Source organism: Anabrus simplex, chromosome 12 (assembly GCF_040414725.1).
Source record: "Anabrus simplex isolate iqAnaSimp1 chromosome 12, ASM4041472v1, whole genome shotgun sequence".
Taxonomy (NCBI): Eukaryota; Metazoa; Arthropoda; class Insecta; order Orthoptera; family Tettigoniidae; genus Anabrus; species Anabrus simplex.
Window position 1 is genome coordinate 9,503,341 of NC_090276.1, and position 67,709 is coordinate 9,571,049.

The 67,709-nt window shown below is 39.9% G+C and overlaps 1 protein-coding gene across 1 annotated transcript; it reads right to left on the minus strand.

Moving 5' to 3' along the window:
* Nucleotides 1-720: 720 nt before the first annotated feature.
* Nucleotides 721-44,577, minus strand: LOC137502823 (NF-kappa-B inhibitor alpha-like). The gene is made up of 5 exons (XM_068229870.1): nucleotides 44,527-44,577; nucleotides 39,871-39,989; nucleotides 29,981-30,174; nucleotides 16,459-16,597; nucleotides 721-1,031 (listed from the first exon to the last, which is right to left on the minus strand). The coding sequence occupies exons 2-5, from the start codon at nucleotides 39,927-39,929 to the stop codon at nucleotides 971-973; spliced, it is 453 nt and encodes a 150-aa protein (XP_068085971.1). The 5' UTR covers nucleotides 39,930-39,989; nucleotides 44,527-44,577; the 3' UTR covers nucleotides 721-970.
* Between the last annotated feature and the right edge of the window lie 23,132 nt (nucleotides 44,578-67,709).

The window sequence follows — 67,709 nt, forward strand, 5'->3', positions numbered from 1 at the left end:
GAAATTTAGAAGTGTCGGTACGTTTTCGTAAGTTTTATTTGCACGGTAGCACCCCCGTGGTCAGCGCTCCTGGTTGATGATGTGAAAAATTTTTGTGTACCAAAACCGATAGAACGCAAATAGAACAACAGTTTCTTAATGGACTACTTACCTCCAGCGCTCCTTCCTTTCTTTTCAGCTATTATCTCTTTATTTAATATTTCTTCTCCCTCTTCATTGGGGATAGAGAGAGAAAAAATAAAGAAGGGATAAGTCACTTCAAAAAATGAAGTAACGGAAAAAATGCGAGGGCCACGAAGGGCGTCAAAATGAAAGACTTCCCAAGACTCAAGTGCTCTAATACCATTGGGGTTGGAAAAGAACATGAGTTCAGCAAGGGAGGTCGGACAGGATAGATGAAAGTAAGGAGCCTGGTACAAGTAAGTGGAAGTATTGCCAGGAGTCAGCTAAGTGCCTCATGGTCGCCAACCCACGCCCCCAAGTCAAGAGCACCCGGGGCCCCTTTTATTCGCCTCTTACTGCAGGCAGGGGATACCTTGGGTGTATTCATCTGCGTCCCCCCCACCCACAGGGGGTTCAAATTAATTATCAGCATGTACAACCCTTTAATAGAGATATACCCGGTTCACGTTGTTTTCAGCCACCCTGCATATGGATGGCTGTCTCAGTTAAGAAACTAATTAACAGAGGACAATGGCTAGGGAGAAAGGAGGACCGATGAATACAAGAAAATTGAGTCAAATGCTTTAACCAAAGTTATTACATTTACAACTCAATTCAAGTTTATTTCCGATAAATTATTACAGTATTGGAAAAAAATTACAAATGTCAATTTCTTTTTTTTTCAAGATTACACAGTTGAGATTTAATTATAAGGCTTCTAATATCAAAGAAATGTTAAAAATAGAATATGCACTATATAATATGTTCAAAATTTGGTAAAATATATATATTTTAAAATTATGTGAATTCATTTTGTAGTTCTCCATGTATCAATTGCTTTAGCCATGACCTTCCTGGGACCAACCTTACTGCAAAGAAAAACAAAAGTAAGCTGAAAAGTTTCCATATTTGCTAATGATAGTATTAGAAAGAAACAAACTAGTGTTAAATCAAGTCACAGAGAGACAGGAATACAAACCACTCCTGCTCTGTCCAAACAAGCTAAAACATAGATATCACAACTTAGAAACATTGCAACCAAAACTGGCCTCGGAATATCATTTGAAAAGACAGAAATTATGTTCGAAAAACCAACATCACTGAAAGAAATGAGCATAAATGGTAATAAGGTCAAAATTGTTACCCAGTTCAAATACTCTGGAGATGTAATAACAAACAAACAAAAAACTAAACACTGTTGACCGAAATAAGAACAAACAAGCTGGCTAGCCCACAAAAATTAACCTATCCATTCACACAAAACAGAAAGAACAGTTTAAGAGATCTCCCGGAATAAGGATGTAACCAAGAAATTTTTGAAAGCGAGATTTCAGTGGAAATAGAGTGTATCATGACGTCTCTATGAGGTCGCGTCATCTTATGTCTTACATTTGAACTTCAAGCTTGTTTAGAGCCAGCAGGACTTTGTCCTCTATGGTGTAAGGATGGAACATCATTGCTTGTGTTGGTTCATCACCCATTGTAATAGATCGTTAAAATAAAGGCCATAGATGAAATCATATCTATATTTTCTTGACATTTTTATTGTTATTATTACACTAATATTATTTGCTATCATTTGTGTTCCAAGTGCATGTACAGGATTTCCGTTGTGATGTACAGACATACGTCGTACTTGCAGATTGATTTCCACTGCATCACTTCCAATTCGTACATTATTTTTATAACAATAAAATATGGTTTTTAATAGATGAACTCATCTGTACACATGCATATGCAACTGGTTCAAGTAGTGTATAGGTACCATGAGATAAACCCCAAAACTAATTTTCCTCTCTCCTGAACCATTACTGGTTTGTTAGCTCCATCCTTATTCTGGGGATAATAAAACCAGTTGCCACATATGCAGCAGAGATCCTCTTTCACCTGAATGAACAATCAAAGACCAACAGACTCCACAATATTGAAAGAATTGGAAGAAGCTGAATCAACAAAAAATACCAGAAAGACAAACAGTGGTGGATAGTACCCAACAGTCGTGTACGAAGAGCTGGAACTCTATGCATAAGAGGAGGCTGGGATTCTTTGGACACATCAGAACGCCGGATATGAGACTTCAGAAACAACTGGTACAGTATAATCTTGACTCAAAAAGCACCACAACAAGCTGAAGATAGATCAGAGAAATAAGGGACAATCTGAAGGAAATTGGCCTTACATCACACGACACCACAGACAAGATGAAATTAAACAAAACATCCAGGACACAAGCATCTCCGGCACACTCACAAGAAAGAAACTCGCAACACGAATATTTTCAACACCAGAAAGGGCACGAAGATTGGAACACATGAAAAAAGTACTGGGAAGACTGCAAAGCCCGAACAGTTCCTTTGAAGAGACACGGATAATAGACAGACTAAAGTGGTCTTATGTGGTCATAAAAGAAGAAGAAGAAGAAGAAGAAGAGAAACAGGAACTAGAAAAGAAGTGTAATGATAGGTCAGAGGAGGAGGCAGGACAACATAATGTTAAGACAAGAACAACCTCCATTTTGTCACACACTGCTATTTTCCAATAGATAGGCTCTCTCCCCATCAGTCTCAGTTTTTCTACACCCACCTCTTCTCAGTCTCAGACGAGCTCGTTTCTGCTTCTCAGCTACATCAGGAGGGCGGGCATCAACACTCATTAAAGGGACATCTTGAAAGATCTACAGCCTTCATGTGCAATGAGTGTAGGATAGAAGAAAGCCAGATAGATATGAGAAAAGGGAATGTAAGGTAAGGATAAATACTGTACATCTGCTCCTAAGTCCTGTTTCTTCATATGGGGTAGGGGATGAGGCGAGATGAAATGTACGGCCTGTTTTTACAGCTGGATGCCCTTCATGTTGCCAGCCTCAGTTGAAGAGCTAATAAAGATGAAATAAATGATGGCAAATGAGATTGGGTAAGGAGATGGAAGGAGCTATGAATAGGAAGTGGCCCAGCACTTGTCCGGAAGTGAAAATGGGAAACCACAGAACACCATTTTCAGGACAACTGATGGTCGGGTTCAAACGATCACTTCCCCCGAATGCAGATCCATAGGTGTGGCCACTCTGCTCAGTTAAGATATAAGTAATAAACAATTAGAAAGTATTCAAACTATTAGAATGTAGTGTTTCTATTGCTCCTTCTCCCTGCACTGACCTGGCATTGTGTGCATCCTACTGAGTGTTCCATTTCACTCAAGGAAACATAGATCATAATGGGATGAACTTAACATTTTCTAAACCACAAATTCCCTAACTTTAAACCATGGTTTGTAACTAGGGTTGCAAAGAGTTTAAGAGCGCAATACAGGATATGTTTGACCCCTTCCATACTCCAGAGCAAGCATGTCTGGAGAAATCCCTGATCAAGACTTTAAAAGTTAATTAAGCAAAACTGCCAATGTACAATCAACCCAATTTTACATGAGAAAAAGATTTATTAGAACTCCGTAACTAGAGGAGATATATGCATGAATTTTATTTCTACCCTTAAACATTCTAAAATGCAGCATAACCTAACATCCACGACTTTGAGCACTGACGTTATTAAAATTGCAGATACCAGGCGAGTTGGCCATGCGGTTAGGAGCGCGCAGCTGAGAGCTCGCATCCGGGAGATAGTGGGTTCGAACCCCACTGTCGGCAGCCCTGAAGATGGTTTTCAGTGGTTTCCCATTTTCACACCAGGCAAATGCTGGGGCTGTACCTTAATTAAGGCCACGGCTGCTTCCTTGTCATTCCTAGGCCTTTCCTGTCCCATCATTGCCATAAGACCTATCTGTGTCAGTGCGACGTAAAGCAAAAAAATAAAATTCAAGATTGACAAGTTTGCAACTAACAGGTCGAGATTTCCACTTCTGCATGCAAAATTCTTAGGAAATTGGCATAACTGCAAGTGAAATAACAGAAAATCATGATCAAATATTTCAATGTATATTAACGGTGCTTATTCACATAAACGGAACATCTAAACCATCAAATCATCGGTTTCTACAAAAACTTCCTCTTCCTCATTCTCTGTCGCATCATTCCCCATTGTTTTCAGCAAATTTGTTTAAAACTCGACGTTGTCAAATGTTTTCCACTGATTGCCATAATGTTGTAGTCAAGAATTTGTCAGCGTCTCGCAGTTTCAAAGCATTCATTTTAACACCTCTCAATTACACTGGGATTAATCATTCTTATACAACCTGTGACAAAGTTTGATGAATAGTCCTGTACTATCGAAATAGATGAACAAGGCACGATAGTGACCTTACCGTCCTTCGAAATAGTCCCCTCCCATAACAATGCACTGCTGAGATCGGCGATGCATGTCCTGGAAACTTTGCAAGAAGGCTTCCTTTGGGATGGTGTTCAAAGGCATCGTTACATTTCGTTGGATGTCAGGAATATAGGCAAATCTCTTTCCTGCAGTTCATCCGCTATCATGCGCACAGTGAATCGCCAATCATTCGTGATTAATGTCCTCACCTGCTCAATGTTGTCGTCTTCCGCTACGGGGGTTGTCAGAAATACCTTCCCGGCCTCCTCGAAAATGGGCAAACAACTCGTGCAGACACTTCAAGGACAGTGCTTGATCTTCATAAACAGGTACCAGCATCGCATGCATTTCTTTTGGTGTCTTGCAAGCTTAAAACAAAAGTGTACATTGATCTTTTTAGTCGTTCATGTTCCTGTTCGCAGTTCAGAACCAACGCACTAACACACACTGTGTCAAACGGGTCTTACACGGCACACACACGATGCTCAAAACCTGCTGCTACGCAGGTGCAGCGTTGCGTGTCACCAGTGTTGCCGGATCGACTGTTCTGACTTCATTCACCAAACTTTATTGTCACAGGTTGTATTTTTGCCCGTTTTAAAAATACTAGAAGAAAACACTTGGTAACATTAACATTAAATATGTCTTGAACATTCATCACGTGACGTCTAGCTCACTTGTCATTGGCCAACATGGAGATTGCGATTCCTGCTACTGAAAGCTACATGCCAAGTTTACAACTAACCGTGATGTTTAACCTTATATTTGAGGAGGATTTTGTTATGCAATTCAACAATTTTTCCATATGTGGCATTTAACTCACAGAATGCTATCCATGCTTTAACTTGATTGAGACACATTAGCAAATACTTTCTCCTAATTATCAGACTCCTGTGTTATGAGCCTGCACAAGACTCAGTTATAAATCTTTTCCTTACTCTTTCTTAGTCACTGACACTGCTGGTCAGTTTGCTTGGCCACGAAAATATTTTGCAAATTTACCCATATGTACGAAAAAATGTGTAATTTTTTTAATATTGTCACTTGCAGTTTTTGATCAGCCTGACAAAAAATACACACTTAAAATTCATTAAATAATTACAATAATGTAAAAATTCTTGAAAACTATATATTGACCTAAAACCTTCTTGAAAGACAAAATAATGACCAATCATCCGAAATCTGGAAAAAAAAAAAAAAAAAAAAGCAAAAGAATGTAAAATAAAAACATGTTATTTTCCTTTGTTATATCTCAGAATGAATTTCTATACTACTGAGTAACATTCTAATGCAAAGTGAAAAAGGATGGCAGTTTGACAACATCTGCCCCCTAGTGATAACACTTGTTTGATAATGTATTATTTATTCAATTGTGTTTCATTTATATTATATGAATTTTTGTCTCCATTTAATTTGTTCAGAGAGGATGACTACCTAGTTGTATTTCCTCTTAAAACAGAACAAAAATTTCCAAAGTTCTTTTTAACATGTGATACAACATTGTCCTCCTTTTCTTCATGGGGCCTCTAAATATTAGTTCCTAATTAGCGTCGGCAACTAAGATATTTTGCTACCATGTTTCTTCTTCATTTCCACCTAGATACACCTGCTCCCTTCACAACGCTGCAGACTGGTCTTATTGGGTCTTCTTGGATTTTTCCTCTCTCTTCACCTGGTAGTCCTAGAGTGGAGAGTCTGATTCTACCCAGCGCCTCACATTCGAAAAGTATGTGTCCAGCTGATTCCTCTGCTTCATTGCATTTCCTATATACGTTGTCACTCATCCCTCCATTTTCAGATGGCAGTGCCCTGTCAACAGTCCTACTACCCATCTTATATTTTCTCTAATGAGTTTCAACAGTTCTTTAGTATGCTTTGTGTTTGGTCCTTTTATCACTTCCTTTGCAAGCCTGCATCCTGGAGTATTTTTCCAGTTCTCCGTTTGTTTCTTTTGTACACATTTTCCTATGTATTTCGGGCTTGTCCATAGGAAATCCCGCATGCAGGTTCTGGGCCTATAAAATGTATTTCTGCCACTTTCCTAGCCAGTTTATCTGCCTTTTCATTTCCTTCTATACCTTCATGCCCTGGTACCTATATAATTTTGACAATGCTGTACTTTGAGAGCTTCAGGAGAAGCGAGTGGCAATACCAGACAATTCTGGATATTATGCGGACTGCCTCTAGTGCCTTAATGGCCGCTCGGCTGTCCGTAAAAATGAAAATGTTCTTACATACATTATCCTTACAATTTAAATGAATAAAGAAGTAATAGTATGGCACCTTCGCCGAGTGGTCAGAATACCAATCCTCATATGATAGGACCCCAGGTTTGATTGCTGGTCAGACCAGCGATGTTTAACTGCATATAGTTGATCCTCTGGGTTACACAAACACATCACACTACCAAATACATGCATCCCTCCACATACGATTGGTGTTGGGAAACTGGGGTAAAACTGGGTTGTGGGGTGCAGGGTGCTCCCCCCCCCCCCCCCCCGGCCAAGAAGAAGGAAAGAAAAAGTAATAAATTGATTCATCCTCGCAGATCTTTAAATACAAGACTTGCACTGTTCTGTGCGGGATCCAATGTGTGACATCTGACGATCTATGAGTAAGACCATGGTCATCTCAGTTGCAAGTCACAAATGCTAACTGACCAGAATAATGTAAAATAAGGATTCAATAAATGCAAAGTATCCAAAGAAAAGCAGCACAATTTGTTCAGGGTGATTTCTGACAAAAGTGTAATGTTACAAAAATATTCCAAACTCTGGACTGAGAAGACTTGGGAGTAAGGAGACGAGCTGCTCAGGTAAGTGGTATGCTACGATCAGTCTGTGGAGAGATGGCATGGAATGACATCAGTAGACGAATAAGCTTGAGTGGTGTCTTTAAAAGTAGAAAAGATCACAATATGAAGATAAACTTGGAATTCAAGAGGACAAATTGGGGAAAATATTTGTTTAAAGGAAGAGGAGAGATTGGAATGATTTACCAAGAGACATGCTCAATAAATTGAAAAGTTTGTTAAAAAACATTGATTTTTTTGTACAATCTACTTTACGTTGAACCGACGCAGATATTTCTTATGGCAATGATGGGATAGGAGAGGGCTAGAAGTGGGAAGGAAGCAGCCATTAACTAAGGTACAGCCCCAGCATTTGAATGGCGTGAAAATGGGAAACCATGGAATATCATCTTCAGAACTGCCAGAGGTGGGATTCAAACCCATTTACGAAAAGATTAGGTGAACAATTGATACGGAATCCACCACCTGGATGAGAACTCCAACTGCAGATCAGTGGGATTCTTATTTATTTCGTGGCGTCGAGTGCCGGGAGAGTCCGAGGACATTTTCGGCCCGTCTGCTGCACCTGGGCGACCTGCACATCTGGGAGAGAGATGATGACGTAGGAAGAGGGCGAAACCCAGTGCCAGCATATAGCCTACTCTTGCAAAATAAACCCAGCGTGTCTGCTCAGGGCTTAACGTCTCCATCCGACAGACGAATCACCACCAACAGCGGGTAATCCAGGCTTTTGGCATACAATTTAGTGATTAGGAATTGTATACCACCACCTCTCCTACCCTGCCGGGCAACATTCTGATGGCGACATTTTTTTCAACCAATGGGACTCAAAGCGGCTAACCACAGCGTCAGACCATAGAAGCTTGATGCCTTAACGATCACTACCACCAGGCAGGCAGATAAGTGGTGACTGATTGAACAAAGGAAATATTGCAATATCATGACTCTGTTTCTTCCCGTAACTTGTCAGTTTGAAAGTATGGGGTGGCTACCACAAGCTAAGCTTCTACTTGTACTTGTCTCTTCCCTTCAAACAATCACCATATCTCTCCCCCCCCCTCACAGTCCCAATCCATGCACTTTCAATTGTCCTCAGCCCATGCGAGACAATTTCAGTGTCCAAACTTCCTTCCTGTCTCAAATGCTTATTCATAGAATTGTAGATTCCATATCTCTCTCTCTCTAGGATGTTAACGTAAATAACTCAAGCCATTGAAGATTTTCAAAATCTGATTTTCACTTTCAGTTATCAAAGGACTCTAATCGAACTTTCAACACTTTTCTAGAGGCAACATCTGCTGAGATAATGGTACTATACTACCATACTAACTACAAGGTTTCTTCTAGCATTAGAGATGTAGGCATTACAAATTCAGATGAGATATCATTTTCAAACTATGTTAAGTACTTCTTGAGACAAATGTTTCCATGTTAAATGGGGTGAGAGTGGGTCCACCTATATTCAATATGTGAATATCAATAAAATACATATATACATATAATTTGAATGTTTAATGCAATATTGTGAGAGACCGTAATACTAACGCAATAATACTACATCAAAAGAAAGGTCTCCATATCAGGATTACTAGGAAAATAGTATTTATTTCACTAAGTTGATAATTTGCATTAAATAGTTATTTATTCAAATAATATGATGATCTATGTAAGTTGTCTCCACTGATCTTTCTATGCCAGCCCGATAGAGGGCTCTGTAAAATCAAGTCAGAAACCTTTTTTCTTTTGAAGCTCCAGAAGGCTGCTCCAAGTTTAGTATACATGGTTAGAAGCAATCGCTGCTGCATGAACAGGAATTGCAACTTTGTTATTACCAGATGGTACGACAATTTACAAAACTTTTGGTTTCTCTGTTCCAGTAACAGAAAGTTCATTTTCGTGCATTAGACGGAACAGCTCAGAAGCAGACGTTTTGCAAAAATCAGCCATTAATATTATTATTATTATTATTATTATTATTAATGGTTCACGGTGTGGGTTACTGTGGTCACGTCCTAGTTCGTGAACCATGAGCAACGGCTGAGTGGCCTAGTAAGTGGTCCTGAGAGTCGGGATACCAGTTGCTATGGAATGGGAGTGGGCATCTCGGACAAATTCTGAGCCATGGCCCTCCTTGTCCTCAGGCGGCTAGGACTATACAATCCACCGGTGGTCCATAACCCGTTAGAGGAGAGATCCTCAGTTGGGCTATGTGTAAGTAGGGCAGCATCCTGCTTCATGAATTTACCGAGCTCAGAACACTTTAAGCAAGCCTCGAACCTATGGGAGTAATGGAGTCCCACTCCCATTTGACAGGCGAGGGACTCCTTGGAAACAACTTGGCGAACGAAATTGAATTCGATGGGGAGCTATCAATATTAATGGGGCTTATGGAAGAAAGAAAGCAGAACTGGCTGAGTCAGCAAAGAGGATGAATCTAGATCAGAGCCGTTGCGTGGTATGTAGGCGCCCAAGGCAAGGCTTAAACCGGCGCCCCCTCACCCCCGGTAAATTTCGTAATTATGTTCGTTCCAGTTTTGGTTCAGGGGGGGATGATACCCTAGCTCTTTAGAGCCACTCCATTATCCACCACCTATGGACCCGCCGTGTTGCAGACTGGAAAAACAGGCAGCTATTATAAATAACAGCATCACGGACCACCCACCCTCCACTACATATTTGATATACATATACTAAGCCTTGATTTATTTATATACAAAATACGGTCTTTGATTTTTCATTATTTGTTCTTGTTGTTGTCTGTATACAAACTTCAAACATTGAAAGGCATTTGCGTGGCTTTTGCATTAAGAAATGTTGTCAGTATTTTTCTAAAGTCTAAGGTTTTTGCAGTGTCATTTTCTATTGCTAGAATGGTGAGAGTTCAGCCTTTCCTGTGCCATTGTAGAGCGCAAATAAGTTTTAATAAGCTTACTAAAGCTTCGTTCGGCGCTAGCAACTGTAACGCACAGAAGAATACACTATTAGCAATTGGCGTAAACAGCGACGGCGTGTCTATATCAAAGTCACTATAAAGCCAAGTAACCAAGACAAGTGTAAACTGTATCCGACGCGCACTGCGGGTGGGAGGGGTGTTGATGTCGACTCGCCGGCGCCGATGAGGTCACGATCCTACTCCCACCCTCACCACCTGCTACCACAGCGGACAGCGCGGCTCGGTATACACAGTTACTACAGTGCATTATGCACAGAGAGAATTTGTGCGAGCCTTGCATCCATTGTATTATTGTATAACACAGAATTATAAAATTAGACTACAAACGCATAAAATATATATCTTTTACCCACGGCGCCCCCCCCCCCCCCCGATTGTGGCGCCGCTGATCTAAATGTACAAGGAGTAAGTGATATACGGGTAAGGGGAGATAACGAGGAAGAGGTAGGAGATTATAAAGTGTACTTGACGGGTGTTAGAAAGGAAAGGGCAGAGTATGGGGTAGGGCTCTTTATCAGGAATACCACTGCACGCAACATAGTTTCTGTTAATCACGTAAATGAGCGAATGATGTGGGTAGATTTGGCAGTTGTACGAATTACGACGAGAATTGTCTCAGTGTATTCACCAAGTGAGGGTGCAGATGAGGATGAAGTTGACAAGTTTTATGAAGCATTGAGTAACATCGTTGTCAGCATCAACAGCAAGGATAGAACAGTGCTAATGGGCTATTTCAATATGAGAGTTGGAAATAGAACTGAGGGATATGAAAGGGTGATTGGTAAATGTGGAGAAGATATGGAAGCTAATGGGAATGGGAAGCGTTTGCTGGACTTCTGTGCTAGTATGGGTTTAGCAGTTACGAATATATTTTTCAAGCATAAGGCTATTCACCGCTACACTGGGAGGCTAGGGGTACCAGATCCATAATAGACTATATCTTAACCAACTTCGAATTCAGGAAATCTGTTAGGAATGTACGAGTTTTCCGGGGATTTTTCGATGATACAGACCACTATCTGATCTGCAGTGAACTAAGTATCTCTAGGCCTAGGGTAGAGAAAGTGAAATCTGTCTGCAAACGAATAAGGGTAGCAAATCTCCAGGATGAGGAAATTGGACAGAAGTACATGGATATGATTAGTGAGAAGTTTCGAACAGTAGACAGTAAGCAGGGAATGGGTGGCATACAGGGATGCTGTAGTAGAAACAGCAATGGAATGCGTAGGGACAACTGTGTGTAAGGATGGGAAAAGGCGAACATCTTGGTGGAATGATGAAGTGAGAGCAGCCTGTAAACGTAAAAAGAAGGCTTATCAGAAATGGCTCCAAACAAGGGCTGAGGCAGACAGGGATTTGTATGTAGATGAAAGCAACAGAGCAAAACAAATAGTTGTTGAATCCAAAAAGAAGTCATGTTAAGATTTCGGTAATAACCTGGAAAGGCTAGGTCAAGCAGCAGGGAAACCTTTCTGGACAGTAATAAAGAATCTTAGGAAGGGAGGGAAAAAGGAAATGAACAGTGTTTTGAGTAATTCAGGCGAACTCATAATAGATAGAAGGGAATCACTGGAGAGGTGGAGGGAATCTTTTGAACAGCTTCTCAACGTAAAAGGAAATCTTCCTGATGGTGTTGCAAACAACCAAGCTCATGGGGAGGAGGAAAATGGTGTTGGTGAAATTATGCTTGAGGAAGTAGAAAGGATGGTAAATAAACTCTATTGTCATAAAGAAGCAGGAATAGATGAAATTAGACCTGAAATGGTGAAGTCTAGTGGGAAGGCAGGAATGAAATGGCTTCAGAGAGTACAGTAGTAAGATTATCATGGAGTGTTGGTAAGTGTTGTGTTGTATACAAGAATCACGATATACAAAGCACAACATAAAAGTTTATTAGTTTGTAAATATTCACACAGTATATATAAAAATGAACGAAATTTGACTTGCTGCTTGAAGTGCTGTACACGTTAAATAATAACAAACTAGTTGACTGATTGTCTGAGAAATATGTACAATGATATCTATCTTGATGAGATAGGATATCCGAAGGAATGAATGTTTGTGATAGCTGATGACTATCTATGGTTTGGAGAATTATAAAGGGAACTTGGAGTAAAGTTCGTGGTAGCAGAATGCTAGGCAGGATGTATGTCGGTGATACGGGAGGCAGGATAACTTGAGGCGAAGATTTCCTGAGGCGAGACCTCCCGAACAGAATTAGTCCACCTGTTCAGTACACTTTTTTAAGAGGGTACTTCCGTGTCCGACGTACGGTGTAGTCTCATCGCTGGACACTGTGGAGTGCCTGGAGTGGAGAAGACGTCGCCCAGTTTATACACGCTGGCTGACGTCACACGATTACATCAGCGCGCTGCAGTCCACACCTCGTGGTATCTAGAAGAGTCAATGCGAGGCGGGTTGCGGAGCTTGCAGGCGGCGGAGGACACACACAACAGTAAGGTACCTTCAGACTGGACAAATGCAGAAAATGCACCTAACTATAAGCAAGGGTACAGGAAGAACTGCAACAACTATCGAGGTATCTCATTGATTAGTGTACCAGGAAAAGTATTCACTGGCATCTTGGAAGGGAGGGTGCAATCTATAGTTGAGAGGAAGTTGGATGAAAACCAGCGTGGTTTCAGACTACAGAGGGGCTGTCAGGATCAGATTTTCAGTATGCGAAAAATGCTACGAGAGGATACGAGAGGAATTGGCCTTTGCTGGCAAGATGTAGTGTTTACAGTGCACTATGTCTTCTGGTATGGGCTAGAATAAAATTGTTACTTTCATTGACCTGTCTCAGTCTTATAGTCTTATACTTGGCTTTGACAATATGAAAGTGGCTGAGGTATGAGTGACGCTAGTAATGCCATTCCTTATGCAGCCAGTCCCTGCTATGAATGGTGTGAAAATGTTGCTCATAGGGTCAGGTGGTGCACACATTTCAGTGGGCTTGGCAGACTGATGTGCAATAGCAACTTCTGGCTCAGTGAGGAAAGCAACGGGAAACTACCTCACTCCTCATTTCCCCAGTACGCCTCTTCAGTGACACCTAGGCCATCTATGACAGCTAATGGTGAACCTGTTGAGGATCCAATCAGCGTTCGGGCTGAATACCCAACATACAACATACATACACGAGAGGAATAGGCAGTTGTGTTTATGTTTCGTAGATCTAGAGAAAGCATATGACAGGGTACCGAGGGAAAAGATGTTCGCCATACTGGGGGACTATGGAATTAAAGGTAGATTATGAAAATCAATCAAAGGCATTTATGTTGACAATTGAGCTTCAGTGAGAATTGATGGTAGAATGAGTTCTTGGTTCAGGGTACTTACAGGGGTTAGACAAGGCTGTAATCTTTCACCTTTGCTGTTTGTAGTTTACATGGATCATCTGCTGAAAGGTATAAAATGTCAGGGAGGGATTCAGTTAGGTGGAAATGTCGTAAGCAGTCTGGCCTATGCTGACGACTTGGTCTTGATGGCAGACTGTGCCGAAAGCCTGCAGTCTAATATCTTGGAACTTGAAAATAGGTGCAATGAGTATGGTATGAAAATTAGCCTTTCAAAGACTAAATTGATGTCAGTAGGTAAGAAATTCAACAGAATTGAATGTCAGATTGGTGATACAAAGCTGGAACAGGTCGATAATTTCTAGTATTTAGGTTGTGTGTTCTCCCAGGATGGTAATATAGTAAGTGAGATTGAATCAAGGTGTAGTAAAGCTAATGCAGTGAGCTCGCAGTTGCGATCAGCAGTATTCTGTAAGAAGGAAGTCAGCTCCCAGACGAAACTATCTTTACATCAGTCTGTTTTCAGACCAACTTTGCTTTACGGGAGCGAGCTGGGTGGACTCAGGATATCTTATTCATAAGTTAGAAGGAACAGACATGAAAGTACCAAGAATGATTGCCGGTACAAACAGGTGGGAGGAATGGCAGAAGGGTACTCCAAATGAGGAGATAAAGGCTAAGTTAGGAATGAACTAGATGGATGAATCTGTACGCATAAACTGGCTTCGGTGGTGGGGTCATGTGAGGCGGATGGAGGAGGACAGGTTACCTAGGAGAATAATGGACTCTGTTATGGAGGGTAAGAGAAGCAGAGGGAGAACAAGACGACGATGGTTAGACTCAGTTTCTAGCGATTTAAAGATAAGAGGTATAGAACTACATGAGGCCACAACACTAGTTGCAAATAGAGGATTGTGGCGAAATTTAGTAAATTCACAGAGGCTTGCAGACTGAATGCTGAAAGGCATAACAGTATTTAATGATAATGCATGTATGTTATTGTTATTGATGAAGCTTTGATGATTCCTGTAAATTGTATTCATCACTTACTAATGGACATCATGAAGTGTGAAAAAGAAATGTGTGGTAAAATTGTCATATTTGGGGGAGATTTTTGCGAAGTTCTTTCTGTCGTAGGTATTCAAAGCTAGTTAAGCCATGTATCCGGCATGTTAAATTATGATAAAAAATAAAAAGTATTGCACTTTAAGACAAATATGCGTACAAAGCCTTCCGAATAGGAATTTGCGGCATGACTACTACAACTAGGAAATAATGAATTTAAAAGTGAAATAGGATATGATATAAGAGTTCCCAATGACTTAAGAAGTAGTAATTCATTGGCAAGTCACATTTTTGCAATTGTATACACTTTTATTTTTCAAGTTATTATAACAGAGTAAGTTCAGCTAATCCCAGTAAGTTTTACGGAATTCAGCAGTGTTGACAGATGATGAATCAGACACAGATTTTGTAAGCAGCATACCTGTAGAATACCTACACTCTGTTATACCACCTGGAATGTATCCACATGTATCAAAATTGAAAGTTGGTTCAATTGTAATACTTTTAAGAAATATGATGTGGCCTTTGGTTTAATAAATGGAGTGTGTTTGATAGAGAACTGTACAAAGAAAATTATAAAATCTGATATCATTACAGGTGCTTCCAAGAAACAGGGAATTTATCTACCTAGGATTGATTTGGTGTCTACTGACATTAACCTACCTTTCAAAATTTAAAAGGAGGCAGTTCCCGTTACATCTTGCCTTTGCAATGACCATTAACAAAGCACAGCGTCAACGAGAGATGTCAAGATGTCCCCACATGCAGAGAAAGGAAAAATAACAGTTATTTTGGAACTGTTCCAGACTCTGAACTCTTCTTAAGATGAAGAGTACGCCATAATATCCTCTTCGGAAACGAATGAGTTCCATATCGCTTGCACTGCACTGGGATTGGTCTAGCAATACGCATGGTCTACGGTTCGAGATCCTCGCAAGGGCCAATGGTTCGCAGATTGTTCTGGATCTGGGAGAACATGAGCGCTGGTTCTCTACACTGTTTACTGTGTTTCTTGAAACTACAGTAGTCATTGGGTGCAATGAGCAGCAGGGACCAGGGAAGAGAGCCAGCATAATATGAGTATGTAAGAGGTGCGTGTCTTCGTAAGGATTTTGGCAGATAGCAAATTCGTGGTGAGTATCCATGACATGATTATATTAATCTTGGTTCCTTTTAGTTTTTGCTGTGTTTAATCACATTTATCATCAACTACCACTATTTTTACCGTGGTTTACGGCGTTTTGTGCTGTGCTATCTACAGCACTTTGTAAATTGCTGGTATTAGAATATATCCTAACTATTAGAATGTATAAATACCATCAGACGAATAAACATAACTATGTGAGAAGCTTATGTCACTCAATGCAGATTTCTTAGTTCTCAGATTCAGCTTCACCTAGCAAGTCTCCTTAACTAATCACGTCATCAGCTAACTATTCGCTCTGAATTCCTGCGATCCTACTCATCTTGCACCTAGTATTCTCTTCATAAGGAGAGGTACCAGTTTACCTTGTTTAGGTTCAACTATTGTAAAGCACATCCAATTAAAACCAACCATGAAACTCGCAATGAGGGAACAATTTTGGAATTAGCATACACGAACACTATGTTTGTTGATATTTTCTAATTCCCCCACCTCCTAAACTCCGGACCGTTATTTGGAACTGTTACGTGGAACACAGTAATTTTACAGAACAGGAGCAACCGGAACTGTTCCATCGCTACCCAATGCCCATCCTTGTCATGAAGCAAATACCTACATGCTCCACCGTCATCATGGTTATCCCAATATGTGATCCAACTTATATTCCTAATCTTTTATACCTCTTACTTTTCAGTACTGTTTGGTATTAACTTCAGCTATCCGCTACACTTCTACTGGTTGCAGAACATGTTCATACTTACTCAACTCCGAGCTCCTTGAGATCTGCTTCGGACAACGAGAGGAAGACTTCAAGATCGACACCTTGGTCTCTCAAGCGAGGCCAGTATTTCTCATACCCAATGAATGCAAGGAGTTCTCGCAGACTGTTTGGTTTCTTCCCTGGAAAACAAAATAATGTAGCAAGTAGAATCAGCTCAGAGTTGCTTTTCTGCTCTTCTCTTGATTATATTTATTATTGGTTATGGATGGATATTGTTGACAACTCCAGTATTTAGGTAGTATTCTGTCATTGGACAATACCATACATCAAGAGATTAGCAACAGAATACATAAAGCGTCTAAATTCTATCACGCTGTACGTCAAATACTTTGGGATGAAATATTTCCGTTAGTTTCCAAGATCAGCTTGTACAAAATATATCTAGTACCTACTGTATATTAATGTATGGCCTGGAAGCAGCAACACTTACTGGACCAAAAAAGAGTCGTCTTCAGGCAACAGAAATGAAGTTCCTCCATTCTTGTCTACAAAAAACAAAAATGGATAAAATAAGGAATGTGGATATCCAACTACAGCTTGGATTGGAAAGAAGCTTGCTGGACACTCTAGAAGTGAAGAGATTGCAATGGTATGGTCACATGAAAAGAATGGTCCCTCACAGGACTCCTCAAACATACTTTGACCACAATGTTCCTGGGAAGAGACCAAGAGGAAGACCTCGTGATGTTTGGGAAAAACAGATAATGAAGGACCTTGAAATTAGAGATGTGAACTGGCGTCGCAGCATCTGTGGATGGATAGGACAAACTGGAGGAGGCTCGTACACAACCGCACCTGGCTTAATGGAACGAAGAAATGATGATGATGATGATGATGATGATTACTAGGGTCTGTGAATGTTCTCAGCCAGTTACCACATGTAACCATGATGACATTTACATGGCAATACTACTTGCTGCCTTTCCTCCACCTACAACGCTGAGGTAAAGTAGTAGCAATATTGATAGAATGCAATACTTAATGAACTAACAAATACAACTGCAGTCACCTGCAAAGTCTAATACCTTATGTCAAATGTTGGGAAATCGTTTGGGACCACTGGCAAGGTGTTCTCTGTTGATGACAGGGACAGAGTGCCCTACTGCACAACTATCAATATTATCTCCACACGATTCTATTTATTGCACAAACTCGATTTTTGTGCAATAATATTGTACGTCTATAGGCAGCTAACAATATACTGTACAATCCATTTTGTGCAATAATATTGCACGTCTATGGGCCCCTTAAGACCATTGCATTGCAGCCATTGCTGCCATTGCAGCATACGGGAGTGCACTAAGCGACATCCCGAAAGAAGCTTGGACTGAAATGTTTTCTAAGTGGTTTCAGAGAATGGAAAAATGTATATGTGCTAATGGAGAGTATTTTGAAAAGCTGTAATTGTTGTTTCGCAAATAAAAATTTTTTCTCCCACTCTGCTAAAAACTTTCGGCATAGCCCTTGTATGACATAGGTGGTTGATTCTTGATATTAAAATATATTACAATAAACCACAAACCTTTCTCCAATAAAACCCAACAAACCAAAATTCACAAATTTCACATTCACCAACCCAAAAATCCATCAAATTACCAATCCTTTAAAAACATGAGGTAAAAATTGCTTACACCATACAGAATATAAATCGAAATGTATTTTTTAATCATAACTCAAGTCAATTCAACTAATAATAAATATTCAAGCTCAGGGATATATAGACTCAGATGCTCTGTATGTAATGTATCTTATGTTGGCCAAACTGGCCGCTGTTTCCCCACTGCATATGCAGAACATTATAACGCCCAAAAACATTATAAGTTCTCTGTGATGAGTAACCACACGAGGGGGACAGGCCACAAATTTACTACAATAGATCGGGATTTACAAATCTTAAAAAGAATTGCAAAAGATAAGCTCATGACAGAATATGAAAACTTATACATCTTCCTAGATCAACAACTTAAAGACAAAAACTTAAATGAGGGAATAGATAACAAAAGTCCTCTTTATGAACAGATTCCAATTCTAGAACAAAAACCATTCCTTCAGAATAGTGAAAATATTTAGCACCAAGTCAGCAAACACTCCCACACACACCACCCTTCTCCCACTGCTGGTAACCCCCCCTCACGCTCAACGAATAAGCCCTTAGCCACGCCTTCTCAAGCTCAACCCCCTCCACCAAGACTTCACAAATACAACACGCGAAGTAAGAGCTCGGCGACAGCCAGTTGCTCTAAAACTCCCAACAAAAGTTAACATCGTAGCAGTTGAAGGGGTAAGTGTCAACACCTTTTCATTTAACTTCCACTATTTAACCCCCTAATTCCAATTAGGATTCTTCATTGAATTTTCAAAATAACTCTTTAATTACAGAATTTCAACACCCACTTGGCTACCCACTGACTACAATGTAATTATTAAATTAATGTAGTAATGGTCCACCTTTCAATACTATAATATGTAATATTCTATATTACATTAATTAGGGACTAGTTTCGGCCTGGGCTGGCCATCTTCAGCCTTAATGTAAAACACCTAATAACTAAACAAATGTACATGCACACAACTGACATAAAAACAAATGAAAACAAATATATACAAAGTGACATTAAAAACTGGGATAGAATATGAATAAAATTTGAAAATGAACTAGGTTCTAACATCTTGAGTATGTTCATCATTGAGAATAATTTCAAGTATTAAGTAATAATTTATATACACAGAACTGTTAGTTCTAATACTGCTGATCATTTCAATAGGAACTGGTAAATGTTGACCCTGTAGTTTGTCATCAAATCTATATGTGTGGTGTTAGCTATATGTAATCCATTGGACACTGTTGTAAATAACCACTAGCTGACAGGGAACTGTTAGATGTTGTTTCATCTTCAATCAAAATAATAAATGAGATGCTCTCATGGTGCTTGTTAAATCTTGCTGAAATGCAGGGGCGAATGCTGGTCATGACAGTCAGGCTTGCTCTTCCATTCGTGAAAGTTGGTAGGGTGGGACATGCATAGTTCTGAATGAATAAAATTTATAAACCCAATAATCGCTAAATCACATGAACATGCATTCAAACTGGTTACGTCACACCTTCAAGAATGGCCAAAAGAATAACAAACAGACACATTTTATAATCATTAACAAATCATGACAAGCCAGTGATTATATAATTTAAACAAGTAAACGTCAAACTATGTACACAGAAAAATTGCAACTATTTATTAGATCTTCCTACTTGAAAACAAACTCTACTCTGCGGCTTCTCTTTACAAAACCATCAATAACTTAATCATAGAAAGAGGACTGTAATCTAATTTTTTCAAGCAATCCTTTTTCAATCGACAACATAGCTAATGATGATAGCCTCTCCTGACCTTGAGTCGATCTGCAATATGTATTAATGGATCTCAGTGTTGAAAAAGAACGTTCTGCAGAGGATGTAGTAGCAGGAATTGTTGCTACAAGTTTGATGAGCTTGAAAATTTCTGGCATACCCATGTACAGTTTATTAATATGCATAAACTGCATTAAGTCTGAAACACTTTTCTCTTTAAAATCAGAAAATGAATACATCACCCTTAATTCGGTTTTTAAGCGAACGATGTCGAAAAATGACCCATAAGTCTTTTCTAGGGCAGTAACATTAGTGTCTGGAAACCTATTTCTGTGCTTCTCAAACAAATCACAATCCAACAGCACGAAGAACACAAATTTCTTTATGCATTTAAAACGCTCTCCTATTTGGACAAGTACATTGTCAATAATTTCATTGAATAGACGTTTGTATTTTGATTTTTCTGGTTCATCACTAATTCTTCGATTTTTAGAGCACGGCTGTCCTCCATAAACGTCAATTTCAGTATCAACATGTCCATACAAACTATCAAAATCTTCATCTCTCATAGACTGGATATTTAAAAAGAGCTCCTCAACCTTCTTGCCACAGTACTGAATATACAGACTTTTTGTTTGTATAATATTGAACACAGTATCGGAGAATGGAAAAATCTTGGAGAACACTGCCAGCAGAAATCGAGTGTTGAACTTAAGTAAGAAGAAGAAAAGTCCTTGTGCTTTAAATGTAGTGTCTTCATCCCAGTCGTCTGAAGTATCCTGTACATGTTGAAAGAATTTCACCAGCGTATCATAATATTCCTTCACAGTATTAATAAGACGTGAAGCAAAATTCCATCTCGTTGGTGCTACTGCTGGCAACTTCTTCTGAACAAAATCTCGAAGAACAGCTGTTCTCTTTGTAGACTTCGAACAAAGCAGCAAGTCCTGACATTGTTTGGAAGAAAATTGTACTTTCTTTGATTTTTGAAGCAGACTGCTGTAGTGTTAAATTCAATAGGTGGCTATAGCAATGCACAAATGTCGCATATGGATACTGGTCTTGAAGTAGTTTATTAAGCCCATTCACATGACTGGCTAAGACAGCAGCTCCGTCATATGTTTGAGCCACAATCTTTTCCTCACAACTGAACTCTTTTAAAATAGCACGAACATGATTTAAGAGGGCTCCAGCAGTGCGATCTTTATTAACGTCACCAAAACCAAGAAACCTCTTTTGAATTTCACCACTTTCGTCTACAAAACGGAGTAAAGTAGAGAGTTGTGACTTGCTAATAATATCGGACGTTTCCTCCAACATCATTGCCACAAAAGTTGCTTGTTTAAGCTCCTCTTTTATTCTTCTCACAATTACTGAACTTATTTCTGCTATTAAATCATTTTGGATTGCAGACGACGTCCCTCTAAGAATGGTGGAGTCTTTCAAATGAGCTGCCAGAAGAGGATCATATTCACTTATAATTTGTAGAAGTTCGATGTAATTCCCTCTGTTTACGGAAGTTGCAGACTCGTCATGTCCGCGAAATGGTAGCTCCTGTTTTGCTAAAAAAAAAAAAAAAACACACTGCATCGATCAGTCGTTTAAGTATGTCACGATTTTTCTTTACCTTTTCATTATGAAGTTGGTCACTGATGCGTTTCTGTTCATCCAGCTCGTGGTCAATCCTTGAATGCCCAAAGCTACGAGTATTTAACTGCAAGAAACACTTCATATGGTTTGCAGATTTCTCATGTCTTGTAATGGACAGTGTCAAGGTTTTCAAACGGTCAAAGCCACTTTTACACCATACACCGTTATCAGCAGAAAATAGTAAACACGGCCAGCAAAACAGTCTATTCAGTTTCTTGGACCCTGTCAACCAGTGCGTATTATTATATTGAGATACAGAGAACGAACGTACATATTCTCTATTTTCCTCCCTGTGCTGTGTCTATAAATATAGCAGCGCCGGACAGGGCCTGCCATTCTTAATAATGTCTGTTTTCTCTTGGATAGTCCTCCGAGAAAATGGATTTGATAACAAGCTGTCAATAATGCACGGTTCGGAACCCATTGCAGCACGTCAAATCATTCAGAATAGATGATCAGGAACTTATAGTACACTACTCACCGACACAACACACTAGATATGTAGCTCTCAGACCAGAGCTTCCAACTACACATTACAAACGTGACAGCTTGCAACCGGCCTTGGAGAGAAGAAACCTGTGCGCGCATACATTTCTCGCTGTGTCGACAGCTCCGCTGAAGCTCCTAAGACACGAGCAAGCCTCGCTGGAATCGCCAAGATATACGCAACATGCGATTTGTATAATGCAGATTGAGACAATATTAAATAGTGTGAGCCTCCCCCTTATAACTTTTGGACTGGCCTTGCGCCCTAGAATATCTGTGTCAATTGGCTGTTCGGCAATATACCGTTTTAAGCTAATGTATCCAGCGCGCCATTGTTCTGGCTCCGTGTGGTTGCGCGTACTGCGCATGCGCCCGCCGGTTACCAAGAGACTTGCTTCTTCCTCGCGTCTGACGCGAGAGCCAGTTCGCTTGGGTCAGCCATGCTGAGCGCGTGTGTGATTGTGTGCTGCGCCATGAAGTGGTGGATTACCAGAAAACCGCCGTGATACCTCCATTAACAGGGATGTTCCCCGGTAGAACTAGTTGGAGACCTCCTGCCATTTCTTCTGATCATATTTTTGCATCTATATTTCGTCCGGATACTCGCTAACAAGGTCTGATGCTGGTCGTGTGACTGCATTCTTCGTCAACAATGGCCAGGTTTGAAATTCTCACAATTTCTTCACCACCAAAGGTATGTACCAGTGTTTGAAACATTTTAAGCGTCGTCCAGAAGAGGATTTTGATATTTTCGAAGATTTCAGGAAAAATAATAATAATAATAATAATAATAATTTGAACTTCGTCGTTAAATTGGTACCTATTAGCGTGTGTGGTATTGAAAATCTGAAAAACAGTTTCGGCAACTAATCACAGTAATGTGGAAGGTTCACAGTGAACTGAATTGGGGTTTTTAATTTAAAATTTAAATGAGTTCTTTTTGGCACTTTAAATTGTAACTTTCCTTGTGAACCAAGGTACAGTCTCCAAGGTAGCGGGCTTTACCTTCTTCGGCTTTCTGTTTGCTTTCCTGTGTTTGTTTTCCAATTCGTTTGGTATGTTTTCTTCTCCCCTCCCCCTTCTGGGGTTTTTGGTGAATTAAAATTTTCTCTAGCCTGTTTTCCTCCTTGTTTTTGGAGGCGTTACGTTTGTTTTGTGGTTACCTTGGCAACGTGTGTGTGTATTGTTGTCGGGATGGTAATGTAGTCTGGCGCATGGAGCCTGTGTGGATCTTGAATTATATATTTCTGAGTTGAGTGTATCGTTTTCTGTTTTAAATGTTAACTAATTAATTTTGACCACCCTTTAAAGTTGTGTTACATTTTCTTGTCCCGGGTGGTGGGGTACTTTTGCGTAAAATTCTATATGTCTTGGAAACTGTCCTTGGTGGAAACTGAACGTTTTTAATTTTGGTAATCATGAGAAGCGGCCGCGTTGAAGATCCATTTTATTGAAAACTTGTTAACTGAGTATGATATTTTTTTTTTTAATTAATCAACTATCCGTGATCGATCACATTTTCATTTCAAGGTAGTATTTATGTAAGGAAGTCAATTGGTTTTCCGTTGTTTTCTGATCACATTTTATTAGGTACGGAGGTCATCCTTTTCTTTCTTTGTTGTTTTCATAAAAAATTCAATTTATTATCTGTTAAAGAGTATTTATTTACCATTAATTGTTAATTACTAATGAATTAATTTTTCTTTTAAACCATACCTGGGTATATTCTGATTTATTTTATTTATTGTTAATTACTTTTCCACTTTTCAACTTTACGTTGAATTTATTTACATTTTGGCTTTACTTCTTAAAATAAACATAGGTTTTATCAACTTAATGAATTGGTTTGTTACCTACAATTTGCCCTTCAATTAAAATTCTTTAACTTCATTTGAGTGCTGGTTTTCATTCGCCACGTTCGGTGGAGCACTGTCACCGATTTTCTTGTGTATTTACTTCCACGGCCTTAAGTCGTCTTCCTCCGCTGCTTCCGGTAAGTGTGGTAACTTCATTCTTTGGTTTTTTCTATGGTTCCTTGTTTTTTTATTGTGCTTGAACCTTTGTTGTCGTTCTTCTTGTGCCCATCATTCTCCCTCGTGTTCGCTATAACTCCCATTTTGGGGCGGACACGCTAGCAACCTTCTCACCAGGGTCTCTATCTATCTCTCTCTCTCTCTCTCTCTTCCTCTCTCTCTCTCTGTCCTTTTCCTCTCTCTTCTACTCTCACCCTGGTGGGTAAGGTTATTGACCTCATCATCCCTAGGTCGTACCGGGGAGTCAGGGATTGGAATAACTTACCAACGGGGATGTTCAATAAATTTCCAATTACTTTGCAATGATTTAAGAAAAGGTCAGGAAAACAACAGATAGGGAATCTGCCACTTGGGAGAATGTCCTAAATGCAGATCAGTAGTGATTGGTTGGTAGTCATCGGCTCCTAATGGTACGAAATGGGGCAATGAAAATTTAAAAGTCAAATTCATCCACTGACCAGAATTCAAAATGTGATGATGAAGAATGAACGGATGAATATGAATTTAAAATAATCACAGGATCCGACTCAGAATAATGAAAGTTAAAAATAATTCCAAAATCAAACCACTGGCTAGAATTCATAAGGACGGCAGTGAAAAATAATTATGAACTTAAAACAATCAGTGGATCCGAGCTGCAATGCCCCACTTTCCCAGAAACTATTTTACTGAATAAGGGACAGCTTCCAAAGCACATTCCTGAGTCGATGATACTTGTTGTCTAAAGGGGTCCAAAATCCACGTCAACGGCCTCTCTTAACCCTTTCGCTTTCAAGCTCTCAGCTGATGGATGTGTGAAAACTGACAGCCATATTTAGCACACTATGCATACACTTCTTTTAAAATTGCAATGAAGGCACACCACTGAAGATATCAACATGAAAGTTGGCACACTTATAGAATATACATCACTTAGTATCACTGCATGTAAGTCATTTCCCTAAACCAAAAGCGTTTAATGTTAAAAAATAATAAATATAGAAGCAAAGTTATAAATTTCAGATTTTGAAAGTTTGGAAGTAATTCTAGGAAATAGTATTCACAATCCGAGTTTGTTATTCATTCACAATTAAGTATTTATTTTCCACCTAGTCGATACAATGATTGCTTAAGGCAATTTTTAATGGTCAAAAGTGGTACATGTTTCGTATATTATCAACATCTTCAGCCACATAACACTGTTTAGATGAAAAATGTATAAAATTGACAAAGTAATGCTTTAGAGGAAGTGTCCTTAAAATTAACATAAGATTGACAAGATTAAAACAAACAAATAACTCAAGAGAAAATATATAAATTATTTCTACAATAGAAAGCAGTCGTCAAGGAAACACTTGTACAATATTCCATAGAGAAATTGTCCTAATAAATATTCTTTTCTTAATAATTCATGAAAAAAGATCAATTTATAAATTAAAAATTATACAATTTACAAGTAATTATCGAAATGAAGAAATCCTGATATCACAGTGCGGCTCTTATTATTAATGTAGATGAAGATATAACTAATTCCTAGTTGTCAAATCTTATTAAGCCTGCTTTCCTTTGGAATAGTAACTCCTGTCATTCTTTCACAGTTTTGCGCCAGGTGTAATATTGATGATGCGTTCTTCCTTGCTCTTGCACCTGAGGAGGTGGAGGAGCGGGGGATATAGGTGTGTCAAGAACTTCCTTGCTGTCACCTATAGCTTCAACTGAGGAGGAATAAGTTGTAGGGCTATCTGTAGGAGGAGAAATTCCAATTCTTTTTTCGTGATCCTTCTCAAGCATTTTCAAATATACTAGAATTTGATAATATAATGGATTCTTATATTCTACAGCCTCATTAAGGTTATCATTTTTCTTTACAAGTTGGTCTAGATGAATGTACAGGTCTTCATATGTGTTCATTAAGCTGCCCTTTTTTAACTTTTTTATGATGGTCAGGTCTTGTTCTATGTTGGTAAATTTATGACCTGTGGCAGTCATGTGTGATCCCATTGCTGAGAATCTTCTATGTTTTTCAGCATTCACATGTTCCAAATATCTAACTTTAAAATTGCGGCCAGATTGTCCTATGTATGTATTCTTACATTCAAAGCATATGAAGACCTGTACATTCATCTAGACCAACTTGTAAAGAAAAATGATAACCTTAATGAGGCTGTAGAATATAAGAATCCATTATATTATCAAATTCTAGTATATTTGAAAATGCTTGAGAAGGATCACGAAAAAAGAATTGGAATTTCTCCTCCTACAGATAGCCCTACAACTTATTCCTCCTCAGTTGAAGCTATAGGTGACAGCAAGGAAGTTCTTGACACACCTATATCCCCCGCTCCTCCACCTCCTCAGGTGCAAGAGCAAGGAAGAACGCATCATCAATATTACACCCGGCGCAAAACTGTGAAAGAATGACAGGAGTTACTATTCCAAAGGAAAGCAGGCTTAATAAGATTTGACAACTAGGAATTAGTTATATCTTCATCTACATTAATAATAAGAGCCGCACTGTGATATCAGGATTTCTTCATTTCGATAATTACTTATAAATTGTATAATTTTTAATTTATAAATTGATCTTTTTTCATGAATTATTAAGAAAAGAATATTTATTAGGACAATTTCTCTATGGAATATTGTACAAGTGTTTCCTTGACGACTGCTTTCTATTGTAGAAATAATTTATATATTTTCTCTTGAGTTATTTGTTTGTTTTAATCTTGTCAATCTTATGTTAATTTTAAGGACACTTCCTCTAAAGCATTACTTTGTCAATTTTATACATTTTTTATCTAAACAGTGTTATGTGGCTGAAGATGTTGATAATATACGAAACATGTACCACTTTTGACCATTAAAAATTGCCTTAAACAATCATTGTATCGACTAGGTGGAAAATAAATACTTAATTGTGAATCTATTGAAGTGCGATACGGACCATGAAGCTGATTTTATGTAATTTGTTATTCATGTCAGTAGGAAGGCTATATTATTGTTTACTATCATGGTAAATATCACGATTCTATGTCCATTACATCCAAGGATAGATTAAAATGTTTAAAGTGATGTAACACTGAAAAATGTAAGCCATTTTTGCATAAAACACACATTTCTTAAATCTGATATAAAAGACTCACCAATGAAGATATTACCATGCAATTCAGTTGACCTATAGAAAATGAATCACTTATTATCACTGATAATGTGTTGGACATCTATACCGTCTGGTTTGAATGTGAAAAAAGTAAAAATATTGGAAAACCTAAATTTCATTAGGAAATTAATTTTAACCAAATATTCTCAATTGATTCTGTCTGTAGGCCCTATTAGCACTTTAAAAACTGTTTGTTCCTGAGACCATATTTTCTCAATTATGTAATGTGATGTACCACTAACCTATTAACACTTGTGTTTTGGGTAACACTCTCCGTGTAGTCCCTTGCTACACCTCGTACAAATGGTTCTGGATCTCCGCTTCCTCCCCTCTGAAGTACAGACACAGCACCTGGACTCCCTCCTATCAGGCAGTTTTCTCACACCTGGTGGCCCTCTAGGATCATTCGCTGAAGCATTCTTTGTTTGCAACCACTCACCCCCTAAATGTTCAATGATCTCTACAATAAAGCGTAGCCTAGATTTCAGTTTTCCTTGACCTCTTGCATGTTCTTTATATAGAATGTAAGAATTCAGGACCATTCTGGCGATGATATTAAATGCCACCTTTTTCCAATATCGAACAGTTCTGCGCTCATCTAGGTAGGCACACATCATATCAGAGCTATCAATGCCCCCCATGAATTTATTGTAGCTGTGGATCACTTCCGTTTTTTTCACAAGCTTTACGGTGTTCCCCCTCTTAATTTCTACTTCCCTAGAGTTAGCTGTTGCCTTACTGGAGAGAAGAATAACAGGTGCCCTTTGTGATTTCTTCTCCCTGTAGGCACAGGCCAAGACAGGCCCAGAACGACAATACAAAGTTTCACCTATTCCAAACTTCCTTTTACAACTTTTAGGCAGATACTTTCTTGAAACTTGAAAAGGTCCTTTACAAGTGGAACAGACATAAAAAAATTGTCCACAAACACATGGTGTCCTTTCTGTAAGTAGTTCCCTAATTTCAATAGTCTCATGACCACAGTGTACCCCAGTCCGCACTTAGCAATATTGTCCTTGTCTTCTTGAGACCTGGCTCCGCGGTATGTGAAGAATCCCAAGCAGTACTTTGAAACTGAATCACAGAGCATCCCGAATTTTATACCCCATCTATGATGATGTTTATTGGGCAGATATTGCATTAGGCATGTCCTGTTCTTTGTCCCCACCCGACTTTCATCAATACTCAGTTCCTCGTGAGGAGTGTAGTGGTGCCTAAATATGTTATTGGCATGGTCAAGTAAAGGCTGAAATAGAATACAGGGATCATAGGTTAGATCACCTGGTAGAGCACACTTTTCACTGTTCACTAAATGAAAAAAAACCTGAAAATATGTTGAAACCTATGGAATGAAAACATGTTCGCAAACCATGCAGTTGACTGGGATGAGAAGGTTGACCAGTATGAGGCACTGGTAGCTTTCCTGTTTATCCCCATATTCAGAATGCAAGCCAGAAAACCTCTCATCTCAATTAGGGTTACGTCCTTCCATTTACGAAGTTATGGAGATAGCTTGTCCTTATTTTTGTTCAGGAATTGATGGGCATAGCGACTGGTTTCTGAGACCATCAGATTTAAAAGAAAGGAGGTAAAAAACAAATTGAAATATAAAATAGGAGCGGAATTTGGTGGTGGCATATGCTTAGGTCCTGTCACTTCCTGATACTGATGAGGGAGTGGGATGGGCTATTCCGGGGCTAAGATATCGCGATAATCTTCGTCCTCCAAATCTCTATCCACACTAACATCACTGTCTGGAGGTGCTGGATTATTATCATCATCGTCTACACTTTCCGATACGGACAGAGAAATATCACCATCACTTGAATAATTGTCAAGATATTCAGTGGTATCATCGTCAGCTAAATGAACTCTCTTCGCCATGTCGCGTGCGATAAATAACTAGGCCTAACCTAAATGAACTATATCTTACACTTCACTATCACTATGCACCTAATTACCTAAGAAAACTATTTCAATAATGAACTAACAAGTAAACTAAATATACTGCCTACGATACAGCCTAATTTCACTATATAATCACGAATGAAAACAGAGAGAAATGAACGCAAGTTTGCCGCCAACCATGATGTAAACAAGACACGGAACTCCAGTGAGCACATGTTTCAGACCTCAAGAATAACGATAAATACTGTTAACCGTCAGTTCCTGCGGAGTATAACGTGAGATAAAACTGTACTCTTCTTATTCCGTGCAAAAAAAATGCTATTTGGCGCGTAAATAATGAAATAATTATAATAAAGGCGGGTAACGACGGATCGTTACCTTGAAAGCCAAAGGGTTAATGGTACTTATCGCTAGCGATGGTATTTTTCATGTAGCGGTACTAATCATGAGTAACGTAGACTTACTGTGTTCCTCACATTCTGGTACTACTCACAGGTAATGTAATACACACAGGTTACACAGACCAATGGTGTTTCTCATATGGTGGGTACTAATCACAGGTACTGTAAACCCACAGTAAACCACTCTCTGCTGCTACTAATCACAAACCTATTGAGTACCAAACATAGTGGTATACTCGCAAATAAAGGCAACCCATGGTATTACCCACGTGATGTTACTAATCACAAATAGTTTCATGGTCCTTATTAAATCATCCCTTCGTCGACTTTTTTAGTCGCCTCTTATGACAGAGGATACCGTTGGTTCCTTGACAAGGCATAAGCCAAAAAAGTCTATACCATGTCTAGAAAAAAACTTTGATGCAGGGACACGTGACCATGTACGCTCAAGGTGGAATCGCCCCTGGTAAAATGTAATTGGTGTCCTCAGAGAGTGTCCATGTAAAGGCATCTGTCTGGGTAAGTTTCACCGTACTTACTTGAGATGCAGGTTATTTTGCGCAGCAGCTCAGCTACAGGCTGGTTCTGGCTGTTCTCGGCTATGGACAATGCTGTCTCCTCGTACCAAGAAGTCGCGTAGGGATCGGCTCCATGTCTCAACAGTCTTTCGATAACAGAGATTCTTGCACTTTTGGCAGCCAACATCAGAATGGTGCGTCCAGTTGATGGTTCCCTGTCAGAAGCATACTTACTGTAAAGGACTGAATGAGGCACAAAGCACTTTCAACTAAATAAATGTTCATTCTTAGGCCCATTGCATCAATATTTCAAAGATCCTGCCCCGGTCCACTATTAACACACTGGAGACTCGCCTCGAGAATTCTTGCTTTTATGGACCTCATGTTTCCTTGATCACTGCTACAATCTGCTGACGAAATTATAATTTTTCTAACGTTGTAGTCGTGGAATATTGTGTAAGGTAACTATCACTCCATCGTCTACTTTTCTTAAACCTTCATAACAAAAATAACATCAGAAATGTCAAGCTTCAGTGGAGTTTCAGTGCAGCTGTCAACATGGTGTAGCACATGCAGTTGCTAGCAGATACGGATATTTGTGATGAATTATGTGCAGACCGGTTATCAGAAGTACTGGTACCTAGAGACACTGAATTACATTTCTAATTACTGTATGTGAGAGATGCTGACAATGATTTTGGAACTTCTATGTCAGATCGTAGACAACAATCTTGTGTGTTGGAATACAGTGGTGACTGAGACACACAAAAGTAGAGTATAGATAGCACGAGTGATACGCAGTTGGTATAGATACAGTCAGCGGTTTCTTGAAAGATAATTCAGTTTGTAATTTAGAAGTTGGAGGTCATTATTATCTAGAATACTTTTCCCATTACACGAGTTTGAGTACAGCACTCTAATTTTGTCCTTGCAGGTTCAAACTATCTGGTCATGAGGGTTAACAGACCCGGTCATCAATATGTTAAGAAGATCAAGCAGCAGACATGGTTATACCTCATACTGACAGTAGTACATCAAGGAAAATGTCAATATAATAAGAATTACTTTTAGAACTAATGAATTTGCAACATATGGAGCAATACAAGATGTACATTTTTATACTACTTCAGCACATTTTTAACTGTGTGTCTTGATCACATATTTTAACTAGTATGTAGTTTCAGAATAACAACATTGAATTTATCAAAAGATATTTTAACCATCAAGTTGAAAAATACAGTAGTCTCGTTAATCCGAACTAATTGGGACCGAAGCCTTTTCGGACTAACCAGAAAATATTTCCTAATAATAATGTTACTTCTTTACGTCCCGCTAACTACATTTATGGTTTCCGGAGGCGCCTAGGTGCCGGGATTTTCTCCCGCAGTTCTTTTACGTGCCAGTAAATCTACTTACACTAGGCTGACATGTTTAAGCACCTTCAAATACCATTGGACTGAGCCAGGATCGAACCTGTCAAGTTGGGGTCAGAAGGCCAGCGTCTCAACCGTCTGAGGAAAATAGTTTCTGCAATACAGTACAGTAATTTGAAATCTCCACTCTTTATCAGTTACGTTAATAAAATGCTGTATAAAATTACAGTAGGGTAGTTAAGAACCTGGTGAGGAGAAAACGACAATGAAAATTACATTAACGAGTGGATGGAAGCCAATTACAAACAGACCAAGAAATTGTAGCTATGGTGTAGAAAGAATCTGGAGTTGATGAGGAACAGAGTGACGACGAAGAAGACCACCATGAACAACTAGTGTCACATTCAGATGCCACGGCCGCCTTAGGACTTGCCGTACGCTACGTCAAGCAACGCTCCGCTGCTACGCCCACTGATGTGATGTCTATGAGACGCTGGTTTAACACTGCACCTTCGAGTAGGTTCCAATCACTACGGCAAAAGAAACTAACAGACTTTTTAAAGTTAAACGACCGGTGATGATGGTTTATGATGTGTAATTATGTTTCTCTAGTGAAATATGACTAATAAAATGCAAGTAAATCTTCATTCTATAATATGTTCTTTAATTTCAATAAGGAGAAATTTTTTAAAAATTGAATATTTCATTTTGGATTAACCGGACTGTTGGATTAACGGGGTTTGGATTAACGGGACTCTAGTGTATTTCATAGCTCATAGATCTGAAACTTGTATATGTTACTATCTAATGATTACTAATTAATCTTGAAGATTATAAGGCATTAGTTGGATAATCAAAACACTCATTTTAGGCTATTGTTAGAATGGGGTCACCACTTCCGAAGGCATTTTCGAGCTACTGCCAGCAATTATTTAGGCTGCCCCTTTGATGGGAAACTAACGCTGCTGATGAATAGTGTACTTGTACTGTTCTCCAAGTCCTGTTCCACAATCTCCACCATTACGAAGTTCATCTTCTCCGCTGTACATTCCGTTGAGGTCTTCACTCGTAACTCTGAGCTGGGACCCTTACCAGATGCTACACACCGGGTCAATGTGTTCTGGGACTAACATAGGCAGGGGTGCCTCTGAAGAAGGTCCCTACCTGCTACCTGCTTCGAGACTTCGACAGCAAGAAATGAGAGTAAATTTCGGGTCAGCGAGATGAAGTTCCTGAGGAGTATGGTAGGGAAGACGAGGAGAGACAGAGTAAGAAATGTTGAGGTCAGAAAAGAGATAGGGGTAGTAAAACTGAGTGATATGATGGAGAACAATAAATTGAGACGATTTGGACATGTTATGAGGATGGAGGAAGGAAGGATACCAAAACAAGTGTTGGGGGCTAAGATAAAAGGAAAGTGGGCAAGAGGGAGGCCCAGAGCAAGATGGATGGACTTGTTAAGAACGGTATAAGAAAAAGAAGACTGGACTGGAATACAATTACTGAAGACGAGTGGAGGAAGGAGAGGCAAAGGTGGAGAAGTGCCATCAACACCCCGACCTGGCAGGAGCTGGACAAGGGGAAATAAAAATGATTAAGGTGACTATTGAACAGGTGGAATCTTTAATATTTTTATATTGTGAAATAATAACGTTAGTGTTTGATTTAACACAGCTCTTGCAGACATGAAGTTTTTCTGGGCAAAATATATATTTTTATGAAGAAATCAAGGTATATGTTATCAAGAAATCATGTTATGGTTTGGGCAAAGCCATCAGCCAACCAGCTGCCTGGTCCATAATATTTTGTTGGCTATGTCAAACAGCACACTTGGGCCTACCTGCAAATGTTTAACAAGTGACTGCTTCCAAAACTAACGACCAGAGGAACAGCTGATACCATTACATTCCAACACAATGGTGCTCTCCCATATTATTCTCAGAGTGTTCAGAGATGGCTGAAAGAATCAATGGATTGGACATGGATAAGAAAGACTTTCCTGCCTCAATGCCGTGGCTTCACAAATCCCGGACCTTACCAAACCAAACGATGTGCTCTAGGGTCTTGTTAAAGAGGAGGTGTATAAAGTGCGGTACATGAATGATGATCACCTGAAAGACTGAGCTCGCCTAGTACTTCGAACGAACACCGGTATGCTGCATCAAATGCACAAAAGAATGTGGCTTGTGCTCGTGTTAAGGCTGTTAATTGAGCCCTTCCTATGTTGATCTCAACAGGGCTCCATTTTAACTTATTTTAATTCATTTTGATGATACACTCAGGTGTACTCCAATCATCATCTTCCTGATAAGTTTCTGCTTATGCAGGTCCTTCACAGAGCCTCTACCAATCTTCTCTTTTTCCCCACTTTCTATAATTCATCACTATCTCCCATTGTAATCCTCTCCGATTTACGTCATCTTCAACGTGATCCCTCCATCTTGTTCGTGGTCTTCCAGATTCTGTCCATTCCAGAGCTCTTCTTGGTAATCTTTCTTGTCCCATTCTTTTGAAGTGTCTATTTCTCTCCATAGTTTCTTTTATAGGGTTGATCTGTAGAGTGTTTTGTATGTTTCATTTCTTATCTTGTCCCTCCTTGTTTTACCCAAGATCCCTCGCAGAAAGCGGATCTCCGCCGCTTGTAATCTACTCAGATTTTTTTGTCCAAGTCCAATATTATGATCCATAAGTCAATATTGACAAATAATATGATTTATATATAATCATTTTTTCTTTGGTAGGTACTTTCCAATTTCTAATTATGTCCAATACACAGTAATAAAATTGAGCAATTTCCTATCCTCTCCAAAATTTCTACCTTGATGTTTCCTTTTCGAGTTAAGTATTTAAAAGCATCTACTACTTTAAGAATTTTTCCATTACACTGAACATCCTTCATAGTTTTGTTTTCTCTACTGATTTCCATTACCTCACTTTTCGTTAAACCTATTTACAAGCCTGCTCCTTCAATTGCCCTCTGCCACGCATTTAGTTGTTCTTCCAATTTTGTTCATTTTCTTTCCACATCATTACAATCATCTGCATATGCTATGACTGATATCAGTTGCTGTTGACCCTTTCCTCATAACGTTGTCCATCACTATATTAAAAAGCACTGGTGAACGTACACTTCCTTGTCGAACTCCTCTGTCTGTTCTAAACCATTCTGATTTTTTGCCATCTATTATAACACAGTTCAGACATTTGTTACACATGCTCCTAAGTTTCAATTGCATTTCTCTTGACTGTTCCATTCTATTCAGCCCTTACCATGTCTCCTCTTCTAATCTTGTCATAAGCCTTTTGTATATCTATGAATGCAACTGTGATGTCTTTCCTAAATTCCATTTTCTTTTCTACTATTTGTCTAGCTTTAAATATGGCATGCATTGTTGATCTTCCAGGTCTAAATCCTTGTTGTCCATCTCTTAATTGTGAATCTATCTTGTTTTTAATTTTAGTACGGTTATCTTTTCATAAATCTTCATGCAATGACACAGTAATGCTATTCCTCTGTACTTCTCACAAAGTGCCTCATTACCTTTTTTAAAAATAGGTACAATAACTGCCCTTGTCCAATCATCAGGAATGTCTGCATCAGTCCATACTATCTTCATTATTCTATACAGCCACTGCATTCCAATAGGTCCTGCAGCTTTCATCATTTCCACGGTGATGTCATCTATTCCAGGAGCTTTGCTATTTTTCATTTCTAATACAGCTTTTTCTATATCTGACATTTGTAGATCTCTTCCTATTTCATCTGATCATTTATTCGTCCCTTCCACTGTAATGGTGATATTTATTTTATTTTCATCCATTTCCTTGGGTTCATTTGTTTCATTTTGTCCTTCATATAGATTTTGGACGTATTCTTTCCGTACTTTCAAAACTTCTTTTTCTTCTCACACAGGTTTTCCATTTTTGTTGATGACTTTTGATGTATTAACTTTTTGCTTCCTTCTGTTACCTAATAAGTGGTATATTTTCTTCTCATTCTTATAATTCTCTTCTATCTCTTTCGTACATTTTTCCCCGGACATATTTTTAGCCAATGCTGTAACTTTCCTTACTGCTCTGCTTGGTCGTTTCCATTTGTGTCTGTTATGTTCCGTTCTGTTTCTGAACCATTCTCTCCATGCATTATTCTTCTTCTTGCCTACAGCTGTAGGGATATGGCGACCCCATCGCCCAGACGGTAACCACTGCAATTAGCCTCCCGAGTACTGGCGGGTAAACCATAAACATGTCAGGCACCGACCAACTAGTGCATAACAAAATATAAATGCAAAGATCTACGGTAGGCCCAACAAGCCAGTGGTAGCGTATTAACATCGCTTTCAACAATCAAACGAGCCTTGGATCGAATGTAAAACCAATACAAAAAGTGGCAAAGCCTTCGTGTAGATCTGTCAGGTATGACGGCCAAAATGGCTCCGATGATAGACAAATCTGTTGAAACAAAAATATAAGGACTGGGACTATTAATGTAGTATCCTTAGAAAAGGATGTGAGAATTCAAGAAATCACATGGATAATGACAGACAGAGAGAAACATACTGATAATGGGACCAAGTGAAATAAGAAGAAGAAAAAAGGGAGTGATAGTAAGATGCTGCAGAGGGGATATAAAATGTAGTGGTGAGAAAGAAACAAAAGAAGAAATGATGTTGCAACAATAGTGGCTAAAGAACTGGCCAACAAAGTACTCGATGTGTACTTGTTTGCGACAGAATAATTGAAGTTCAGTTAATGATGGAAGGAAATATCCTCGATATAATCCAGGTTTATGCTCCCCAAATATATTGTGAAATAGGTGAAGATCAATCAAATCAATCAATATTGATCTGCATTTAGGGCAGTCGCCCAGGTGGCAGATTCCCTATCTGTTGCTTTCCTAGCCTTTTCCGAAATGATTTCAAAGAAATTGGAAATTTATTGAACATCTCCCTTGGTAAGTTATTCCAATCCCTAACTCCCCTTCCTATAAATGAATATTTGCCCCAGTTTGTCCTCTTGAATTCCAACTTTATCTTCATATTGTGATCTTTCCTACTTTTATAGACGCCATTCAAACCTATTCGTCTACTAATGTCATTCCACGCCATCTCTCCGCTGACAGCTCGGAACATACCACTTAGTCGAGCAGCTCTTCTTCTTTCTCTCAATTCTTCCCAACCCAAACTTTGCAACATTTTTGTAACGCTACTCTTTTGTCGGAAATCACCCAGAACAAATCGAGCTGCTTTTCTTTGGATTTTTTCCAGTTCTTGAATCAGGTAATCCTGGTGAGGGTCCCATACACTGGAACCATACTCTAGTTGGGGTCTTACCAGAGACTTATATGCACTCTCCTTTACATCCTTACTACAACCCCTAAACACCCTCATAACCATGTGCAGAGATCGGTACCCTTTATTTACAATCCCATTTATGTGATTACCCCAGTGAAGATCTTTCCTTATATTAACACCTAGATACTTACAATGATCCCCAAAAGGAACTTTCACCCCATCAACGCAGTAATTAAAACTGAGAGGACTTTTCTTATTTGTGAAACTCACAACCTGACCTTTAGCCCCGTTTATCAACATACCATTGCCTGCTGTCCATCTCACAATATTTTCGAGGTCACGTTGCAGTTGCTCACAATCTTGTAACTTATTTATCACTCTATAGAGAATAACATCATCCGCAAAAAGCCTTACCTCCGATTCCACTCCTTTACTCATATCATTTATATATATAAGAAAACATAAAGGTCCGATAACACTGCCCTGAGGAACTCCCCTCTCAACTATTACAGGGTCAGACAAAGCTTCACCTACTCTAACTCTCTGAGATCTATTTTCTAGAAATATAGCAAGCCATTCAGTCACTCTTTTGTCTAGTCCAATTGCACTCATTTTTGCCAGTAGTCTCCCATGATCCACCCTATCAAATGCTTTAGACATGTCAATCGCGATACAGTCCATTTGACCTCCAGAATCCAAGATATCTGCCATATCTTGCTGGAATCCTACAAGTTGAGCTTCAGTGGAATAACCTTTCCTAAAACCGAATTGCCTTCTATCGAACCAGTTATTAATTTCACAAACATGTCTAATATAATCAGAAAGAATGCCTTCCCAAAGCTTACATACAATGCATGTCAAACTTACTGGCCTGTAATTTTCAGCTTTATGTCTATCACCCTTTCCTTTATACACAGGGGCTACTATAGCAACTCTCCATTCATCTGGTATAGCTCCTTCGGCCAAACAATAATCAAATAAGTACTTCAGATATGGTACTATATCCCAACCCATTGTCTTTAGTATATCCCCAGAAATCTGATCAATTCCAGCCGCTTTTCTAGTTTTCAACTTTTGTATCTTATTGTAAATGTCATTGTTATCATACGTAAATTTTATTACTTCTTTGGCCTTAGTCTCTTCCTCTATCTCAACATTATCCTTGTAACCAACAATCTTTACATACTGCTGACTGAACACTTCTGCCTTTTGAAGATCCTCACATACACACTCCCCTTGTTCATTAATTATTCCTGGAATGTCCTTCTTGGAACCTGTTTCTGCCTTAAAATACCTATACATACCCTTCCATTTTTCACTAAAATTTGTATGACTGCCAATTATGCTTGCCATCATCTTATCCTTAGCTGCCTTCTTTGCTAGATTCAATTTTCTAGTAAGTTCCTTCAATTTCTCCTTACTTCCACAGCCATTTCTAACTCTATTTCTTTCCAGTCTGCACCTCCTTCTTAGTCTCTTTATTTCTCTATTATAATAAGGTGGGTCTTTACCATTCCTTACCACCCTTAAAGGTACAAACCTGTTTTCGCATTCCTCAACAATTTCTTTAAACCCATACCAGAGTCTGTTTACATTTTTATTTACCGTTTTCCACCGATCATAGTTACTTTTTAGAAACTGCCTCATACCTGCTTTATCAGCCATATGGTACTGCCTAACAGTCCTACTTTTAAGACCTTCCTTTCTATCACATTTATTTTTAACTACCACAAAAACAGCTTCATGATCACTAATACCATCTATTACTTCAGTTTCCCTATAGAGCTCATCTGGTTTTATCAGCACCACATCCAAAATATTTTTCCCTCTGGTTGGTTCCATCACTTTCTGAATCAGCTGTCCTTCCCATATTAACTTATTTGCCATTTGTTGGTCATGCTTCCTGTCGTTCGCATTTCCTTCCCAATTGACATCTGGCAAATTCAGATCTCCCGCTACAATCACATTTCTTTCCATGTCGTTTCCCACATAGCTGACTATCCTATCAAATAATTCCGAATCCGCATCAGTGCTACCCTTTCCCGATCTGTACACTCCAAATATATCAAGTTGCCTATTATCTTTAGAAATGAAGAGGAAGAGTTCATCACTAAACTGGAGGATGCTGTAACGTCTAACAAGACTGTGATTATAGGAGACTTCAATGCTAGAGTTGGTAATGACAGAGGAGGATATGAAACAGTTATAGGAAGCCACGGAGAAGATCACAGAAATGATGAAGGGGAGATGTTATTCGACATGTGTCTGAGAAATATATGGATCATTAGTATTGGATGGTACAAGAAAAGAGATAGTCACAAGTTTACCAGATACAGTTGGAACTTGCAACAGAAATCTATAGTTGATTATATACATCAGAATATGCTTGACAGACATGAAAGTGATACCAAGCATTAATCTTGATGGTGACCACAGACTATTGGTGGGGACATTGATGAAATTCAGAAGGGGTAAATATGGAGGAAAAAGACAGGCAAAAATCAAATGCTGGAAACTAAAAGATTGAGAAATCCAAGAGATATACAGGTAAAAGATTAAAATTCAACTTCCTAAAGATGGACTCAAATGTTTTAAATAATTTTAACACTGATGATGGATCTTAAGAGTCCGAAAACTGGTTATGGAGTCTGCTGATACGACTGTTCGTGATTGATAACAACAACAACAACAATAATAACTACTCTCATTTATGAGGAAAAGGCGACTGACTTTCTACGGGCACATGAACTGCCTGAAACCCTTCAGGCTCACCAACAGAATCATCACAGTGACAAATAGGGGAAAGGCTTCCAAGACCAAGTGGGTCACCTCGGTAAAATCAGACCTAGAGGAACTACAGATCCCATTAGAGACCATAGAGAACCGATCTCAGTACCGACAGGCCATCCTGCAAGGAGTCTTCCCACTGTCCCTCACAAGCAAAAAGAGTACAGGGACCACCAGACCTAAGTGGACGGATGGAAGGAAGCAGGCACACAGCGAGAAAAGGAAAGCATAACTGGGCCAGGAAAAAGCAGATCATAGCTAAGAGTTAAGACGAGGCCCGTGGTCCCTAGTAGGCCAAACCGAACCAAAAAAAAACAATCATCAGCACTGTTTACTAAGATGGTTTTGATATTTTATAAGTATGAATGTCTGAAATGCTACAAGCCTTTTAATAATGGAACGTCTATATCACAAGGACAAGTATATAGAGGAAGAATAAAGTGAAGATAAGTCTTACATTGCATTGACATTGGCTCCGTAAGTAATAAGCCACTGCATGCTCTGTTCCTGCTCCATGTCGACAGCGTGGAATAGGGCCGTCCAGCCGTTATCATCACGAGCGTCAACGTGCGCTACCTGGAAGAGATGGAAAGCTTACAGTTCTTCAAGGCTGAACAATCTCATTGTTTGTCCAGCTTCCTTCTGGTACCACATCAAGATTGAAGATCTGTCAATATTTCATGTGGTATGAGAGGAAAGCTCCAATACCAGTAACAAACATTCAGGACATAGGACATTATGATGCAACAAGTTTATACGTCTTTATCCAGCGAAGAATTCCTGCCAGGGTTATGGGCGCGTTTGCAGATAACACTCCACTGGAAGAAATGTGTCTTGCTTCTTATGAGGGGAACCTGTGAAGTGTAATACAACACAATTCCCCAGAAACTTTGCTCAGTAAAGGAGGGGGGGGGGGTGGGGGGGGGTCGAAAAAAGCGAACACAAGTTTCGCCTTATCCATAGACACTGGACCATTTCCGAGAAAATGACTGTTCCGTCATTATCTATTTGCCTTTTACAGCGTAACAAGTCCAACTGATGCAGTTGTGCAACGGCTATTATCACGGCTTCATACTTTTGCGTCCCGTGTTCAAATTCTGATGATTTTTTCTTTTGTCCCATCTATTTACGATTACTACACAAAGGTTTCTTATCAAGTTAGTGAATACCGTGGTGTTATGTTCATTGTAAAATTAAAACTGGGTTTCACAATAAGTGTTATGCATTTATTATATACGTAGGCAAGTCAGTATGTATCTGCAATTTTGTTCTAATTGTCTTCAGCTTGGCTCTATGATGATGTGTGCTCACCAGCCGCTAGATGGCACTGTTGTCTACATCTCCGGTAGATTTCAGCGTTATCAGATCAGTACAGCTTGCGCTGTTGAGATGTAAAGATGGCCGCGCCGCTCGCTGTTTGCACCAAGGAAGGACAGCGTTCCGTAATCTGTTTTTTGTGGTCTGAGGGTGTACCAGGAGTAGAAATTCATAGAAGACTTTCAGCACAATATGGGGACAATGTCACAAAATTGCAATTCATCACAAGCACAAAACTATACTTGTGTCCAGCGCCTGACAATGTGCAGCCACTCGGAGCAGCTCGGCTACGTCCGGTCCTGCTTCTATCTGAAGTACAAAATTTGTATTTAATAAGACACTTCTGGCATACACAGCTGACAGCAGTAGCAAGAGTAGTTAGCCTCTCAAACAGCTAGATGGAACGCAGAAGTGATGTCGCCAGTTTCTCGCAGGAATCTCCACTGTCATATTAAGCTTTGTGCTGATAGCTGATAGCAAATACAGTAGAGATAATACGCGACACTTACGGATTTCGCCTTGCTAAAATGGGAGACAATTTGACGGTGGCGCTCCTAGTGACTTGACCTGAACAAATCGCGCTAAATTCAAATATCAATGGAAATGTATATACGGAAATGGATAAATAAATTACGTCTAGAAAGAAAGTGTTATTGAGATATTAACTTCGAAGTTGCTAAAGCAATTCTGGATAAATGAATGAAGAATTATTTAAAAGGTTATTATTCAAAGACTGAAATTAGACACGTAAACAAGATATGAAATGGGTTGCTGTGAAATGGCTTGATCTTTCATTTATGCATTACTTTTTTTTAGCTTTAGAATTCCTGCCTGAACTCTTACGGTTGGATTTGTCTTTTTTCTCATTTAAAAACATTGTATCATCACATTAAGACACTTGTCAATAACAATATCGGCACATTCCTTACACATATGATGCAATGAATTAGCATTTAATAGCTGGACAATTTTCCTCTTAACATGAAGCCTACTAACAGAAAGATATTCCTTACACATATAATAATAATAATAATAATAATAATAATAATAATAATAATAATAATAATAATAATAATAATAATAATAATAATAATAATAATAATAATAATAATAATAATAATAATAATAATAATAATAATAATAATAATAATAATAATAATAATAATAATAATAATAATAATAATAATAATAATAATAATAATAATAATAATAATAATAATAATAATAATAATAATAATAATAATAATAATAATAATAATAATAATAATAATAATAATAATAATAATAATAATAATAATAATAATAATAATAATAATAATAATAATAATAATAATAATAATAATAATAATAATAATAATAATAATAATAATAATAATAATAATAATAATAATAATAATAATAATAATAATAATAATAATAATAATAATAATAATAATAATAATAATAATAATAATAATAATAATAATAATAATAATAATAATAATAATAATAATAATAATAATAATAATAATAATAATAATAATAATAATAATAATAATAATAATAATAATAATAATAATAATAATAATAATAATAATAATAATAATAATAATAATAATAATAATAATAATAATAATAATAATAATAATAATAATAATAATAATAATAATAATAATAATAATAATAATAATAATAATAATAATAATAATAATAATAATAATAATAATAATAATAATAATAATAATAATAATAATAATAATAATAATAATAATAATAATAATAATAATAATAATAATAGGGTCAACTGGGGCAAATGTGGGACAGCTAAATGTTGGGGTAAAAGAGGGACATCATCATATCTCCTTACAAGTAAATTATCTGTAAGCTTTATTAGTGGCAATACATTATTTTGAGTTTATTGAATGGCAGGCAATAACTAAATTACAAAAAATTACCATGTGACGAGCAGGAAAAATAACGAAAAATTTACAATCATTTTCAGCATTAAAAAATTTGGTTTCTGGTAAGAAATATTTATAATTTTTGAAAAAAATGATCTTGATACAAGTAATTATTTTTAACCCACATCTAAAGAAAGCATTGCAGAAACTGTCTCTAAAGCTAAGTATTTGTATGATCAATATTAAGAAAGAAATTCTTATTTTCATTTCCGGGGCAATTGTGGGACAGTTGTTGGACCTTCTTTTAGGTTACTTTTGTTTTAAAACAGAAGAATTTTTAGACATAATAAATACGACACCATGTAGTAAACAGAAATTGACTAAACCAAGAAAAGAGAAGGCTAGTCCAAAACCTAAAACTTTAAGGTGAAAGAGTGAGGAAGACATGGAAGAATTGGAAAGCAGCGAAAGCAGTGATGAGTTTGTAATATCAAGTGATTCTGAAGACAGCTGTAACTTAATCAGTGAAAAGGAGACATCAGGTGCAAAATTAGGTATTTTAGGTTTACACCAGTCAGATTTTGTTTTGGTGAAATTTGAAGTAGCCAGGAATGTGTTATACAAAATGTAATTGATGATAATGATTCTGAAGTGATGTGTCTAAAAGTGTGCAGACAAAACAAAATATGGTATTCAGGCCAGATGAAGATGATGTGACTTTAATTAGCCATGTGAATATTATAAAGAAACTGCCACAACCTAAATTTGTTTGTATTGGGGATCGGATCCGTAATAAATTTTCCGAGTCCATAGATGTAATGGAGAAAAAATATAGGGTCTAGGTCATTGGATTAGGCTACTTTGACATATTGTAGACTGTAGCAGTAGCCTATTCGTTTTTCCAAACATATATTTTATTATGTACCTGTGGCGTGTGTGTGTATCGAGTGATGTTTTTGCTTATTTCAGATATATTAAATATAAATTTTTGCCAAAATTTTAATTGGGTAATATGTATGTACAGTGGTCATCTTTTATCCCAAGTGTTATGTATTTTGGTGGGAAATAAAAGTGATTATTCTTGCTTTAAGTATCAAGTAATTTTTACCAGTTAACAAACCTGTTTTTTAACTAACGAAAAACAGCATAATATTGGGCTAATTTTTATTTTAATCAGTCACATAATATGAATACACTCTATCCCACTATTGCCTCTCATTGAATTATCACTGTGTCCCTCTTTTGCCCCATGCTTGTCCCAACATTACTCCAAACCATGGGATAATTTTGGGACACAGTTTTTGTGGAATTGCTAAACAGTTGTAAGATTTAATAAAATTTATTCTTGGAAATGAACTGTGGGTACCAAATTACATTAATTTAACATAATGCCAACTTTCTACTTTGAGATTTAGTGCCCTAGAAATTGAAAGTTTTCATTTTTGTCCCAGAATTACCCCGGTTGGCAATAATAATAATAATAATAATAATAATAATAATAATAATAATAATTTTTTGTTTTACGTCCCACTAACTACTCTTTTATGGTTTTCGGAGACGCCAAGGTGCCGGAATTTAGTCACGCAGGAGTTCTTTTACGTGCCAATAAATCTACCGACACGAGGCTGACATATTTGAGCACCTTCAAATACCACCGGACTGAGCCAGGATCGAACCTGCCAAGTTGGGGTCAGAAGGCCAGCGCCTTAACCGTCTGAGCCACTCAGCCCGGCAAGTTAACATTTAATAGCTGGACAATTTTCCTCTTAACATGAAGCCTACTAACAGAAAGATAATCTATAAAATCCCGGCTTTAATCTGAGAAGAGGGATCAAAGAAAGAAAAGTATGAAAATGTTGTCGATAGTGATGCTTTGAGGAATATTTACGTACAATTAGAGTAAAAATGTAACATACCCTTGGTTGTATAGTCGAGGATTTTTAAAGACGCTGGCCTGGAAATGATCTGAACAGATCTTTTAATTCTTATATAATCGTAACGTCCCTTCTTTCTTGTACACCTTATCCTAATCACTTTTGTGATATTTCAAAACCCACAGATCACACCTACAACAACACATCGGTATTGAAGGTTAACTGCTGCACTATACAATAAAATATGCGTATTACATTTTAAGCCAGTTAAAATATAGGTCGAGCAGGTCAGAAGATTATGAAGTACTATAAAATTCTCTGTCACTGGAAGAATATATATGCAAACACAATATTACTTACATGCTTTCGTAAAAATAGATCAACTACCACAGCATTCATTAACTTTATTGAACGGATATATGACACACTAGATGGGAAGGGTGCATGTTTAGGTATTTTCTTGGACTTAACAAAAGCTTTTGATATAATTGACCACAGCTTGCTTTTAGAAAAGTTATACATGTATGGAGTTCGGGGAATGGCCTATGACTGGTTCAAATCATTTTTAGGGGATAGAAGACAGATTGTTGAAATATCATATACCGGTACTGATTTGAGCAAAAATGTAATTAAGAATGTGTATTCCTGTGCCAGAAACATAGATCATGGTGTTCCACAGGGGTCAGTTTTAGGACCATTATTATTTTTAGTATTTATTAATGATATCGTCCAAATTGTTGATGATATTCAAGGAGTGCAATTAACTTTGTTTGCAGATGATATTACTGTTTTTGTAGCTGATGAAAGTTCTGAAGGGTTAGAATTGAAGGCAGGCAATATAGTGAGTAATATCCTGAGCTGGCTTGAAGATAATAAATTAATTTTAAGTAAACAGAAAACTTCTGTGATTAGATTTCACCATAAGATTAATTTAAATATGGAAGTTAGTCCAATATCATTTGGAGAGACCATAATTGAGTACTCATCATCAACAAAGTTTCTTGGCTTGTGGATGGATGAATCATTAACCTGGGATAAACATACAGAGTTTATAGGGAAAAAGCTTAGTAGAATTTATTTCATGATAATATCTTTGAAAAATAGTTTTAATTTAAAGGCTTGCCAAATTATGTACTTTGCATATGTCCATCCCATACTAACCTATGGAATCATTTACTGGGGGAATTCACGATATAGCGAAGTCATCTTTAAGTTACAAAAGAAAATAATTAGAGGAATGGCCGGTGTCAGTAGGAGGACAAGCTGCAAGAAATACTTTAAACTTTATTTTATTTTACCATTGCCTAGCCTTTATATTTTCCATACACTTGTATATATGAAGGAGAATGTAAACAGCTACACCATAAACTCTGATGTACATAGGTATAATACTAGAAATAAACACAGTCTGCACATAGAACCACACAAAACTAAGCTATATGAATCAAGTTTGAGTTATGCAGAAGTACATTTATTTAATAAATTACCAGACTACATTAAGCAGATAAAACCATGTTCAAAATTTAAGAAAGAATTATTCAAATTTGTTTCTAACCATTATTTTTATTCTATTGAAGAATACTTAGCTCTTGAAAATTAACTTATGTATCACTTTTTTTTAAAATCTGTGCCTCTTTACCACATTGTATATACACTGACTGACATTGACAATGCAACACCAAGGAGGAGTGGTTCGAAAGAGATGAAAGTTGGGGAAAAAACAGAGACGGCACGGATGAATAAGTGATGTTTATTTCAAACCGATATGCAGGTTACACAATGCGCACGGCATCGACTCAGTAGGATGTAGGACCACTGCGAGCGGCGATGCACGCAGAAACACGTCGAGGTACAGAGTCAATAAGAGTGCGGATAGTGTCCTGAGGCATGGTTCTCCATTCTCTGTCAACCATTTGCCACAGTTGGTCGTCCGTACGAGGCTGGGGCAGAGTTTGCAAACGGCGTCCAATGAGATCCCACACGTGTTCGATTGGTGAGAGATCCGGAGAGTACGCTGGCCACGGAAGCATCTGTACACCTCGTAGAGGCTGTTGGGAGATGCGAGCAGTGTGTGGGCGGGCATTATCCTGCTGAAACAGAGCATTGGGCAGCCCCTGAAGGTACGGGAGTGCCACCAGCTGCAGCACATGCTGCACGTAGCGGTGGGCATTTAACGTGCCTTGAATACGCACTAGAGGTGACGTGGAATCATACGCAATAGCGCCCTAAACCATGATGCCGCGTTGTCTAGCGGTAGGGCGCTCCACAATTACTGCCGGATTTGACCTTTCTCCACGCCGACGCCACACTCGTCTGCGGTGACTATCACTGACAGAACAGAAGCGTGACTCATCGGAGAACACGATGTTCCGCCATTCCCTCATCCAAGTCACTCTAGCCCGGCACCATGCCAGGCGTGCACGTCTATGCTGTGGAGTCAATGGTAGTCTTCTGAGCGGACGCCGGGAGTGCAGGCCTCCTTCAACCAATCGACGGGAAATTGTTCTGGTCGATATTGGAACAGCCAGGGTGTCTTGCACATGCTGAAGAATAGCGGTTGACGTGGCGTGCGGGGCTGCCACCGCTTGGCGGCGGATGTGCCGATCCTCGCGTGCTGACGTCACTCGGGCTGCGCCTGGACCCCTCGCACGTGCCACATGTCCCTGCGCCAACCATCTTCGCCACAGGCGCTGCACCGTGGACACATCCCTATGGGTATCGGCTGCGATTTGACGAAGCGACCAACCTGCCCTTCTCAGCCCGATCACCATACCCCTCGTAAAGTCGTCTGTCTGCTGGAAATGCCTCCGTTGACGGCGGCCTGGCATTCTTAGCTATACACGTGTCCTGTGGCACACGACAACACGTTCTACAATGACTGTCGGCTGAGAAATCACGGTACGAAGTGGGCCATTCGCCAACGCCGTGTCCCATTTATCGTTCGCTACGTGCGCAGCACAGCGGCACATTTCACATCATGAGCATACCTCAGTGACGTCAGTCTACCCTGCAATTGGCATAAAGTTCTGACCACTCCTTCTTGGTGTTGCATTTGCTCTGTCAGTCAGTGTATCTCTTTATTTATAATGGCATGTATATTACTGTTTTATCCTTTGTTACTGTAAATATGATTATTGACGTGTCCCATATCACTGTATGATCAGTTGGACGAAATAAAATACAATACAATACAACAATGTTCTTGTCACAAGGGAACCTGAAGAACGACCGCGCATTTTTCTCTACGTCGTAATTACTGCAGCCAAACACAGCACATACCTTTCCCCTCATGTTGAGAGGAGATATCAAGGGATGACACACACTACTATTTATTTATGTCAACTCCCTGAAAACGCATAAATAACACCAAAAACTTCACACAAAAATACACGTGCTCTTATGAGAGAATCAGTACTGTTCAGGTCTATCCGCTAGAGTGAGCTCCAGTAGCCGTCCCTCGATATATCGCTCAGTGACGCGTATTGATCTCTGCGGATCTCTACTGTATTTGCTGATAGTGACTTCACCAGCTTCAGGTGGCGTTGGTTGGAATCGTATACGCTACTCGATTATACGAGCAAGTTGTATATCGAGATGTTTAAGTCGTATTCCATTATATCGATGCGATATAATAGTTTTATTACAGCAAAATGGCCATGTAACCAAATACAGTATTTGATGTAACTAAGTACATTAATTTTAACATTTCCAAGCCACAGAGGTCTCATTCTTCTGAACAGAACTTAATCAATGATTTCCCTCTATTTGGACATTTTAAGACGTGGTATCTATCACATTCACGATCGCACAATTTACACATGCATCCAAATTCAGGTTCATGAAATGTTTTGGTTTTGCAAAGCTTAAAGTGAAAACCATGAACAGCCAATCTAATTGCAACATCCATCCATCCATCCATCCATCCATCCATCCATCCATCCATCCATCCATCCATCCATCCATCCATCCATCCATCCATCCATCCATCCATCCATCCATCCATCCATCCATCCATCCATCCATCCATCCATCCATCCATCCATCCATCCATCCATCCATCCATCCATCCATCCATCCATCCATCCATCCATCCATCCATCCATCCATCCATCCATCCATCCATCCATCCATCCATCCATCCATCCATCCATCCATCCATCCATCCATCCATCCATCCATCCATCCATCCATCCATCCATCCATCCATCCATCCATCCATCCATCCATCCATCCATCCATCCATCCATCCATCCATCCATCCATCCATCCATCCATCCATCCATCCATCCATCCATCCATCCATCCATCCATCCATCCATCCATCCATCCATCCATCCATCCATCCATCCATCCATCCATCCATCCATCCATCCATCCATCCATCCATCCATCCATCCATCCATCCATCCATCCATCCATCCATCCATCCATCCATCCATCCATCCATCCATCCATCCATCCATCCATCCATCCATCCATCCATCCATCCATCCATCCATCCATCCATCCATCCATCCATCCATCCATCCATCCATCCATCCATCCATCCATCCATCCATCCATCCATCCATCCATCCATCCATCCATCCATCCATCCATCCATCCATCCATCCATCCATCCATCCATCCATCCATCCATCCATCCATCCATCCATCCATCCATCCATCCATCCATCCATCCATCCATCCATCCATCCATCCATCCATCCATCCATCCATCCATCCATCCATCCATCCATCCATCCATCCATCCATCCATCCATCCATCCATCCATCCATCCATCCATCCATCCATCCATCCATCCATCCATCCATCCATCCATCCATCCATCCATCCATCCATCCATCCATCCATCCATCCATCCATCCATCCATCCATCCATCCATCCATCCATCCATCCATCCATCCATCCATCCATCCATCCATCCATCCATCCATCCATCCATCCATCCATCCATCCATCCATCCATCCATCCATCCATCCATCCATCCATCCATCCATCCATCCATCCATCCATCCATCCATCCATCCATCCATCCATCCATCCATCCATCCATCCATCCATCCATCCATCCATCCATCCATCCATCCATCCATCCATCCATCCATCCATCCATCCATCCATCCATCCATCCATCCATCCATCCATCCATCCATCCATCCATCCATCCATCCATCCATCCATCCATCCATCCATCCATCCATCCATCCATCCATCCATCCATCCATCCATCCATCCATCCATCCATCCATCCATCCATCCATCCATCCATCCATCCATCCATCCATCCATCCATCCATCCATCCATCCATCCATCCATCCATCCATCCATCCATCCATCCATCCATCCATCCATCCATCCATCCATCCATCCATCCATCCATCCATCCATCCATCCATCCATCCATCCATCCATCCATCCATCCATCCATCCATCCATCCATCCATCCATCCATCCATCCATCCATCCATCCATCCATCCATCCATCCATCCATCCATCCATCCATCCATCCATCCATCCATCCATCCATCCATCCATCCATCCATCCATCCATCCATCCATCCATCCATCCATCCATCCATCCATCCATCCATCCATCCATCCATCCATCCATCCATCCATCCATCCATCCATCCATCCATCCATCCATCCATCCATCCATCCATCCATCCATCCATCCATCCATCCATCCATCCATCCATCCATCCATCCATCCATCCATCCATCCATCCATCCATCCATCCATCCATCCATCCATCCATCCATCCATCCATCCATCCATCCATCCATCCATCCATCCATCCATCCATCCATCCATCCATCCATCCATCCATCCATCCATCCATCCATCCATCCATCCATCCATCCATCCATCCATCCATCCATCCATCCATCCATCCATCCATCCATCCATCCATCCATCCATCCATCCATCCATCCATCCATCCATCCATCCATCCATCCATCCATCCATCCATCCATCCATCCATCCATCCATCCATCCATCCATCCATCCATCCATCCATCCATCCATCCATCCATCCATCCATCCATCCATCCATCCATCCATCCATCCATCCATCCATCCATCCATCCATCCATCCATCCATCCATCCATCCATCCATCCATCCATCCATCCATCCATCCATCCATCCATCCATCCATCCATCCATCCATCCATCCATCCATCCATCCATCCATCCATCCATCCATCCATCCATCCATCCATCCATCCATCCATCCATCCATCCATCCATCCATCCATCCATCCATCCATCCATCCATCCATCCATCCATCCATCCATCCATCCATCCATCCATCCATCCATCCATCCATCCATCCATCCATCCATCCATCCATCCATCCATCCATCCATCCATCCATCCATCCATCCATCCATCCATCCATCCATCCATCCATCCATCCATCCATCCATCCATCCATCCATCCATCCATCCATCCATCCATCCATCCATCCATCCATCCATCCATCCATCCATCCATCCATCCATCCATCCATCCATCCATCCATCCATCCATCCATCCATCCATCCATCCATCCATCCATCCATCCATCCATCCATCCATCCATCCATCCATCCATCCATCCATCCATCCATCCATCCATCCATCCATCCATCCATCCATCCATCCATCCATCCATCCATCCATCCATCCATCCATCCATCCATCCATCCATCCATCCATCCATCCATCCATCCATCCATCCATCCATCCATCCATCCATCCATCCATCCATCCATCCATCCATCCATCCATCCATCCATCCATCCATCCATCCATCCATCCATCCATCCATCCATCCATCCATCCATCCATCCATCCATCCATCCATCCATCCATCCATCCATCCATCCATCCATCCATCCATCCATCCATCCATCCATCCATCCATCCATCCATCCATCCATCCATCCATCCATCCATCCATCCATCCATCCATCCATCCATCCATCCATCCATCCATCCATCCATCCATCCATCCATCCATCCATCCATCCATCCATCCATCCATCCATCCATCCATCCATCCATCCATCCATCCATCCATCCATCCATCCATCCATCCATCCATCCATCCATCCATCCATCCATCCATCCATCCATCCATCCATCCATCCATCCATCCATCCATCCATCCATCCATCCATCCATCCATCCATCCATCCATCCATCCATCCATCCATCCATCCATCCATCCATCCATCCATCCATCCATCCATCCATCCATCCATCCATCCATCCATCCATCCATCCATCCATCCATCCATCCATCCATCCATCCATCCATCCATCCATCCATCCATCCATCCATCCATCCATCCATCCATCCATCCATCCATCCATCCATCCATCCATCCATCCATCCATCCATCCATCCATCCATCCATCCATCCATCCATCCATCCATCCATCCATCCATCCATCCATCCATCCATCCATCCATCCATCCATCCATCCATCCATCCATCCATCCATCCATCCATCCATCCATCCATCCATCCATCCATCCATCCATCCATCCATCCATCCATCCATCCATCCATCCATCCATCCATCCATCCATCCATCCATCCATCCATCCATCCATCCATCCATCCATCCATCCATCCATCCATCCATCCATCCATCCATCCATCCATCCATCCATCCATCCATCCATCCATCCATCCATCCATCCATCCATCCATCCATCCATCCATCCATCCATCCATCCATCCATCCATCCATCCATCCATCCATCCATCCATCCATCCATCCATCCATCCATCCATCCATCCATCCATCCATCCATCCATCCATCCATCCATCCATCCATCCATCCATCCATCCATCCATCCATCCATCCATCCATCCATCCATCCATCCATCCATCCATCCATCCATCCATCCATCCATCCATCCATCCATCCATCCATCCATCCATCCATCCATCCATCCATCCATCCATCCATCCATCCATCCATCCATCCATCCATCCATCCATCCATCCATCCATCCATCCATCCATCCATCCATCCATCCATCCATCCATCCATCCATCCATCCATCCATCCATCCATCCATCCATCCATCCATCCATCCATCCATCCATCCATCCATCCATCCATCCATCCATCCATCCATCCATCCATCCATCCCCGCGTTGTCATAACATCCGTTGCATAGAAATGTAACCAAATGTCTTCTCTTTGCTGCTTCAGTTTCGTAAGTAGTCGATCGTAATTTGTCGTGGATGGTAGTGACATCAAATACAGTAGAGACAATACACGACACTGAGCGAGATATCGAGGGACAACTATTGGAGCACACTCTAGCGGATAGACCTGAACGGTACTGATTCTGTCATAAGAGCACGTGTATTTTTGTATGAAGTTTTTGGTGTTATTTATGCGTTTTCAGTGAGTTGACATAATTAAATAGTAGCGTGTGTCATTCCTTGATATCTCCTCTCAACATGAGGGGAAAGGTATGTGCTGTGTTTGGCTGCAGTAATTATGAGGTAGTGAAAAATGCGCGGTCGTTCTTCAGGTTCCCTCGTGACAAGAACATGTAAGTAATATTGTGTTTGCATATATATTCTTCCAGTGACAGAGATTTTTATAGTACTTCATAATCTTCTGACCTGCTCGACCCATATTTTAACTGGCATAAAATGTAATACGCATATTTTATTCTATAGTGCAGCAGTTAGCCTTCAATACCGATGTGTTGTAGGTGTGATCTGTGGGTTTTGAAATGTCACAGAAGCGATTTGGATAAGGTGTACAAGAAAGAAGGGACGTTACGCTTATATAAGAATTATAAGATCTGTTCTGATCATTTCCAGGCCAGCAACTTTAGAAATCCTCGACAATACAGCCAAGGGTATGTTACATTTTTGCTCTAATTGTACGTAAATATTCCTTAAAGCATCACTATCGACAACATTTTCATACTTTTCTTTCTTTATTCCTCTTCTCAGTTCGAAAAATGAAGGTATCGGCCAAGGAAAGACAAGGGCTCAAATACGTCAGCCTCGTGTCGGTAGATTTACTGGCACGTAAAAGAACTCCTGCGGGACTGAATTCCGGCACTTCGGCGTCTCTGAAAACCATAAAAGAGTAGTTAGTGGGACGTAAAACAAAAAAAACATTATTATTATTATTATTATTATTATTATTATTATTATTATTATTATTATTATTATTATTATTAAATGTTAATTCATTGCATCATATGTGTAAGGAATGTGCTGATATTTTTATTGGCAAGTGTCTTAATGTGATGATACAATGTTTTCAAATGAGAAAAAAGACAAATCCAACCGTAAGAGTTCAGGCAGGAATGCTAAAGCTAAAAAAGTAATGCATAAATGAAAGATCAAGCCATTTGACAGCAGCCCATTTCATATCTTGTTCATGGGTCTAATTTCAGTCTTTGAATAATAACCTTTTAAATAATTCTTCATTCATTTATCCAGAATTGCTTTAGCAACTTCGAAGTTAATATCTCAATACCACTTTCTTTCTAGACGTAATTTATTTATCCATTTCCGTATATACATTTCCATTGATATTTGAATTTAGCGCGATTTGTTCAGGTCAAGTCACTAGGAGCGCCACCGTCGAATTGTCTCCCATTTTAGCAAGGCGAAATCCGTAAGTGTCGTGTATTGTCTCTACTGTATTTGGTGACATCTTCGATCAGGAAAGATTCCTTTGTCAGAACATACACAAGTCGAGATAGTGTATACTTCGAAAGCCCCCAGAGCTCTCTATTCATCGTAGACTATTAAAGTTTAGGTATTCCCAGACGAGTTGTAGACCACAGGTGATTATAGGCACAACTTTAATATTGAAGAGCTGTACCGCTGCTATATCGATGCGATATCTCGAATAGTGAATCGACTGAGAACGAATTACACTGGTTGTAGGTTGGCTGGCTGGCTGGCTGGCTTTGGACGTGGTTTCAAACTCTCCGGCACGTAAATATGCAACTACATTACATTCTCCTATCCAAGTTGGAGACGTTTATATTAATTATTAAACGTAAATAAATAATTTGTTTAAGATATTTATGGTTAACATTTATATTATGTTATTTGTTTCGAGGTCTGAGGGAATATCTTCATTACTACTCGTATTAAAGAATAAACTGTGCGCACATAAATAATCTTACAGTCAAATGTTCGTTAACAACACTCCGTTTTCTGAATTTTTGGAGTGCCCATGCGTTCTGCCCTAGGTAGACATGCATAGGCATATTTAATAACACTAACCTTTTGCAGATGGGTACTCCTTTGACTGACGGTTACCGGTAACGTAACGGTTAGTGTTATTAGCTGCCGTCCTCGGGGGCCCGGGTTCGATTCTCGGTACTGCTAGAAATCTAAGAATGGCAGGAGGGTTGGTACGTGGTTGAAATTGTACATGCAGCTCACCTCCAATGGGGATATGCTTGAAAAGAGCTGCACCACCTCGGGATGAGGACACGAATTTACTTTACCAGTGTAGATATTTACAGAAGGATGTTGTTGTTCGAGTCATCAGTCCATAGACTGGTTTGGTACAGCTTTCCATGCCACCCTATCCTGTGCTAACCTTTTCATTTCTACATAACTATTGCATTCTACATCTGCTCTAATCTGCTTGTCATATTCATACCTTGGTCTACCCCTACCGTTCTTACCACCTACACTTCCTTCAAAAATCAACTGAACAAGTCCTGAGTGTCTTAAGATGTGTCCTATCATTCTATCTCTTCTTCTCGTCAAATTTAGCCAAATCGATCTCCTCTCACCAATTCGATTCAGTATCTCTTCATTCTTGATTCGATCTATCCATCTCACCTTCAGCATTCTTCTGTAACACCACAATTCAAAAGCTTCTAGTCTCTTTCTTTCTGAGCTAGTTATTGTCCATGTTTCACTTCCATACAATGCCACGCTCCACACGAGACTTCAAAAACATCTTCCTAATTCCTACATCAATGTTTGAAGTGAGCAAATTTCTTTTCTTAAGAAAGCTCTTCCTTGCTTGTGCTAGTCTGCATTTTATGTCCTCCTTACTTCTGCCATCGTTAGTTATTTTACTACCCAAGTAACAATATTCATCCACTTCCTTTAAGACTTCATTTCCTAAACTAATATTTCCTACATCACCTGCCTTCGTTCGACTACACTCTATTACTTTTGTTTTGGACTTATTTATTTTCATCTTGTACTCCTAACCCAAGACTTCATCCATACCATTCAGCAACTTCTCGAGATCTTTTGCAGTCTCAGATAAAATAACAATATCATCGGCAAACCTCAAGGTTTTGATTTCCTCTCCTTGGACTGTGATTCCCTTTCCAAATTTCTCTTTGATTTCCTTTACTGCCTGTTCTATGTAAACATTGAAAAGGAGAGGGGGCAAACTGCAGCCTTGCCTCACTCCTTTCTGGATTGCTGCTTCTTTTTCAAAGCCCTCGATTCTTATCACTGCAGACTGATTTTTATACAGATTGTAGATAATTCTTCGCTCTCGGTATCTGATCCCCATCATCTTTAGAATCATAAATAGCTTGGTCCAATCAACATTATCGAATGCCTTTTCTAGATCTACGAATGCCATGTACGTGGGCTTGTCCTCCTTGATTCGATCCTGTAAGATCAGACGTGAAGTCAGGATTGCTTCTCGTATGCCTACATTTCTTCTGAAGCCAAATTGATCTTCTCCCAACTCAGCTTCAACTTGTTTTTCCATTCTTCTGTAAATAATACGTGTTAAAATTTTGCAGGCATGAGATACTAAACTAATGGTGCGGTAGTTTTCACACCGGTCAGCCCCGGCTTTCTTGGGAATAGGTATAACAACATTCTGCCGAAAATCGGATGGGACTTCTCCTGTCTCATACATCTTACACACTAAACGGAATAACCTTGCCATGCTGCTTTTTCCTAAGGCAGTCAGTAATTCAGAAGTAATGTCATCAATTCCAGGTGCCTTGTTCCTATTTAGGTCTCTCACAGCTCTGTCAAACTCTGACCTCAAAATTGGGTCTCCCATTTCATCAGTATCAACAGCCTCTTCTCGTTCCAGAACCAAATTATCTACATCTTTTCCTTGATACAACTGTTGGATATGTTCTTGCCATCTTTCTGCTTTGTCTTCTTTCCCTAGAAGTAGCTTTCCATCTGAACTCTTAATATTCATACACCTAGATTTCCTTTCTCCAAAGGTTTCCTTGATTTTCCTGTATGCAGCATCTACCTTTCCCAGGACCATACAGCCTTCGACATCCTTGCACTTCCCCTTCAGCCATTCTTCCTTAGCTATCTTGCACTTTCTATCCACTTCATTCTTTAATCGCCTGTATTCTTTTCTGCCCTCTTCATTTCTAGCATTCTTGTATTTTCGTCGTTCATCAATCAGGTCTAGTATCTCCTGAGTTATCCACTGATTCTTAGTTGATCTTTTCTTCCTTCCTAACATTTCTTCAGCAGGTCTACTGACTTCATTTTTCATTACTCTCCACTCTTCCTCTATAGCGTTTCCTTCAGCCTTTTCATTTAGTCCTTGTGCAACATGTTCCTTGAAACAATCCCTCACACTCTTTTCTTTCATCTTGTCTAGATCCCATCTTTTTGCATTTTTTCCTTTCTTCAACTTCAGATGGCATTTCATGATCAACAAGTTGTGGTCAGAATCCACGTCTGCTCCAGGGAAAGTTTTGCAATCCAACACCTGGTTTCTGAATCTCTGCCTAATCATAATGAAGTCCATTTGATACCTTCCAGTGTCTCCAGGTCTCGTCCACGTATACAGCCGTCGTTTGTGGTGTTTGAACCAAGTATTGGCAAGGAATAAATTATGATCAGTGCAGAATTCAACCAGCCGACTTCCTCTTTCGTTCCTTTGTCCCAATCCAAATTCTCCTACTGTGCTACCTTCTCTTCCTTGGCCTACCACTGCATTCCAGTCTCCCATCACAATTACATTCTCGTCACCTTTGACATATTGTATTAAATCTTCTATCTCCTCATATATTCTTTCAATTTCTTCATCATCCGCTGAACTAGTAGGCATATAGACCTGCACTATTGTGGTGGGCATTGGTTTGGTGTTTATCTTGACGGCAATAATTCTTTCACTATGCTGGTCGTAGCAGCTTACCCGCTGCCCTATTTTCTTATTCATTATTAAACCAACTCCTGCATTTCCCCTGTTTGATTTTGTGTTGATAATTCGGTAGTCGCCTGACCAAAAATCTTGTTCTTCCTGCCAATGTACTTCACTTATACCAACGGCATCTAACTTTAGCCTATCCATCTCCCTTTTGAGATTCTCTAACCTACCACAACGATTCAAACTTCCAACATTCCACGCTTCGACTCGCAGAATGTCAGTATCCATCTTCCTGATGATCGCCCCCTCTCGTGTAGTCCCCACCCGGAGATCCGAATGGGGGACTAGTTTACCTCCGGAATATTTTACCCGGGAGGAAGCCATCATCAGTACATCATTCATACAGAGAGAGCTGCATATCCTCGGGAGGTAGTTACGGCTGTAGTTTCCCGTTGCTTTCAGCCGTGTAGCAGTATCAACACAGCTAAGCCATGTTGAGTATTATTACAAGGCCGTATCAGTCAATCATCTAGACTGCCGCCCTTGCTACCCCCCTTTCGATGAACCATTCGTTAGCCTGGTCTCTCAACAGATACCCACCCGATATGGTTGCACCTGCGGCTCGGGTATCTGCATCATTGGGACACGCAAGCCTCCCCGCCGCGGCAAGGTCACATGGTTCGCAGAGGAGGTACAGAAGGATATCCGTATTTAAACGATCCTCAGTTTATCCTATCTATTTCTTGGGTTTTTGGTAACAATGTGCTTGAGCCGGGCTCGAGCTGCTCGAACACGAATAGATGATGTCAGAGTTCGAAGTTCGAGCTTTTGGGCGCTAGAAACCTCAAGACGGCTGTGTTAGACTACTGAGCTAAGGCGATACCGCCTCGTCCTGAGTTTGCTGTGCGCTTCTGTATATTTTGAGCGCATGGGTGCCCGCATGATCTTTTCCAGGGGGGGTGGGGCACATTAACAATTTTCTTGGATAAAAAAACCAATATAACGTCAGCAACATTAAATTGTTTACAGAAACTTCCAGTTATAACATATGCTAGATGACTGTCAGTAATTTCAGTTTATGAAATAATCTGGTATGATATTAAACAGTTGAACATCAACATCTTTAGAATTCCAGGGGGGGGGGGAATGCCCCCCCCTTGCTGGCGCCCATGTTTGAGCGTATAATCCCTTCAAACTGTATCTGCAATTTAGAGACAGCCAAAATCTGTGTATGTGCGACGAGTCGTTGCAAATGCCTCCCCAGAATATACAGACTGCCTCCAGGACTTCATTTTAATGTACAGTACAAAGACGACGGATCACAAGTTCTTCTTACATTGTAATTTGTACCGTTGCAGGAACATACTTTTGTTACTATTTCATCCTGGCCAGAAGTTTTTTTTCCTTTTTTTTTTCTATTGGATTTACGTCACACCGACACAGATAGGTCTTATGGCGACGATGGCATAGGAAAGGCCAAGGAGTTGGAAGGAAGCGGCCGTGGCCTTAAGCAGTAGTACAAATAAAATCTGTCTCTCCAGACACCGTACATGTTTGTATAACTTTAAAGCCTAGAGTTTTAACTGCGGTACTTAACTATATTTTTAAAGCGTTTTCAAGTCCCTGAAGAATAATCAGGCGGCAAGATTGAACAACGAACGTTACCGTACGTGTTTAAAAATGATAGAAATAATGAAACTAAATAATGATTTTTGCTTCTTCCTAATACGATAGTTGAATGATAATACTGATAGTAATAATAAAACTTAAGGCCGGGCTGAGTGGCTCAGACGGTTGAGGCGCTGGCCTTCTGACCCCAACATGGCAGGTTCGATCCTGGCTCGGTCCGGTGGTATTTGAAGGTGCTCAAATACGTCAGTCTCGTGTCGGTAGATTTACGGGCACGTAAAAGAACTCCTGCGAGACAAAATTCCGGCACCTCGGCGTCTCCGAAGACCTAAAAACGTAGTTAGTGGGACGTAAAGCCAATAACATTATCATTACATTAATAAAACTCAATAAGGATTTCAGTTTGTTCGAATCCTTGGCTGAATGGCGTTGTGGCCGTCGTTTCAGAAGTCCCGGATTTGATTCCCATCCGGATCGGCTCAGAGACTGGGTGTTAGTGTTAGTTCCACCACTTTTCTCTTAATATTCAGGCAACACACTGAGCCTCTGTGTCTTAGACGGTAGCGCATCGGCCTCTCACCGCTGGGTAATGTGGTTCAAATCCCGGTCACTCCATGAGGGATTTGTGCTGGACAAAGCGGAGACGGGACAGGTTTTTCTCTGGGTACTCCCGGTTTTTTTCCTGTCATCTTTCATTCCTTGCCTTGTTCCTATTGAGGTCACTCACAGCTCTGTCAAACTCTGACCTCACTTCTTCTGAAGCTCTCAGAGTACAACATTGTTAAAATAACACGAGTACCATGCATAAAGGTACAGAAGGAAATGAAAAGGCAGATAAACTGGCCAGGAAAAGGGCAGAAACACATTTTGTAGGCTCCGAACCTGTATGTGGGATTTCCTATGGACAAGCGTGATGGATAGCGATAGCGTTCTTAAATTTGGGATCCCTGTTATTGTTTCCATAGTAACAGAACATATTCGAGCAGCGTTAGTCAACTTTTTCTCGCCGGTAGCGCCAAACGTCAGACTTCTACTCTCGTGGGTCCTACTATAGTAACTTTGAAGATAAGATTATATCTTTGGTTATCATCTAGGAATGAAATCATGCTTATTTTAGCCCATTACAACCTGAAATACGTAAATCGCCTTTCCGCTATTTACCAGTAAAAAGCAATTATTCACCTCGAAGTTAACGTGTTAAATAAAATTACATTTTACGGTTGCTGTCACGTCAGAAATAGCCAGAAAGACGATGGCAATGTGTGTGCGGATATCTCACCCCCAGGAACTACGGTACTCGAGCAACTCCTCAAAATTTTTGAGGGGGTGCCCAGCAACCCCCACAAACAGAGAGAAGAAATTTAAAAAAAAGAGATAACCGAAGAAAAGAAAGAAAAAGGGGGGAAGTATATTTTCCATACATTACCAACCGGGGGGGGGGGGGGGTACGGGGTACGGGGCTGAGGAGTTGTGTTTTCTTTATTCTCAATCACAAGTGACTAATATGGATATTTCATTTTATTAATTAGATCTGATTTATCCAAAACTTCATAAAGGGTAATTGATTCAAGAGGTAATTAAGTTTGCTAAAGATCATTTTAACTATACCTGTTTCTACAAGTACATCAGAACGTTCTTTATCCGCGTTGAGAAGATTTAAAATGTACCTACGCTGTGCCATGACGCAAGGAAAATTGAACGACAATGCAAATCATGCAGGTCCATAAGCAAGAAACAACTGAACTCGAAACTGTGGCGAACATTTTCATCAAACGATCGCCTGTTCGTCGGAACACATTCTTTATGAGTGAGAAATTTCGCAGATATATATATGTATAATTCGCTAGGGCCATCAAGGACCACGTTAAGTCTTGTTGCATTTGACACTGAACTTGGGGCCCTCTTTAGAGCCCAAATTTCCCTCATTCTTTGTGAGTGGGCCTGCTTACGCTCCTCTGTCCAAGGGGCACCGTGTCTTCTCTTCGGCTGCTCGTCTCGGTTTAGCCCATTCGTCAATATTTTCTTGCGGAAGAGATCTCTGTTAAGGGCGTCTTCAGCTGAGATATGTAGCATTTGCAGGTCTGGTTTGGTATTTCTAAACCAGGGAATTGTGGTTTTGGGGTTTGAATAAAAAAAGTGAAAGATTTCTTTAGTTAACTTTCTTCCGTCCATTCTTTTCAGATGACCGTAAAATCGTTCCCGTCTTTTTCTGATTGTGTCGGTAATTTTCTCTATTTTGCTGTAGACTTCCTTGTTGGATCTCTTTTGATGGATTCCATTTCTGTACTTTGATCCTAAGATTCCTCTCACAATTTTGCGTTCTCTTTTCTCCAGTTCTTCAAGGAGTCCTTTGTTGGCATTTAGAGACAGGGTTTCGGCTGCATATAGAACTACTGGCTTCAGAACTGTTTCATAGTGACGTATCTTGGTGTTTTGGGATAGGCATTTTTTGTTGTAGATTGTGCGGGATGTTTGGTAGGCTATTTCCAGTTTGCGTACTCGCTCCTGAAGTGCTTCTTTGTCCAGTCCATTTTTCATGATGATCTCACCCAGGTATTTGAATTTGTCTACTCGGGTGATGTCCCCGTATTTTGTATGGAGTTTTGGTGGAGCCTCTTTGATGTTAGTCATTACTTCTGTTTTCTCAAACGATATCTGCAAACCAGTTTGTTCGGCAATTTCCTTTAAAATTTCAACTTGAGCTCTAGCGGTTTCTATGTCGTTTGAGAGAACAGCAATATCATTGGCAAATGCTAAGCAGTCTGTTGCGATCCCCTTGGATTTCGTTCCTATTCTCAATGGACTGTAGTTGGTTTCCTGTAATCTCACCCGCCAGGTTCTGATGATCTTTTCAAGAACACAGTTGAAGAGTATCGGGGTTAGCCCGTCACCTTGTCGGACTCCTGTTTTGATGTCAAAGGAATGTGAGAGACATCCGTGGAACTTCACCTTGGATTTTGCATCGGTCAGGGTGGCTCTAATTAATGCCAGCAGTTTCAAATCAACTCCAAATATATTTAAGATGGTTAGCAGGACTTCCCGGTCAATGGAGTCGTACGCTTTCTTAAAGTCCACAAAAACAGACACATACTGCTTGGACCTTAGTGTACAATATCTGATGATCGTTTTGAGATTTTGGATCTGTTCAGCTGTTGAGCGACTTTTTCTGAACCCTCCTTGGTATTCTCCTATTTGATGTTCGACTTTTGCTTCCAAACGCTCCAGGATGGCAATTTTGTAAGTCACGGGTAGCAAAGATATTCCTCTGTAGTTGTTGATGTTCTTCATGCTGCCTTTTTTGTGTAATGGATGGATCAAAGCTATTTTCCAATCTTCGGGTAGGGTCTCCTTGTTCCAAATTTCTTCTATTTGCTTTTGCAAGATATCAAGTGATTCCTCTGGGGCATATTTCCATAGTTCTGCTACTACTGAGTCTTCCCCCGGCGCTTTGTTTTTTTTCAGACGGGCAATGTGGCGCTTGATTTCATCTCTGTCGGGTGGTCTGGAATCTGGGTACCTGAGTAAGGGTTCCTTGGTCTCAATGGCGCTTTGAGGTTTAGAGCAATTAAGTAAATTCTTGAAGTAATCTGCCAGAATGCTGCAATTTTCTTCATTTGATGTCGCCAGTGTGCCGTCCTTTCGCTCAAAGCATAGAGATGGTGGTTTATAGCCAGTGAGTTTGCGTTTGAAGGCTCTGTAGTACTCTCTGCTTTCATTCTTCCTAAAGTTTTGTTCTATCTTTTCAATGAGAGATTTTTCGTATTTACGTTTCTCAGTTCTGAACACCCTAGCTGCTTGGGCACGTTGGGTTTTGTAGGTTTCCCAATCATTTTCTGATTTCGTAGAGTTGTACTGTTTCCACGCATTGAGTCTTTCTTGGAGGACTGATTCGCAGGTACCATTCCACGAGGCATGCTTTTTGCCTCTCTTGATTTCTGCAACGTCTTTGGCGGCTTCAACAAGGAGACTTTTGGCGTTGTTAAAGTAAGTGTCATTTGGTGTAGCCTTCTCCTGGAACTATTCGACCCTTTGCCGAAGTTTATCATTGTCGTAGCGTGTGATCTGTTTGGTTGTCTTCCTTGTGTTTGCGGGAATTGGTTTGAATTTGATAAGAGACATACAATGATCTGAGGCCACATTGCTGCCTTTCTTTACCTTGACATTCATAATCTCAGGGCTGTTTCTCCTGGAGATTGCAACATGATCAATTTGGAACTCTCCGAGAGCTTGGACGGGAGAACGCCAAGTCATTTGCTTTCTGGGTAGATGGCGAAAGTGGGTCAACATGACCTGCAGGTTGTGATTTTCGCAACTGGACACCAGTCTTTTGCCATTGGGATTGGTTCTTTTGTGAGCATGGTAATTTCCTATAACTCTCTTGTACTTCTGTTCACGACCTAGTTGGGCATTGAAGTCACCCAAAAGCAGCTTGACATGGTGTTTGGGGATTTTTTTAAATTTTTCATCCAGTAGGTCGCAGAAATTATCAACTTCGTCTGGATCAGACTTGTTCTTATCGTTTGTAGGAGCATGTGCGTTAACTAGGGCGTAGGTTTTGTTCGCGCATTTAATTGTGAGTATAGACAATCTGTCATTCACAGGTTCGAAATTTGCAACCGATTTAAGGATCTTGGTTCTAACAGCAAACGCGGTTCCAAGCATCACAGCTCCATTGAGGATTCCTCTTTGCGCTTTGCTCTTGAAAAATCGGTAGCCTTCAGATTAAAAAATCTCTTCATCTGGGTACCTTGTTTCCTGTAGGGCCATTATGGATATCTGATTTTCGTGAAGAGCTTTAGTGAGGGTTTTCAGCTTGCCAGTTTGTGTAAGTGAATTTATGTTGAAAGTTGCTAGAAAGGTTTTAGATTTTGGCCTGAGTTTTTGACTCTTCGGGGTACACCGAGACGCTCCGACTCGTCTCTTGCACGATGTCGAGTCTCCCCCAGAATCCGAACGAGACTCGTGCGCCGTGGCGTTCACGACGAGGGATTTATCCGAAGATTTACCCCCTGGGGTATGTTTCTTGAAATGTTGTGCCATCATGCTTTTTGACTTGACTTTGCTTTGGACGGGTACCCATCCTTTTACAACTAGGGTTGTTAGCCCTAGAGGTTGCCTCAAGATGTTTTCTGGCTTCTGGTCATTTACCAGTCTTCGTCGTAACCCTGGTAAGGGACCAGTTTTGTTTTTTTTTTTTTTTTTTTTTTTTTTTTTTTTTTTTAACGGTGGTATTTTATTTCCCTACTACCCTCTGACTCTGCTGGCGGCAAAGCCAGCGAGCTTCCCCAATTCCAATGGGACGCGCCCGATGGAGGTAACCGGTAAATCCCCATATATATATGCTAGTTGCTTTACGTCGCACCGACACAGATAGGTCTTATGGCGACGATGGGACAGGAAAGGGCTAGGAGTGGAAAGGAATCGGCTGTGGCCTTAATTAAGGTACAGCCCCAGCATTTGCCTGGTGTAAAAATGGGAAACCACGGAAAACCATTTTCAGGGCTGCCAACAGTGGGGTTCGAACCTAATATCTCCCGAATACTGGATACTGACCGCACTTAAGCGACTGCAGCTATCGAGCTCACAGATATTTAACATTTTGTAGTAAAGACTTAAGACTTTCACTTTCTCCTTTATTATTATACTAATAATAAACGCCAAACTTACTTTTTTTAAAAAAAATCTCTGTTTGGCATTATTCTACGAGAAAACTAGACTTATTTTTTTACCTTAAGATTTTAGAGACATAACTTGTATTTATTTAACTTCCATTTTTAACTCATATATATATTTAAAATTTACATTCTTATAACACACCTTTACATTTAATGTGGATTTTACGTCGATTCTGTGTGGATATACGCGGACTTTTTTTGTACTCAATCATTATTGTTGAAAAAACTGCTAATAAAAGAATAGTTATGTTTTCCATCAAGTATTGCTCATTCGAAAACACCTAGAACCGCATTTTCATGAGGGTTACAGTTCGACATTTTCCGGGGCCTTAACCTTTTTGGACTGTGAGTTTTTACTACTGGCTTTACTCGCGCCGACACAGATAGGTCTTATGGCGACGATGGGGTAGGAAAGGGCAAGGAGTGAAAAGGAAGCGACCGTGGCGTTACTTGAGGTACAGCCCTAGAATTTGCCTGGAGTGAAATTGGGAAACCATGGACTGTCGACATTGGGGATCGAACCCAATTGTGTGGCCACTTGCTAGGTTGGACTTCATAAGAATAGTTTTCAAAATCTGGCGCCCTGCCCAGGAGATCTACACGTTACCTGAACAATGCCGAGCCACAAGTTGACTCATTTTAGTTCGCAGAAGACACAAAGGAGGGCGCCAGTATTCACACCACAATACGCTCTGTGGCGCTCGTTGATGATTTCAGCAGATGGCGGCAAGCCATAGACTTTAACTCTTCCTTCAGCCGTGCATCGCGCTAGTTGTACAGTTCAATGTGGTTTGTGACTTGTTTTAAGAGGGAAACTTATTGTATGGCCTTATCTTTGTTAATGTCCTGTTTTACAACAATACAATTTGGTTTCAACAACGCGCTTTATCTCACTGTTATGAGTTTTTTTTTTTTTTTTCTTTTTCGAAAAGTGCACAACGCGCACCAATTTTTTGTTTTTGGTCTGCAAATTGGTTTTTAAGCTTTGGAATGTATATATCAATGGCGCGTGTGCATGAATACCTTTTAGTTAAAAAGGAATGAAGGAAATCGACCGGATATAATGGCCGGACTGACTGAATTTAGTTTCCATCTTTTTTAAAATATATAGATAAACACGACTACCAATGTTCGTTAATCTAACACAACCCTTTTTTGGTGTGTGGATATTCATATACTAATGCCATTCTACACCATCTCTCCACTGACAGCTTGAAACAGTCTCCTTACTACCAAGTACGTCAGCCCAAAATTCGCAACGTTTTCACAACGCTACTCTTTTGCTGGGAATCACTCACAACAAATAGTGCTGCTGTTTTCCAGTTCTCGTATCAAGCCACCCCATGAGAGGGGTGGGGTAGAATGTCACCCATGGTATCCCATGCTGGGGCTCTCAACTTGCGAGTGTAGGTTGGCGACCACAGTACCCTGAGCTGAGTCCTGGCATTGCTACCACTTGCTTATGCCAGGCTCATCACCTTCATGTAACCTATCCGACATCACTTGATCAACTCTTGTTTTTTTTTTTTTTGACCCAGACGGTATTAGGTTGCAAATTCTAGGGAGTCTTTCATTGTATGCCCTTCATGGCCCTTGACTTCCTTTGGCCGATATATTCATTTTTTGATGTGTCGGCCCCCTTCCATTTTTCCTCTCTGATTAGTGTTATATAAAGGATGGTTGCAAAGTTGTACTTCCTCTTAAAACAGTAATCACCACCACCACCTCCCATACACTAGAACTATACTCTAGTTAAGGGTCTGATCTCTCCTGTACATCCCAACTAAACCCCTAAATACCCTCATATTCATAACAACATGAAGAGATCTGTAACGTTTATTTACAATCCTGTTAATGTGATTCCCTCCATGGCTAAATAGTTTAGCATGCTGGCCTTTGGTCCAGGGTGTCCCGGGTTAGATTCCCAGCTGGGACGAGGATTTCAACCTTCATTGGTTAATACCGATGGGTCAGGGGGCTAGATGGGTGCAGTCTTCACAAGTAGACTTCATCACTGGTAGGACCCCATTCACACACACGTCAACCATCAGGCGTCAACTCAAAAGCTCTACATCAGGCCTTTCCGAAGGCCATACGCCATATTAATGTGTTTACCCCAATGAAGATATTACAGTGTACTTACACAGATCCCAGTTCTTTCTGTTTTGAGACAAATTTGAAATTTAAAGACGTATGTAATATTTTCCAGTGTTCGAAAAAGAAATTTAGAAGTGTCGGTACATTTTCCTAAGTTTTATTTGCACGGTAGCACCCCCGTGGTCAGCGTTCCTGGTTGATGATGTGAAAAATTTTTGTGTACCAAAACCGATAGAACGCAAATAGAACAAAAGTTTCTTAATGGACTACTTACCTCCAGCGCTCCTTCCTTTCTTTTCAGTTATTATCTGTTTTTTTAATATTTCTTCTCCCTCTTCATTGGGGTTAGAGAGAGAAAAAATAAAGAAGGGATACGTCACTTCAAAAAATGAGGTAACGGAAAAAATGCGAGGGTCACGAAGGGCGTCAAAATGAAAGACTTCCCAAGACTCAAGTGCTCTAATACCATTGGGGTTGGAAAAGAACACGAGTTGAGCAAGGGAGGTCGGACAGGATAGATGAAAGTAAGGAGCCTGGTACAAGTAAGTGGAAGTATTGCCAGGACTCAGCTAAGTGCCTCATGGTCGCCAACCCACGCCCCCAAGTCAAGAGCACCCGGGGCCCCTTTTATTCGCCTCTTACTGCAGGCAGGGGATACCTTGGGTGTATTCATCTGCGTCCCCCCCACCCACAGGGGGTTCAAAT

Coding starts and splice junctions, on each gene's coding strand:
- LOC137502823 (XM_068229870.1), bottom strand. CDS start 39,929: ATGGAGCAGGAACAGAGCATGCAGTGGCTTATTACTTACGGAGCCAAT. Junction 30,175..39,870: donor GGAGCCAATGTCAATGCAAT/GTAAGACTTATC, acceptor TGCTTCTGACAG/GGAACCATCAACTGGACGCA. Junction 16,598..29,980: donor CAAAATAACCTGCATCTCAA/GTAAGTACGGTG, acceptor TTTGTTTTCCAG/GGAAGAAACCAAACAGTCTG.